The following is a 69,988-nucleotide window of genomic DNA, read 5'->3' as shown; positions in this document are numbered from 1 at the left end:
ATGACATTGATGGTGACATTGATGATGGTGACAATGGTGGTAGTGGTGGTGGTTATAGTGATGATGCTGCCAAAGTTAACTTCTCTCTTATGTTAATATTTAGTTTGGTGGGCACAGCTGAGAATGCAGTTGAAATCTTGTCTCCTGTCTTTGTTGCTCAGTCTCCTCAATATTTGGCGCTACCTTGAGGTCTAATATGGCTGCTTCAACTCTAGCCATCGCATTTCCATTCTAGCCAGTGGGAATTCAGGGAAGACAGGGAGGGGGAAGCAAAAGGCAGCCTCTTGTCCTTTTTTTTTTTCCATTCTAGCTATATTTGTATGGGTTTTGTGTGGGTTTTTAAAAAATGTTTTATTTCCATAGGTTTTGCGGGGAGCAGGTGGTATTTGGTTACAGTAAGTTATTTAGTGGTGACTTGTGAGAGTTTGATGAACCCATCGCCTGAACTTCTCATCCTTTTAAGGGCATAACCTGGAAATTTTTGAAATAGAACTCAGATAAAACATTATTTTAAATACTACCGTCATGGATAAAGTTTATCATATGGCCCAGGGACCTGATACCTAAGGACCCCAGCAAGCAAATTCCTCTTAGATCCAGGATAAAGGTGATCTCTCCTGGTGAACTAGAAGGTTTTCTTCTTTCTAGCTCTTTCTTCATTTCTTCTTTTTTCACTTCCAGCAAAGTGCTTGGGCTCCAGAGACAGCCTGCAGGCTTCCTGGCTGGGCTGGTGATAAAAGGGCCACACTGGGATCTGGGACTGACACCACAGACTTGGGGCCCTAATAAGGGATAGGAAAGGCTTCTAGCAGAATGAAAGGGAGAGATCTGGGCAGATAACATATGTTGCTTCTGCTTCTTAAAACATGTTCCTAGTGGGCCAATATTAACATGTGATGTCACTGCTTGAAATACTAGTGCTATGGTTTGGATGTGCAGCCCCTGTAAGATTCATATTGAAATTTAATCCCCACCTTGGTGGCAGTAAGACGTAGTAATCACTTCTTTTTGAAAAGTGACTAAATCATGAGGGCTCCACCCTCATGAATGGATTAGTACCTTATAAAAGGACTGGAGGGAACCAGCTTAGCCCTTCTTGCCCTTCCATCCCTTCTGCCATGTGAGGGCATCTAAATGGTGCCATCTATGAGGAGCAGGCCTTGCTAGACACTGAATCCACCAAGGCTTGGTTTTGGACTTCCCAGTCTCTAGAACCATGAGAAATCAATGTATATTATTTAGAAATTATGCAGTCCCAGGTATTTTGCTATAGCAGTACAAGTGGACTAAGTCACCTCATTAAGACAATGGAACAAGGAATCACAAAGACATTTTCTAACTTTGGCTCCAGCATAAACTGTTTTACAACCTTAGGTAATCCTCTGATTCTGACTTTTCTCTTTTTTCCTCACATGGTGGAGAAAGAGAAAGAGCTCCAGTTCCTTTCTTATGAATACACTAATCCTATCAGATCAGGTCCCCATCTTTACCCCTTAGAGGCCCCATCTCCAAAAACAGTCACACTAAAGGTTAGAGCTTTAATATGTGAATATCAGAGGGGACATAATCATTTAGGACATAATACTAACCTATCCAAAAATCCCAATTGATTTATCCAATATCATACAAATATGCACAGTATTACAATCCGCTGAGGACTTCTGCATAATAGAGAGCATCTGAAACACAAATCGCCTAATTACCCAACCCTAAATGGAGTCATTAGTGGGTTTGTGTGTCTGCCAGCTTAGGGACTCTTTGGTAGATGATGATTTTTGGTCTACCACTTAATCTGTTTTTCTAGGTTTTTAGAAAACACCTGTTGTGCTCAGGAAATGTGGTGGTGTATTCCAGAACCAACAACACTTTTATAATCATTGTTTACTTTCTTATTCATGAAAAAAATATGCACAGTATGCGGAGTCACACACGGCGAAATGGAGGCTCACTGGTGCATTTCTTTCATTGCTGAATATTTCTATGAGTGCTTAAATTTCCCAGGTCTCCTGGCTCGTCTGCTTCCTCCACAGGCTCTTCCTCTTTCTTAGGCAACAGTTACACCTAATAATGAGAATGATCCTATAATAGGCCAGACACAGTGACTCAAGCTTGCAATCCCAGCATTTTGGAAGGCCAAGGCAGGCGAATCACTTGAAGTCAGGAGTTCAACACCAGCCTGGCCAACATGGTGAAATCCCATCTCTACTAAAAATACAAAAATTAGCCAGATATGGTGGCCGGCACCTGTAATCCCAGCTACTCAGGAGGCTGAGGCAGGAGAATAGCTTGAACCCGGTAGGTGGAGGTTGCAGTGGGCCGAGATTGTGCCATTGCACTCTAGCCTGGGTGACAAAGTGAGACTCTCTCAAAAACAAAAGAGAGAGAGAGAGAAAAGAGAATGAGCCTATAGTGGTGGTTACACATTACACTGTGAACATTGGATGTAGACCTCCTGGAAGAACTACTGAGATACAACTCACACTCACGTGTCTTCTTGCAGTATCCACCCATAGCCCAAATGGTCTAGCCTCCATTTTTGTGTGAAATCATTAGAGCAGGCTTTTTGTTCATGAGTCAGTGCTATGGTCTGAATGTTTGTGTCTCCTGAAATTCATATGTTGAAACCTACTCCCCGATGCAATGGTATTAAGAGATAGGGCCTCTGGGAGGTAATTTCGTCATGAAAGTTTCACCTTTGTGCATGTGAGCAGCACCCTTTTAAAAGAGGCCCAAGGGAGCTTGTTAGCCCTTTCAGTCATGTGAGGATGTAGCTAGAAGGTGCCATCTTGGAAACAAAAGTGGGCCCTCACCAGATGCCAATCTGCTGGTACCTCAGTCTTGGACTTCCCACCCTCCAGAACCACGAGAAATAAATTTCTACTGTGAATAAATTACCCAGTCTAAAGTATTTTGTTGTAGCTACTTGAACAGACTAAGAGTAAATTTGGGGTAAATATTTTTTCAAATCATGATGGCAAATATGTACATATTTTTATTTATATATAAATTATAGATAATATGTATCTAGATACATATTCAAGAGGGCAAAGGCATTGACTGCTATATTCTCAGTGCTAGAATGTCACCCAGGACATAAGAGGCACTCAATAAATAATTTGTGAAATGCAGAAATGAAATATAGTCAAATGAGAGCTACTATGAAGCATGATTTGTGGCATTCAGTGGCTTTGTAACTGATGTACATGGTAGCTGTGCTCCCCAGAATCCAGCTGTCAGTGCTAGAGGGACTGGTACGGGTTTTCCTTTTCTCCAATGAGTCCCTTCCCATTCCTGTAAGATTAGACAGCCCCGTCCATTGTCATGTGACTGGTGACAACTCCCTCTGGGAGGACACTTCTCTGTTGATGATATGGAGCTCAGCCTTGTGACTTGCCTTAACCAATGGCATGTGGGCAGAATGACAGATACCACATCCAAGCAGGAGCTTTGAGAGCCACCGTGTGGCCTGACCACTGCTTTTTCTTTCCTCTCCCATAAGAAGACCCTCAGTAGGGACGGATTTTCCATCTTGGATCTGGGAATAACAAAGACACATGAAACAGAGTCTTGCGTGACCCCCAGCAATCTTTGGCAGTCATGTAACATAAATGGGGAATAGGGCCTTTGTTGATATAAATCAATGCGATTTGGGGAGTTCTTTGTTACTGAAGTATAACCTCACAGAAGCTGTGATTCTCCAGGCAACTCCAACCCCATGCTCAACAATTAGGGGGGCTTTGCAAGAGCCTTTAAATACAATTTTTCTGCACAAACAACTAGATTTCACTTGCCATGCTTATAACTAATACCTACTGTGGTTAATGTTATTTCATCATGATTATTAAATGCTGTGATTTTGGCCAGTTATCATTGGCTTGTAAATCCCATGCCTCAAGTGTCCTTATCTGAGCTGGGTGGGTGTCTGCAGTTAAAACTTGGTGTAGAGACCTAATTCCATGTCTGCCCTCGCCTGACCTTGCAGCCAGGGGAATTAAACTGAGACCATGAGGAATGGGGCAGGCCCTATTCCCCTGCCCCCAAGTCTTTCATTCATCTCCAAGCCCCCTACTTTTTGTTTGTTTGTTTGTTTTTTGTGAGACAGAGTCTCACTCTGTCGCCCAGGCTGGAGTGCAGTGGTGTGATCTCGGCTCACTGCAACCTCTGTCTCCAAGATTCAAGCGATTCTCCTGACTCAGCCTCCCAAGTAGCTGGGATTACAGGCACCTACCACCACGCCAAGCTGATTTTTGTATTTTCACTGAGGATGGGGTTTCACCATGTTGGCCAGGCTGGTCTGAAACTCCTGACCTCAGGTGATCTGCGCACCTCGGCCTCCCAAAGTGCTAGGATTACAGGCATGAACCACCACACTTGGCTTAATTTTTGCATTTTTAGTAGAGATGAGATTTTGCCATTATAGCCAGATTGGTCTCGGACTCCTGACCTCAGGTGATCTGCCCTCCTTGGCCTCCCGAAGCGCTGGGATTATGATTACAGGCGTGAGGCACCATGCCAGAATTTTTTTTTTTTTTTTTTTTTTGAGACGGAGTTTCACTCTGTCTCTTGGGCTGGAGCGCAGTGGGGGTGATCTCGGCTCACTGCAGCCTCCGCCTCCCGGGTTCAAGCGATTCTCCTGCCTCAGTCTCCCGAGTAGCTGGGATTACAGGCTCATGCCACCACACCCGGCTAATTTTTGTATTTTTAGTAGAGACAGGGTTTCACCATGTTGGCCAGACTGTTCTTGAACTCCGGACCTCAGGTGATCCGCCTGCCTCAGCCTCCCAAAATGCTGGGATTACAGGCGGGAGCCATCGCTCCAGGCCTTCAAGTCACTCTTAAGTGGCCGCACTGAGCGCTGTGGTGGACACCAGAGGGCGATAAACGCTCATTTTGGAGAGAAGATGAGGTTTTTTTTTTTTGGTTTTATTTTATTTTTTTCTCCTCTTTCTCTTCATTTCTGTTGGTAAAAGGAATGACTCGGATACAACTAACTAGTTCATCTTATAGCCCTAAAGTAGCAAATATTGTATGTGCATTGCCTGCAGCCTAAGCAGTGAGGAAACAAATCCAGAGAGGTGAAAGTCACATGTGCCCAAAGTCACATGCTTGAAAGTTATCAGAGCAAGGACTTGAGCTAAACCATGTCTCACAGAAGAGGGCAGTGCAAACATGGCAGCTTTCCCAGGGATCATCCTGGAAAGAAAGGAAGAAAACGGTGTGGTGTCCCTGTCTTCCTGCTAAGGTCTGTGTGGCCCTGCCAGCTACTCAGAATGCTCTCAATATGAACGTGCATTCAGCCAGTATTGCTCCCCGGATTGCAAACTCAGTTCCCTCTGGGAACCAGGCAGGTCACAGAAATGAGGGAAGCAGGCTAGATGAGCCACAGGCACAGTGGGGACTGTAGCCAGCTGGAAGGTGTATGTCACAACTGAAGAGGTCAGCCACAACTCAGGTCCATCTGCTGTGGCCCATCAGAAGGCACAGCAGGAGGCTCAGATGTCCCTATCCCTATACATCTACAAATCAACATAAAATTCCCCAATTTTTAAATGCTGGCCACAAATTCAAAACTTTTTCAACTCAACTCACTAAGCCTTGGCCTTCTCAACTGTATAAGGGAGAGAATGTCTACACCATCAGCTTCTCGGGCCACAAGTGTGTTCTTTTAGATCTCAGGCCTGATTCAGGGAAAGATCTCTTGACTGATTTTGTGCAACTCCACCGAAGAACAGGTATGAGAGTTCGCCTTTCCGCAGCACCTCCTCATCCATCTCAGGGACTTAGTAGGCGTACATTGCTTTTTATTATACTTTGCAGATACTGTGTTTTTTTACAAATTGAAGGTTTGTGGCAACTGAACTGAGCAAGTTTATCGGTGCCATTTTTCCAACAGTATGCACTCACTTTGTGTCAGAATTTTAGATCAACCTTTTTTTTTTTTTTTGAGACTGAATCTCTCGCCCTGTTTCCCAGAGTGCAGTGGCATACTCTTGGTTCACTGCAACCTCTACCTCCTGGGTTCAACCAATTCTCGTGCTTCAGCCTCCTGAGTAACTGGGATTACAGGCGCCCGCCACCACACCCAGCTAATTTTTATATTTTTAGTAGAGACAGGGTTTCATCATGTTGGCCAGAGTAGTCTCATACTCCACACCTCAGGTGATCCATCCACCTTAGCCTCCCAAAGTGCTAGGATCACAGGCATGAGCCACCGTGCCTGGCCAGGATCAACATTTTAAAAATAAGGTATGCACATTTTTTAGACATGCTATTGAATACTTAATAGACTATGGTGGAGTGTAAACATAACTTTTACATGCATTGGGAAACCAGAAAAAATTGTGTCTCACTTTATTGCAATAATTCACTTTAGCGTGGTGGTCTGGAAAGGACCCTGCAACAGCTCCAAGGTGTACTTCTATCCGGACCCTCTGAAAAAGCACTGCCCAGAGAAGTCCCCTTTCTTCTGCTTTGCTATTCCCACAATCCCTCCCTAAGGACATGGCTGATGGTCTCCAATGTGATCTGCTGGGGTTCAAGGAGAAAATAATAGGACTGCTTTCTGTTTATTTTTTAGATATATATATAATATTTTAAATAATTATCTTTTAAAATTTTTGTTTTTTGGCTTGGCGCACTGGCTCACGCCTGTAATCCCAGCATTATGGGAGGCCGAGGTGGGTGGATTACCTGAGGTCAGGAATTCAAGACCAGCCTGGCCAACATGGTGAAACCCTGTCTCGACTAAAAATACAAAAAAATTAGCTGGGTGTGGTGGCACACACCTGTAATTCCAGTTACTTGGGAGGCTGAGGCAGGAGAATTGCTCCAATCCAGGAAGCAGAGGTTGCAGTGAGCCAAGACTGCAACACTGCACTCCAGCCTGGGCAACAGAGTGAGACTCTGTCTCAAATAATAATAATAGTAAATAAAATAAAATATTTGCCTTTGTGCATTGTTCATAATATGCAAAATGGCTAATAAAGTAGTACCTACATATCTACTATAAATAAATGACATATATTGAGATGTAGGCCCAACATATATTTGGGGTGCCCAACCCCTACCAGGGGATTAAGCTGATGCCTAAAAAGAAAAATAAACAGGTGGAACAGGGAATTGTGGATGGGGAGGAGGGGACATGATTTAATAGTTTCAAAGACTTACCCAAGTGCCACGGTTGTAAGATAAATATAAATAAGCTTTAAAATATGTAAAGTGCTACACAAATCCTAGTTATTAAATTAGTTAAATATATTTAAATTAGTCATTTTACAGCTTACTTTTAAAAAGATGGCTGCCATTATTAGTGTCGTAGTTGCTATGGCAACATGGCAATGTACAGAGGCCAAAAGCCCCCTGAGGCCAGGGCTGGCTGGGAGTAACCCCTGGACCTTCAGATGTAGTAGGTGGCAGGGCAGGATTTGAGCAGGGGCCTCACTGATCTTTCTGAAATGACTGAGACAGGAACACATCAATGGCTCAGTCTTTTCTGTGGGAACTCAGCCGCTGTCCCCAGCTACAACCCAGCTATAATGGACTTAGAGTTCCCATCCCCTTTAAGTGGTTTGGAGAAAAAATAAAAGTCGGTGGTCCTGCTGAGCCCATTCAAATGCAGGAAAGACTGAGTTTAGAAAGTGCTATTAACCACTTCCTGACCTGAGACTCAGCAAGAGGACAGAGGATGGGACGGAGTTATGCCAGGCAAGCGCTGGAGCCTAGCTTTCTGGGGCCAGCCTTCTTTCTGTAAGCAGGAAGCAAGGTCCCTTCAAGGCCCTGGGGAACCTCCTTGACCCAGTGCGAGGTTTGCGAGTCAGTGTTGGGCGCTCACTGGGTCCCAGCTTGGGCCTTTCCCCTAGGGCTCAATTTCAGGAACTGAAAATTGGGTTAGCTATATATAAGCTGCAACTTCACTTTCCGCCATCACTGGTTAGTTGTATGACTTTAGCATCTGAGTGCTCCATTTCCACATCTTAGGAATGGGCCTCATAATAGTATGTGCCTCACTGGGTTGTTGCTATCAGGATTAAATGAGTGCAATTTTTAAGTCTATAACTTTAAGGAAACTGTGCAGGTTGAGGGAGGGAGGTGCTAACTCTATTCTGAGGACTCTTGAAGAAAGATCTTAAGACACCCAATTACTAGGCCAGGCGTGGTGGCTCACGCCTGTAATCCCAGCACTTTGAGAGGCCAAGGCGAGCGGATCACGAGGTCAGGAGATCGAGATCATCCTGGCTAACATGGTGAAACGGCATGCACCTGTAGTCCCAGCCGCTCAGGAGCCTGAGGCAGGAGAAACACTTGAGCCTGGGAGGTGGAGGTTATAGTGAGCCGAGACCACGCCACTGCACTCCAGCCTGAGCAACAGAGTGAGACTCCATCTCAAAAAAAAAAAAAAAAAAAATCCAAGTACTCAAGACTAATTGTCCACCGCTGAACTTCTTATTCCTTTGTGCACAAATGCTTGTGTGATACATATTGCATACCGTTTTTTAAAACAATCAATTGAGTTTGAACTCTCAGCTCCCAAGCTCCCATCAGGGAAATTCTCCTCCAGTCATTCTGAGGACTCGCTTGGGGCAGATAGTATTTTTCACAGACGGCTGCAACAGTATCTCCTTTCTTGAAAATTCTTCTAGAATTTCGTTACCCCCTGGTTAAGAAAGAGACTATGTACCCTGCTCTTGAATCAGGTAAGCCTTGGTGACTGCTTCTACTAATAGGATGCAAAGGAAGTGATCCTAGGTGACTTCTAAGGCTAGGTCACAAAATGCCATGCACTTCTAAGTGGGTCTTTGTTTGTCCTAGAAAACCAGCAGCCTAATTATGAGGAAGCTCAAGTCCACAGCTCTGGCTGACCTCCCAGCTGGCAGCTAGTGCCAACTTGCTAGGTGTGTGAGTGCACCATCTTGAAAATGGATCTCTAACCTCCAATTGAACCAGTTGACATTGCATAGAGCAGAGATAAGCCTTTGCTGCTGAACCCACCCCAAACTGCAGATTTAGGGGCAAAATAAATGAGTGGGATGGTTTGTTACATAACAGTAGGAAACAGATACTCCCACTTATTCTCTTTACCTTCCTCCACCAGAGTTGTGCAAAAGTCTTGGGGCCTTAACCTAGGCCCAGACACCAACAGGGAACTGTCCCCCATGTTCTTGCCTACAACTTCTTTGAAGTCTCCTACTCAGCTGTTCCTCTTCCACCTTTGGGGTGGCGGAATCTTCTGAGAGCCTGGGAATCCTATAGCCATATCTCTCTGAGGTCTTGCCATGCCACCATCTTCCCCACCTCCAAGTTGGCCATAGATATCTTCTCTCAAGGCTTTCTACGGTGGTTCTTCTCACCCCTTTTCCCACCTCCAGAACTCCTGGCTCCACCTCTAGAATGGACTAAAGAATTTCCAGAGGTGGAGTCTCTCACTAGAAGTGTCTGCACTCTCTGCCTGGCAAAATGCCCAAGGTGAGTCATGACAAAGCCTGCCTTCTGCTGGAAGAGAGGAGATAGGGACAATGCTGAGGAAGCCAACCCCATGTGATATTTCAGTGAATGTGTCTGCTATGGTTTGAATGTACTGGAAACCGAATCCCCACATTCATATGTTGATGGTATTTGGGGGTAGGGCCTTTGGGAGGATTAGATAAGGTCATCAGGATGGGGCCCTCATGATGAGGACTGGTGGCTTTATAATAGGAGGAAGAGATACCTGCGGTGGCATGCCCTTGCCCTCTCACCATGTGATGAGGCAGTAAGAAGGCTTTCACCAGATGTAGCCTCTCGACCTTGGACTTCCCGGGCTCCAGAACTACACAAAATAAAATTCTTTTATCAATTACCCAGCCTATGGTATTGTGTTATAGCAACAGAAAATGGACTAAGTTAGACTCAGATGCACATCTACTCAACAACTGTCCCTTGAGCTTCTGGACATGTGCTAGAAGCTGGGGAGACAAGGCCAAATGGCAGTGTCACCATAGACCTGGACAAGAGGGCACCTGTGGCCACCCAGAGCCCCCACCTGACCTTGATCATGCTTTGGGTGTTTAAAAACCTAGACCACCTAATCGGCCTAAGCTGGTTTTTTTGTTTTGTTTTGTTTTGTTGTTTCGTTTTTTTGAGACAAGGTCTTGCTCTGTTGCCCAGCTGGAGTGCAGTGGTGCAATCTCAGCTTACTGCAACCTCCACCTCCCTGGCTCAGGCAATCCTGCCACTCCAGCCTCCTGAGTAACTGGGACCACAGGCATCCGCCACCACGCCCAGCTAATTTTTGTAGTTTTTGTAGAGACAAGGTTTCATCCTGTTACCCAAGCTGGTCTTGGTCCCTGAGCTCTTCAATTCTCCTGCCTCAGCCTCCCAAAGGGCTGGGATTTCAGGTGTGAGCCACGGTGCCCAGCCCCCCAGTCAGTTTAAGGTTTACAAAGCTGCCTGCCCGGGTCCATCCTCCTGAGGATACATCCTGTCCCTGGAGTGTGCACCCATAGAGAGGTAACCAAGAGGTGGCTGTAGGCAAGGCGTGTGGGCAGAGTTTGGGTATGTGGGCTGGAGTGTCCACATGCCTGAGTCCTAGGCCACTTGTGACACAGGACAGAGATGTGGTGGGAAAAGAAGTGGAGTGGGTGGGCTGAGGGCTAGGGCCAGGCTATCTTCCCGCACTGCCATATTCTTGCATACAATTCTAAAGAGTCCAGTAATTCTAAATTTGAACATGGTCTTCCTGGTCATTAGAAAGAACATTTGTCAAGGCAGGAAAATACACATTTTATTTCACAGTCTGTTAAATGTTTAGATACAAGGTATCTGGTCCTTGATTTGCACTCTTGGGCTCTCTGTGTTTGGGTAGGTCAGCATAACAGGACCAGTGCCCCAGGCCTTGCACTCCTACAGGGAGACACTCTTCTCTGGGGCTCAGACAATGACAGGGAGTATGGCAGAGATTCTAGAAGCTGCCTGAAGACTGCTCTCAATGTCACCACAGCTGTGTCTGTCTCTAACCAGGAGTAGCAGGGCAGCAAGGGATAGCAGATGGGACTAATATGAGGGAATGTCTTCATGGGGGAAGGGGACAGTGAGGGGATCCAGCTGTTTTGCCAATGGCCAGTCCCCATCTGTCGTGCTGGAGCCCTATTAACTTCAGCAGGGATGGCACTAGGTTCAAGAGGCTGAAGGAGAGACCAGAACCAGCAACTGGGACATGGGGGTTTATTGGGAAACTTACACACAGGAATGGTAGGTGGCAGTGGGCTGGAAAGGAGAACTGTACAGTCCCATGGCAGGCTGGGCAGGAGAGCCACAACCGCTTACAAAAAGGATGCAGTTTATACATCATTCTCACTTAGCACCCTCCCCCTAACAACCTCCACCTGATAACCTTCATTTGGTCCCAAAGAACCTTGAACCCCTGTACAGCCTGCATTCCACAGGATGGGCCAGGGTTCAAATGTTCCTCACAGATAAGGAATGAATCTCCAGGTTGGTCACTCCTGGATTCCTTAGCTCAAAACTCCAAACACACATTTCGGTGCATCTGCCACACAGGACCATTCTCAGGGTATGCTTAAGTCAAGTTATTGCTGTCAGGAGCATCTGTCGTACACCATCACAAACACCCCCACCTCGGAGGGATGGGGTATGGAGTAGGGTGGAATAGGAGGATATTTTATGCCCATTTTGCATGGGCTGGGTAGGGTAGGGAATCTGAAACCCAGCCCAAGACAGAATGGTACAGTGGTTCTCAGAGGGTGTTCCCCGGACCAGCATCCACATCACCTAGGAGCTTGTTAGGATCTGAACCACTTGCAGGATAGACAGTGTCTCTCTGCGGGTAGGACACGCTGCTGGGTTTAAAGGATTCCCCAGCCTCACTTCTCTGACTTGGTGTGGGAATTCTATGAAGGAGACGTTTTGCTGAAAAAGAGAACATTTTCTGAGCATGTATGGCATTCAGACGGTGGGCCAAATACTTCATGAATACTGTCACATGTAATCTTCACAGCCACCGTCAAGATCGGCATGATTGTTATGGCTCTTTTTATTATTATTCCCTGTTTAAGGGCTCATCCCAGAGAGGTTAAGTATCTTGCCTTGTCCTGGGGTTAAAAAGCAACCAGGAAGCTACCTAGGTCTGTATGATTCTCAGACCACTCTAATTTCTTTACAATTTGCTCAACAGTGGTTCATGCTTGAATGTGATTCAGAATCACCTGGAGGCCGTATTTAAACCAATTATCCCACAGTTTTCCATTCAGTAGGTTGGGATGGGGCTCCAAAATCCACATTCCTAACAAGTTCCCAGATGATGTTGCTCCTGGTTCAAGGACCACGCTGTGAGAACTACAGTGCTGGGCTGGGATCCAGCTCCCACCCCTGCTCCACCCAGACAAAGCGCTCATAATCATACCCTCCCACAATGGTGTGTTGTGAGATGCCGATGTGATAATGGAAGTGAAAGAGCTTCGTCAGCTGCCCAGATGAATGCCCCTGGTCATTAACCAGGTAATCTGCCTGAGGCTAGTGCCCCGGAGGCTGGGGGGGGGGGGGGCACAGAGGGCTGGGACGCAGGGTGGGCACCGCAGCCATCTAGAGAGCCCTTGCAGCCCACCTCAATTCTGGGTCACTTTTCCTTCAGGGAGAAAGCCAGCTTTGAGGGCTTAGGCCCGCAGTCCCTCCTGCCACTCTTCTCAACCCACACCTCCTCCCTCATCTCAGGCAGCTGCTGGGCACACTGCCCCAGCACTGGCTGGCCTGGGCTACTTCCCCAGGGGCCAGTCCAGGCAAGCTGGGGCAGCGCAAGCCTGTGACTCAGGACCTGAGGCTGAATCCCGCTCACGCCCGCCTCCATGAGATTCAGAGGCCGTGACTTTCCTTCTGTGAGCCTTAAACTGCACATTAGTAAAATAGGCGCAACGAGAGTACCCGTGAGTTGTGGGAATTCAAGGACTAGAACTTTATACAGCGCTTGGCATAGAGCCTAGCCCCTAGCAAGGATTCAATCAATGGTAGTCAGTATTTTCAAAAAGTTGCTGGGCCCAGGCCGCCTCCTGATAGAGGCCCCGACTTGGAACACAAACCGCTCCCACGCCGTTCCCCGGCTGCACCCGGATACACCCGCCCTGGAATGCCAGCGTGGGGGCCCTAGGGCTACCCGCCCGGAGCTGAGAGGGGCAGGGCAGGGCAGGATTAGGAAGGCGCTGAGACGGGGCTGGGGCGGGGAGGGGCGTGGCCTCACCCTCCTAGGGCCGAGGGATGTGGTGGGCCCAAAGGAGAAAGTGAAGGCGGTGGGGGCGCTGGGAGGGCCGGGGAGACCTGGAAGTACGAGGTAGGCGGGAGCTGGGCGGGACCGTTAGGCAGCGCCGTGAGTGGACAGGGCTGGAGCGGGGCGGGCTTCATCCCCTGTGTAACCTGGGGGCGGGGCTGCCGGGATAGAGGAGCGAGGCCGTAGCGGGGCGGGGAGAGGGGCGGGGCCTCAACTCCAGCAGGGCCCGGCGGCTGGGCTGGTCGGGGTAGGGCCATAGGGGGCGGGGCCTGGCCGGCGGGAGCGCACCGCCTTCCCAAAGGGCTCGGGGGCGGGGTCGGCGGAGGGGCGCCGCGGGGGCGTGTCCCCTGGGGGGGCGGGGCCTGCCGAGTCCGCGGCGTTCCCCGGCTGCAGCCAGGAGGGGGCCGAGGAGTGACTGAGCCCAGGGCTGCGCAGTCCGACGCCGACTGGGGCACAAGCGGGCGACGCTGGGCCTGCAGCGCGGAGCAGAAAGCAGAACCAGCAGGTGAGCAAGGGGGCAGCAGGCCGGGGGAGCCTGCTGGACAACCAGAGGCAAAGTTAGTTTTGACCCCCGCTTCTGCGGTGCGTCTCGGATAGCTTTCCTCGGAACTAGTGACAGGTCGGGGCAGCTGGTGGGTGAAAAGGAGCTTTAGCCCCCAGTCCTGAACCCCCAGTTCTCACACTCGGGCGTGCACCAGCTGCATGATCCTGGGTCCGTCCCTCCACCCGGCTCTGGACCTCCCAGGTTCCAGCAGGAGGAAGTGAACCAGATTAATTCCACGCTGCCGTTGCCCTTTCTCACTTAAAACGGAAGGTGAGAGCTGGCAGGTGAGCGCAGGCTGCAGGTCGCCACAGGTGTTCCCATCGCATTGCCCTCTGCAGTTTCTCTCCCTGCAAGAAAGAACTTGGGACTAAGAGAAGCGAATTGCTTTAAAGAGTGCACTGGTTCCTCGGTTGGGGATCGTAACCCACGAACCCTGGGGAACAGGAGGCCAAAGCAAGGAGGTCCCATTTCCCGCCTCACCTGCTTCCCACAAATTCTGACAGTTCAGCTGAGTCGGACCCCCTAAGACTTCGTAAGTTAGAAACGCAGTGGGGCTTTTCCAGGTGAGTTGGACTGAGCAGGGAGTTGGAAACGGGAACAGTTCTTACACTGGTGACTGGGGAAGGGAAGAGAAGCCGTCACCAATCCTTGGGCCCAGGGTCAAGCCCAGGGCCCCAGTGGCTCTTGCAGCATACCCGGGGTTAATTTCGTGGCTGACAGGTTCTGTTCCTGGTGGTGGTGGGTGCTCTGTGCTGGGCCCCAGTAGCGGGGCAGCCTAGTTCTGTGGTCAAGGGCCTGGGCTTTGGGATCAAACTGATTTGGATTCCATTCCCCCTCCAAGCTTCAGTTTCCTCACCTGTAAAATAGGGATAATGACAATATCCAATGGCAGGAGCCAGCACTAAATAGAATACTGTGTACACACTACTTAGCAAGGCGCCAGGGAACCAGTGAGACCTCCCTCCGTGACAGCTGCTTTGATGCGGATGGGCAGGTGATGGGCTTGCTCCCTATGGGGAATGAGCCTTTTTTTTTTTTTTTTGGAAAGATGAGGTTGGCTACAGCCCCTCCTGACCTTGTGAGAGCCAGAAATTGCCACCTGCCACCAACATCACTCTATTTAAGGGATGAGGACTGTGTCATCTGGAACAAAGAGTGGCTGAGTTTTCTGTAACGTTGCTTGAGGTTGGTGAGTGTTGAGTTAAATATGTCTAAAAATGTTTACTGAGCACCTACTATATGCTAGAGAGAGCTAAAGGATACAGAGGTGAACTAGCCAGACCTGACTTGCTGACAATGAGGGCTCCCCAATCCCTACCATGTCCCTGTAGAGAGGATCAGTCACACCCAGGGCTTATGACCAGATGAGATTTCATGGGTCTGTGCTGCCCTAGTGGCTGGAATCCAGCTATACCATTGCACACTTGGCTTGGGATGGAGGCGAGGGGCAATGTGGGCACCTGATATGTAAGCAGGGTTGGGCACCGAAGGACACTGAAGGTGCTGCATTATGTTGGCTCCCTGCATCTTCTGGGAGATAAGCTGTACAGTGTGGAACAAACTGGAAAGTGCTGTGAGACAGAGACGGATTGGCGGCTGCGCTGTGTGCAGGAGACCGTGTGTGTATGTAGGGCAGGGGGAGGTGTTCAGAAGAGTGAGACACTTGAGAAGCCAGGGCAGGGGGTGGGGGTAAGGAGGCTTCCTGGAGGGGGTGAGACTTGAATAGGACTTTCTGCCTGGGCTCCTGGTCCTGGTTTGGCTTGGATCAACATGGGACCACAGTCTCTCCAAGCACTAAAGTGGCATAAACTGGAGTTTGGTATGGTGGGGAGGGAGAGGGTCTGGTAGGTGGTGCCTGAGGTGGGGAGGAGGAGACGTTCATTTCAACAGAGCCTACCTAGTGAGCCTTAAAGGAAAGCCCTCCCCATCACCACCTCCCCTTCCCACTTGATGAATGACAAGTGACCACATAAGGCCTGCACCCTCAGGTTGCTTACCATCCAGAAAGGGGCTTACACAAGAATACCAGTGACTCTGATGCAAGATAAGTGAAAAAAAGGATTAGAGGGATCTTCAGAGCCTTACAGACTGGGAAGATTTCGGCAGCCAGAATGAAGATGGTGTCTTGGGGAGAGGAAAATGCCTAGGCAGAGGCGGGGAGGTCAACCTGTCCTGAGAAGTCTCAAGAAACTGCTAGGTTGCTCATTCTGGCTGAAGTTTGGGACTGTGCGGAGATACACAGTGGGACCAGCTTACAGAGGGCCTTGAATGCCAGGGTAAGAACTTTGGATCTGATTTGCAGAAAGTGGGAGCCACTGAAGGTTTCTGAGGAGAGGAGTGACACAACAGAGCAGCACTTTAAAAAAGTCAGTCTGTGCCAGATGTGCTGGGATGGAGGATCCAGCAGTCAAGGAATAATGAACCAATAGCTGCAGTGACAGGGAAGAAGGGGTCTGGGTGGCTTTGGGGATGTCTGCAATTTGGAGTGAAGGAAGAGACACCAGCCATGGGGGTAGCGAAGGCACCACTGGAGGGGTGGAAGGGGACTGTTCCAGCATCTTTGCACTTCTTTCTCCTCCCCATCCTGTCTGGTACATACCAGGGGCTCAGGAAGATGGTTGGATTGGGTGAGTGGTGGGGGCGCTGGGAGGGTGATGAATGCTACAAGGGGGGTTTGCCCATGAAGAGGAGGCATCTGGGCCAAAAGGTGGGAGCCTGTGCCAGCCAGCAGTAAGTTTGGGAGTGGGGGGCGGGGTGGTTGGTTGAAGTGCCTGCTGGTCCCTCCTTCCCATCCCAGCCCAGGGAGGGTAGGGGTGAGAGGTCACCATGTGCTATCTCTGGCAGTGGGTGAGCAGTCAGGGCACACGTTTCTCACAGGAGGGGGACTGGGGCAGGATTTTGGCTTCCCTGGGCTCCTCTGAAGTTTCTGCTATGTGGGGGTGGCCCCCTCTGTCGTGAGGCCTCACCCTTTAGAGTCACAGTCTGGAAGCTCCCATCACCTATCCCCTTCTACCCTGGGGTTCCCCCAAGGACCAGACAGTTCCCACTCAACCCATAGCTGAGCAGCCCCAAGTCCTGAGTGTTCCTTTGGATTTGGAGCATCTGGGGCCAGCTGGCACCCCTGCTTCTCGTTTGGCCTTGGCCTTCTGCTCCAAACCATTATACCCACTTCCTCCACCCCACGGGAAGCTCACAGGGGGCGGTTATGACTTAATCAAGAAGATCAAACGGCCAGAAGCTGGCTCTGTGAGAGGTGGGAAGGGAGGGAAGAGCCTGGACTGTTTGGCCTAGGCCTCTCCGTGGGACAGGACCCATTTAATCTTAGCAGGAACTGCCCTACCCACCCGCTTCCCCTCCACTAAGCCGGGGTCTGAGGAGCTGGGAGGGGAAGCCCAGAGGTAAACATGGAGGGAGCGGTGTGGGACGTGTTGCTCCCCTCGCCCCTGACACTGCCCTGAGAAGAGGCAGACAACCACAGACCTGGGGCCTCAGGAACAGGCCCAGCTGCTGCCTCTCGGAGGCTGGCTGGTTCCTGACTCACCCCCCGGGCTTCCCCCTCCACTGTGGTTTTCCTGTCAGCAGCTGATTCACTGTGCTGACAAGGAGAGGCAGCTGATAGAGGAAAGAGACCTATGTTCTGGTCCTTGGAGTTGGCTCCTGCTCTGCTGTTTGTGTGTTGTGTGACTTTAGATAAGTTCCTTCTCCTCTCTGGGATTCCTTCCCTGACTTGCTGATGCCCCATTCTTTCCTTGGCTCCCAGGGAGTTCTGGGACCTGGGATCTATCCTTTGCAAAGTAGGGCATGTCTGTGAACACCCACCCATACTCAGGCGTGCACACACACACACACACAAACAACCCCAACACAGTGGAGCTGGGCAGCTCCCCTCAGACAGAGCACTTGATCCTGCCTCCCTGTTCTTACCTTGTTTCCCCCACCTGAAGCACTTTTATCTACCTTCTGCCTGTTCACAGATTAGAGAGATGATGGTACGGTATGGCAGTAAAGCCCTGGACTTTAGAGTTGAGATCTTGGCCCTGCCAATTTCTAGCTATGCAACCCTTTCTGAGCCTCAGTTTTTGAACCTGCAAGTGGGGATAATGATGGTCATGACTTCATAGGTCATTAGCAGAGGACAAAAAAGTACACATGAAACACTTAGAATTGTTATACCTAGCACATAGTAAATGCTCAATAAAGGAGAGCCACTGTTGTTTGCTGCATCTAGTTGGTCTTTCAAGGCTGGTGCCAGGCTCCTTCTCAGGCCCCCGGGGACATTTCCAGAACAACCTTCCTTCTGCACAGGGCCTCTGTGCCTCTCCAATACGTGTGTGCCCCAAGACGCCAGTCATGTCTGGCTATGTGGGGCTCTCTGGTTCTTCCTGGGGGCAGCTGGGTCTCCTCACTGTGACGCTTAGCTTCCTGAGGGGCAGTAGGTCTGAACATCGCTGGATGCATTTCCCAAGCCCCTCCTTGCCCTTTACTTTCTCCTTGCCCTTCACCTTCTCCTCTGTGCTTGTCTACACTGTCGCTTTGTGGTGTATGACGTGTTTCCACGAGCTCTCCTGGACAGGCACTGCCCTGTCCTGTCTGTATCTCTGATTCCTGGCACACAGCAGGCACTTGGGGATCGATGACTGAATGAATAGGTAAGTGGTTCTCTTGGGTGGGGCTGGGGGTGTCAGCAGGACCCAGCTTGGTGCCAGATACCAGGTGACTCCTTGGCAAAGGCAGAGCCAGGAAGCAGGACCCGGATGCCGCTGCCCAGCGCTTCAGGTCCGTGGGCCCCACTTCTGCAACCTGGATCCAGGGAGATGGGAATGCACTGTCTGTCCTGGGATTGCTTTCGGCATAGCTTCTGCTTCTCTTCTGATGCCTGGCCTTTACCCTCCTGAGAGGGGAACAGCATGACTTCCTTCAGCCCCAACCCAGTGAGAGGCCACTCTGGCCTTTAGTGAACTCTGACTCAGCCAGAAAGAGCATCTTGGAGTCAACAGTTGTTTGTGGAAGATGCTGCTATCCTATGGGGACTCAAGCTGGGGCCTGGAGAAATGGGACAGTGGCCTCCAGGAAGCCCATCCTGGACATCATCCATCCAGACCCCCAGATGGGCAGCTCTGGGAAGCCCTACTCTCCCCTCTGGCCTCCTACCTCGCAGGGGAGGCTTTTGCCCATTCTCCACCTCCCGCTTGACTTTCCCTGCCTGGTGGATGGGTGATCTGGTGTGGGAGCTGTTCAGAGTTCTGGGCCTTGGCTCTCAGGGTCAATGTATGGAAGTGAACAATGCCCTGAGGGCTGGGCATTAGGAAGCCCGGGTTCAAATCCTGGCTCTGCCATGGAACTACAGCGTGACCTTGGCCAAATAGGTGACTCCTAGGCTGGTTTTCTTCCTTTTAGGCAGCAAGTATTCCAGAAGCCTTCCTGAGCCCCAGCTGGGCTTGGGCCCGGGGGAGTGGAGAAGAAAGCCTAGGCAAGATCACAGACTCTGGCATCAAACTGCCTAAGGACGATTCCTGCCTCTGCTACGTACCAGCTGGGCGTGACTTTGTGTCTTACCCCTCTGTGCATCAGTTTCAGCATCTGTAAAATGGAGACAATAATAGTACTCATCTCATAGGGTTGTTTGAGAATGATATATGAGCTAATGCATATGAAGCATTTAAAACAGTGCCTGGCGCACAGTTAGTGCTATGTACGTTCCTGCTGTTTTTGGTAGTGTTTATTTCTATTTATTTTTTTTGAGACAGAGTCTCACTGTATTGCTGAGGCTGGAGTGCAGTGGTGCGATCTTGGCTCACTGCAACCTCCACCTCCTGGTTCAAGTGATTCTCGTGTCTCAGCCTCCTGAGTAGCTGGAATTACAGGCATGCACCACCACACCAGGCTAATTTTTGTATTTTTAGTAGAGATGGGATTTCACCATGTTGGTCAGGCTGGTCTCAAACTCCTGGCCTCAAGTGGTCCTTCAGCCTCGGCCTCCCACAGGAATTACAGGCATGAGCTACTATGCTCTGTGTTTTTGGCAGTGCTACTAATAGGAAGCAGGTTGTAAGTCTTTGAAGAGCTTGAGTCTGGAGATCAGGGGACCTGGGCTCTGTTCCCAGTTCATCTTTTACTTGCTGTGTTACCTTGGGTAAGTTATAGCCCTTCTTGGGCTACAAAACTATATTATCTTGCATTTGCTGTGCTTGGATTTTGTAAGTGAGGCATATGGGATGCCACAGTGGACGCCTGCAGGGTTTTATTCAGGGGAAGGACTCCTGGGGGCCTGGCTTATTCTCCTGCAGCCTAGGAAGGAAGGAAGGCTGTAGGTGGGCAGGTCCCAGCTGCTGCCCTAAACCATTGCAGAGACTGAATGGCAGAGCTGCTCCCCTACAACTCTACTCAATCAGGCCAAAATGTAGACAACTACGTGTAATGTACCCGTTACGAAATACAATTATATAGATTAGATTACAGACCTTTATTATCTTTTTACTCTCCCCTATTTTCCAAATCTACAGTGAGCCTGTATTTTTTTATGCTCAAGAAAAAAAGAACCCATTCCTACAATGAAGCTATAAAAAACATACCATATATATTTGAACAAAAAATGTATTATACGAACTTGGGATTACATTGAAGTTCTTTTTGTGAATCATATTTTTTCAAAGGAGGGATGGGATGTTGGTTTGAAGTGAATATCAATTTGTCAAGCCTCAGAAGACTTGGAGGGAGTGCCTATGGTAGTGTCTGTGGCCCTCGACCACCCAGACTGGGAGACAAGAGTTAGAGGAGTCTAATAGAATAGAAGTGTAATCTGCCTTCCCATGCGGTGGACACACCCTGAGTGTTGGGTGGTGTTTAGAAAGCTTTTGAACAGTAGTTGAGATCAAGCGCCTTAATGATCATTCTGAGCCTTAGTTTCCTCATCTGTGAAATAGGGATGGACTACTGTGAGGGTTAAATGAGCTAAATACACATTGAAGACAGAGCTCCAAATGGAAGCCGACGGAAGAACAACGTGGCTTTAGATCTGGGGCCCAGAGGGCTTGCTGACTGGCCTGTCCTGGACCTGGCAGAGTTACCCGTCCCACCACAGGAAGTGCTGGACAGGAACCAGCCTCCTGCAGGACCAGGCAGAAGGAGCAGACCACAGCCCAGAGAGAACTCTCCCTGCGGGCAACTTGGCTCTGCGAGGGGCAGGGCCCCACTTAGCCTGCCCTATGTGTCTCTAAGACGAACCAATCATAAGCCGCCCAGGGCATGGCGTGAAGCCAGAGGGCAGTGGGGGAGGCGGTGGGGGCGGGGAGGCAGTGGGGGCGGGGGGGCGGGGGGGACGGGGGGGGGGGGGGCTGGCAGCGGAGCAAGGCCTGAGGTGTTTCCCTGACAGAGGTCCCTCCATTGGGAAACAAATGGAGAGGGGAGTCTGTGTTCCCACGTATACACATAAACCGTTTTGAATGATACCTGGTATGAAGTAAGCACTCAATAAATGTTTGTTGTTGCTGGTAATAATAACAATTGGTAAATTCTACTAGTACAGTTGGAAAACCATCTCCCACTCACTGTCTTAAAAAGTGGAATATTAGAATGCTTTTGCAATGGGACCTATAAGACATCATCATATATAGAGGAAATAGAAACTCGGCAGGGGAGGTTTGATTTATCTGAGGTCATGGAGCAAGTGAGTGTCTAGGCCTTGAGTCACCTTTGGACATGTAGGTAGCCCACCTCCCTGACCCCTGGCCTTTCTGAACACACAGCAGTGGGGTAACTGAGGCAGGGAGTATGTGTCCTCTACTCTGAACTAGTCACTTGTTTTCCATCTGAAAGCCCCTCTTACCCGCTTTCTCTGCCCCACACCCTCTCCTGGCAGGGTTGAGCAAGTCTCCTTGTTTGCCAGGAGATGGTATAGCATGGCATTATGGTTCTCAAAATTTGTGCATATAGGAATCCCTAAAGATCCCTGCAAGTTGCAGTCAGGGAACCACTGGGGCTGTACCTACAGCTTGGGGTTCTTCTAGCTTCTCAGGCATTGGTGTCAGCCAGACCTAGCTATGGGCACAGTATCTGGTCACCTCTGGGCAAGTTTCTTGGCCTCTCAGAGCCTTGGTTTTTATGAGGATTAAATGAGATAATGCTGGTAAAATGCTTCATGGCAGACCCAGGGAAGAGTGCACCCTCAATGAAACCAGAGGATAAGGGTGGTGATGTTGAACAAAGGCTGTTCCTGTCATTACTTCGGGGGAAATGACAGGGAGTCTTCCTCTCTGAAGGCTGAGGTCCCCAATCTGGAGTGAAGGAGCTCTCCAGGGTTGCGTGGAGCTCTGGTTGGGGGTCAGCAGAGGCCTTAGGTCTCTGCAGTCTTGGTACCCAGAATATCTGAGCCCAGCCTTGACCTGGGTGCTCTTGGCATAGAGTTGAGGGCAAAATTGAGGGCTTATGTCTAGAGTCACAGGATCTTGGTGGTGTGAGCAGCTCTGTGCTCCATCCAGTCAACCTCCCTGCCCAGTCTGATCCCATGGACCACATCCAGCGTTTGCTCACGCACCTCAAGTCTTAGAGAGCTCATGATTTTTTATTTCTGGAAAGAGCTGACTCTTAGAAAATAGGGGATAGAATCTGAGCAGACCCACCCACCCTTGGCTTCCCCATGTTGATCCTGATCTGGCTTGTTGGAATTACACACAATGTGGAAACTCCCTGGTGGAACCAAATCTTGTAGCAGAAGACCCCAGGCCAGCGATTCTGACATAGGAAGGAGATATTTTCTTTTACAAACTTTATCTAAACCAAATGGCTACCCCAAGAAACCCCCCAAACTTTCTGATTATTGAAGAAAGAGAGGGTTTTTTTTGTGGAAAAATTCAGGTGGTAGAGAACAGACCTGCAGGAGGAAATAATTGCTCAGAGATAACTGCTGTGAACAGTTTGGTGTTTTGGCTTTAAAAAAAAGCACACACATACAAGATTGGGATTGTACCACACAAACCACTTCCTGCACTGCCACTTTTGACTGAACGCTGTATAGGGAGGGTTTTCCCATGTGATTGAGCATTCTCCAGCAAGTTTCCCAGCTCTGTAGTATTGCACCATAGGAATCTGCTGTGACCTGGTTAAGCATTCCCCAGCCGTTGCACATTTAGGCCCTTTGAATTTTTCATCAGTATTCCCCTTGCTATAATGATCGCCTTGTCCCTATGTATATTTTGTACTCAACTCTAATGAGCTCCATGGAATGAATTCCTAGAAGTGGCTTTCCAAGTCAGATGGTTTTTAAACTCAAGGCCAGAGGACCAGAATCTCCCACCCTAACCAGTCTCCCAATTTCCCTTCAGCCCTACTGATGGGGGAGTGTTCTCTCTGTCCCTGGTTCTAGTTGGCCCACTCACAGGAGAAGGAAGAGGAGCAGGCTTTTAGGGTATGTGTATCTGTGAAAGAGAAGGAGATGGAGAAAGGCAGATAGACATAGGGGAGTGTTTTCTCTTCAATTACAGTCTGACTTTTGACCCTCTCCTCTCTGGGAGCCTGTGGTGTCATTAACTAATCATGGACTCTCTTTACTATTTAATGACCTCTCCCCGCAGTGACTCCATCCTCCCCAACAGTCTCCTGGAAAGGAGGAGGTGGGAAGATGAGTCAGTGGGGGAAAGTTTCTCTAGAGTGGGTGGTGGGTGTTGCGGTAGTTCTCAAACTCTGACATGTATCAGTCCCTTGGACAGCTTGTGAGACCACAGATTGCTTGGCCCCACCCCCAGGTTTCTGATTCTGTGGGTCTGGGGTACCACTTGAGAATGTGCATTGCTAACATGTTCCCAGGGAACACTGCAGTTCTGGCCCTGGACCATACTTTGGGTACCAGTAAAGTAGTGGGATGGGGCAGGGTGGGGTTCTGTGGTGAGTTTCAGCTCCTGGTGCTGCTGACAGTAGGAACCTTGTCCTGTTTAATAAAGGCTCATCTTGTGAGGCCTGAACTCACCTTCCCCTCCTGCCCCCACCTCACCACCCCTTCTCCCATGTGTCCTTTGGGAACTTTCTGTGCAGGAGGACGAGAGGATTGTCCACACCTCCGTTTTACAGAAAGGAAAACTGAGTCTCTGACAGGTGACCTGCTATGTCTGAGGATGTTGAAAGTAGGAGGGCTAGTACTGGAACCCTGGCCCTGTCACGCTCCCCACCTCAACTTCTCCAGTGCAGGTCTGGTGTGGAAGCAGAGATGCCTTCCCTGACCACTGTGCTGGCCCCAAGTGAGGGGTCTGGGGAGGCAGGTTCCTCCACACCATCTCTGTGCTGGGATCTTGCTCCACTTCTTATCCCCCGACTGACTCTTCAGTAACGTGATCTTCTTCCAAGGTCTAGTGTTCTCCAGCAGTTTGTGTTCCCAGTTATGGTTCTGGGCAGGTTTTCCAGGAAGCCAGGAACTTTCTCCTGTCAAACGTGGGCTTCACCCGGCAAGCACAACAGAGGGAGAAGAGAGAAGCCTCAGTTGTTGAGCGTGTAATGTGTGCCAGGCCCTATCCTGGACACTTTGCAGCCATGATGTCAGGTCAGCCACCCCAGGTAGGGGTTAACACCAGGTCCCATTGTATAGATGAGGAAACCAAGGGTCCAGGAGGTGAAACAAGGTCACAGAACTGAAAGGGGCAGAGCTGGGCTTTTGATTTCGAACTCAAGGCTGGGGTCTGGTCTGGGACAGCAACAGGTCCTGTTCTAGAGGGAGCCAGAATGTGGAGCAAGCAGCCTCTGCCCCACCCGCCATCCACGCAGAGAGGGTCAGCCCGAGGGTCAAAGCTCCCTTGGGATTCAGGGTCTTGCAGTGGGAGGGCACTGGCTGGTCAGCAGGAGACCCCTTCAAATCCTGCTCTGCTACTGCCTGGCTTTATGGCCTGGGGGCAAGTCACTTCCTGGCTTGGGACATCTGAATTCTCCTTTCTCATAATGATCCCTTATGCTTTATAGCTCTTGGCAGTGGACATTTTCTCATGTACTTATTCCCGGTCCCTCAAGCCTTCCAGCACCCTGTGAAATAGGGCGGGCATTATTACTAAGCCCATGTTCATAGAGGATGAGGATGACAGAGCAGTGAGTTGCCCAGAATCCCGCAGGCGGTTGAGGGATGGTACAAGAGCTAAGATTGGAACCTGGGTTGTCTTTGCAGCCCATCTTGAGCCCAGCCCCGAAGACGGGAGAACTCTTTCTCTCTCTTCTCAGCCGTAGGATGAAGGATCCCAGGGCTCTCAGTTGGGCTGGTGGGTCCTGGGTGCAAGGGGCCCAGGATCCCAGAAAAGGCTGGCCTGCGATCTTTGCTGTTGGCCAAGAGCCCATGGGGAGGCAAGACAGGGTGGTCCAGGCTGTCTCTGTTTCTGATTCCTGCCCGGGCCTTGCACATGAGGTCCTTGGTGCTGAGGGGAATGAGGGGTTCAGCCCAGGTTTTCCTCCCAGCTCAGCTGCTTGCTTCTCCTGGGAACTGTGCTTTTCTTCTAAAATGTGTCATGCAGAATTTTCCACACATGGGTGCCTGGGCCCTGCAGTTTTACCTGAATGCCATCACTTCCTCCTAAGTCTTCCTCATTCTTCCACACCTGGCTCTAGCCACTTTCTTCCCTCAGGGAAGCCTTGCTCCTCTGGCCAAGCCAACTCAACTCTCTCGGGTTCTGTGCAGTGGGCGAACTGGCTGACCAGGTTGGTTAACTCCCCAGTGAGGCATGAGAGCAGGGCCTGTGGCTGGTGTGGGTCCAAGCCCCTGCAGGGTCTGGCAGGGCATGCAGCTGAGTCTGTGCATGCTAGGGAAAGGTTGGCCTCAGACCTGGAACTCCCAGGCTTGTGACTTTCAGCAAGTCACTTACCTTCTCTGAACCCTGGTTTCCTTCGTCGGAAAGTAAGAAAGCTACTTTCCTTGTTGATAACTTCTGATACTTGCGGGAGATAAAGTGCAAAACATCTAGCACTGGCGCCTGGGGGTTCATGGCACTCAGGAAATGCCAGTCCCTCATCTTCCCTGTAGTGGGCTCAGGCTACATTCTGCCTCCACCCACCCCGACCCCCTTTAGTGGGGGGCCTGGTTGGGCTTGGCCTAAGGCCTGAACTATATCTGCTCTAGGTAGGGGGTGTCCTCGGTGGATAATGGGCCAAGGATTGGGCACAGGGACAGAATCAGGCTGATTTAATCAGACTCTGCCAGTTCCAAGTTGTGACCCTCCCTGGGCATGTTACTAACCCCCCTGAGCCTCAATTTCCAGATCTGTAGAAAGAGATACTCTGTCTCCTGTGTTCTCAGGATCACACATGATCGGCAAACAGGAGACCAGGGGATGGGGCCCAGGCGACCTGAGGGCGGCCTCCCAGGAGGCTTGGGTCAGGTCAGTGGCTGCTTATTTACATATCAATTTTCCTACTGGGGAACAAATAGTCCCCTTTTCCTCTGGACACCTGGAGGCTCTCCAGGCCCATATGCTCTTGGTGTAGTGCCTGGTTTGCTGGGTCACCCAGGGAAGGAGACAGCCTCTCTCTGAGCCCCTATCTTCCTGTGGGAAGAGAGCCAGGGAGCCAGCCCAGGTGTGAGGCCCTGCCTGGTTCTATCTGAGACCACGATGGTGTTGCCCCATGTCCCATGCCTGGCCCCTGGGGACAGACCACTTCCTATAGCACCTAGCACCTTTCCTTCTCACCTGTCTGTACATCTATACACCCCCTTTCTAGCTCCGTGTGGCCCAGGACCTTCTCATGGTGATAATGATCACCACACTTCCCTTTATTGTGCTAGAGCGTTTTACTCCTCAAACCACACACCTCCCTCTAGGACAGGAATGAACCATTACTACCCAGAGAGGGGAACTCGCCCAAGGCCCACAGCCGTACTCACTACCCTCTCTGCCTGCCCCAGCTCTCAGTGGATGCCAAATTCTTGGCTAAGTCCCTCAGCAATGGAAAGTTGGTTGGCCCTGGGAAGAGGAGAGGCTAGCAGAGGGCTAGGTTGAGGACTGGGCCGGGGGGATGGGGTCCCAGATTTCCACCTGCATTAGGAGCTGGCATAGGGACTGTCCCCACTGCACAGATAGGTAAGCTGAGGTTTGGGGAAGGGGAGTGATTGATTACAGCCTAAAGCTAGCTGGGCTCATTCCCCTTTTCTCTTCCTCCCCATGGCCCTGAGTTGCTCTAGTGGAAGGGATTGGATGGGGCTGTTTGGGACCCGGATGTTCATTTTGTGTTAGCCGCTGCGGGCTGAGGTCAGGTCCCTTCTGTCTGCCTCAGCTTCCTTAGGGGGCTCAGAGTGTCTGGCTCAGAGCACTGCAGTGCCCTTTCTCGTCATAAAGGCCTGGCCAGCAGCCTGCTCAGGAATCACATTTGGTGGGGGATAGGGTTTTTTCTCAGGGCACAGTGCTGCCGCTCCTAGAATCTCGGGGAGGCCAAGGCTGAGAAAGATGTGCTGGGGAAGGGTCTTTGTTTTTTATGGGAGATAAGGAGAGGGCAGGGTGGGGGGGCTAGAGGGTGGGCCCATTCCTTGGGAGGCCACAGAGGAAACAGGACTCTTGGCTACAAAACAGGAGGAGACAGAACATGCAGGGCAGTCTCTGGGGTGGCCCCAGAGCAGGAGCTGGGGCGTTGGCCTGGCTCCAGGGGTGGGTGTGGGGTCCTCCTGGGTCAGCAGGGCCTGCACTCCCAGGCTGGCCTCACCACAGGCTCCCCTAGACTTCCTGGTGAGACCTGACAGGGCCTCAGGGTCTGCAGGTTGGTGCTCCGCGGGACCAGAGGCTCCCTTCACCTTTGAGTCTGTGTCTTTCTTTTTAGTCTCTCTGTCCCTGCCTCTCTCACTCTCCCCTCTGTACCTTGCTCTGCCCAAGCCCCTCAGCAAACCCAGAGGAGAGGCCCAGGGAGCCCTGGGGAGGGAGCCCTGACAGGCCCATGCCGGTTTCCTTTTGTTACCAGCGTTCCTGCTGGAGCTGCCAAGTGTCTGGGCTGCTTAAATGGCTGCTTCCCTGCCTGGGAACGTGGGGCCCTCTGTGGGAAGCACAGCCCCTTTATTCCCGCCTCGGCGGGCCCAGATCTCTGCAGTAGACCATGGAAGTGGGTCTCTCAGGGCCACCCCTTGCAAGAGCTGGACTCCTGTCATGGGGAGGGCTTGGTAGGCTAGAGATTGGGGCCTGTGGGCTGGGTGAGGTTGCCCTGGACACTCTGGGTATTCCAAGGCTCTCGGGATGTTAAAGGGAGAGACTTAGATGATGGCAGAAACAGGGAGTGACAAGGAAGAGGGGATGGCTCCAGGGAGCCACAGACAGAGATAGGGACCCCCACAGAAAGGAAGAGACAGGTGAGGGAGAAGAACTTCAGAGAGGGCTAAGGCCCCACAGAGCCCTGCCCTGCCCTCTCCTCGCCTGGGCTGAGCTGCCTTCAGCTAGCTCTCAGCCAAGAAGACCCCCTACCCCCAAGTTCTTGCAGTTACCCCTACCCCTACGCTCCACCCCTGGCCCATCTCTCTGTGCTTTCACCCAAGCATCTGTGGAGCCAGAGTCCCTGTACCTATGTGCATCACTTTGCCTTCACTGTGTCTCACTTACTCTTCTCTCTGCCCATCAAATACTCCTAAAGGCCTACAGAGTACTGAGAACTAAGCCTTGGGAGGCAGGAAGGATCAGCCCATTGGACAGATGAAGGAACTGAGGCTCGGAAAAGTTAAATGACAGTTGGGAAAGGGTAGACAGGCCAGGCGCAGTGGCTCATGCCGTAATCCCACCCAGCACTTTGGGAGACTGAGATGGGTGGATCCCTTGAGATCAGGAGTTCAAGACCAGCCTGGTCTACGTGGTGAAACTCGTCTCTACTAAAAATACAAAAATTAGCCAGATATGGTGGTGTGTGCCTGTAATCCTGCCTACATGGGAGGCTGAGGCAGGAGAATCTCTTGAACCCGGGAGGCAGAGGTTGCAGTGAGCCGAGATCATGCCACTGCACTCCAGCCTCGGCGATAGAGTGAGACTCTGTCTCAATAAAAAGGGTAAATAAACAGAACCAGGGTTTGAACCTATGCCTGTCTGATGTCTATCCTGAATTCTCATGATGAGATAATTAGGGCTGCCATATGGTGTTGCCTGAGTCTGTGCTGGAGAATGTTTTGGAAAGGCTGCCTTGAGGAGATAGCATTTCAGCAGCCCTGTTTCTACCTTCCTGAGCTCAGTGCCTGGGGATAGTACGATGTGACAAAAGGCTTGCCTGCTGCCGCGTGGGGTCCCTGATTAGAGTCCCCATCCCTCTCTCTAATCACCCTACTCAGGGCCCACACCCTTTTGTTAGCCACCTACTCCAGCTGGCTAGGCTCTGGGATCAGTGTGCAAGCTGGTCACTGGTGCCTAGTGTCACCCCAGAGTGTCTTCAGTTGGTTGGGTTTGGAAGCTGGGCCATAAAGCTCAATTAATCTAGGCTGGGCCTTGGTGGGGTAATTTTCATTACCTGTCATTTACAACTTTGTTTCTGCAGGCAGCATGGTGTGACAACAAAGCTCAGGGGCTCTGGGAGGGTCAGACTGTTGGGGTTCAACTCTCTGCCCTACCAGCAAGGTGACCTTGGGCGAGGCCCTTGACCACCATGAGTCTCAGTTTCTGCAGCTGTATAACGGGGTGACGAACAGTACTTATCTCATAGGATCATTGCAGGGATAAACTGAGCCATGTGAAGGGCTTGGCACAATGTCTAGCTAGTAATCATGCAAACATGTTCGCATTTGTCATTGTTAAACACTTGAGTCTGTGTTCTAGAGAACCCCTTTTGTCCTTCAGAGGGAGATGGAGTCAGCAGGCTGCTTTGTATAATTGCTCATGTTCATGTCTGTGCTTGTCTGGACTGGGTGCTCCCTGAGGGCAGGGATGAGTTCGAGTCATCTGTTTCCTGTTTCACTCCAGCTCTGGGCTGACCTGGAGTGGGGATTCGGTGAACTGCAATGGATGGTGGCTCAGGAGAGAAACTGAGCACAGAAGGGCCACTTGGGAGGCCCCTGGGAGGGCAGCACCTCAGGCCCTCTGGATCATGAGCTGTGTATTCTGAGAGGACAGTGTGCCCTATGAGGTCCCCTCTGAGGGCTAGGCCTGGTTTCATGTCTTGCTGTTTCAGCTCAGCCCTCTGTGTCCACCTCCTTCATGGCTGGCTGGTAGAGGGAGAGAATTCTGAAACGCTGTGTGTTTGCTAAACCTGCAGGTGCCTGGCCTCACCTCCGGATGCTCTGATTTTACAGTCCTGGGACCAAGGCTTTGCCCCTTTGACACCTGGCTGCGGTGACCCCCGCTCCCTGCCTTGCGATTGCCTTGGTGGTGGGAAGCAATGTCACAAAGTCAGTAGGGTATTGAACTCCAGAGTCAGAGAGTCTGGAGGGCAGAGCTCAGCTGTACCACTGTCCCCTGTGTGACCGGGCCAGTGCTGCCACCCTCCTGAATCCCAGTGATCCTGCCTGGGGTTTGGGGGCTGAATGAGATAAGATCAGTGAAGCAACACTCCCATTTTATGAATGTTCCTTTTGCCCCTAGGTCTTCCCTCTGCCCAGTCTCATTTCAAGTTCTTGGGTGGTGGTGACTTCCCTGGGGCAGTCTGCAGGAACCCTGTGTCCATCCCATGCCTCAAGGGACAATCTTTATGCAACTTCCTTGCTGTGGGACCTAACAGAATCCTCTGTCTCTGTCATGCTGACAACCTTGGGTTTGGCACGCTGATTCTGGTTTCCTCTTGGAGAGTTCTAGATAGTCTATTTTACAGATGAGAATGCTGAGGCTCAATGCAGGCAGGCAGCTTGCCAGAGGTCACATGGATACTGAGAAATGAGATTTGGAATTTAGGTCTCTCTCAGGGCCCATAGTAGCATCTGCTTCATTATTTAACTGCCTCCAGTTGTGGCACTGGGGAGAGGGCCTCAAAAGGTGGCTGGCCCCTGAGAGCCCACCTGGGAATCCTGTTGTCAGGTCCTCTGGAATCTGAGGCTTCTTGCAGGCTCTCTTTAGCTCCTAAATATCCCTTTAGGTTAGAGCTTTCCGATCAATGAGCTGTCAAGATGGTTATCTCTGGAGCCCTTGAGAACAGAGCCCTAGGCTAGTAACCTCAAGCCAGATGTAGTTCTATCTGTCTGTCCCAGTGAGCTGAACAAATAGGTATATTTCTCAACGTGTATCATGATGCCAAACAGGCTGGGACACACTGACTGCCCTACACAGTCCCCTCCCTATCCCCCAACATACACACTGGACATGCGCACTCCCCAGAAGGGTTGGGGGTAGGGGTTCGTTTTCTTCTCTGGACGTCAGTCTCTTCATCTGAGGAGTGTGGGCTGAGCTAGTGATGAAAAGGCTATTCTGGCACTGTGAATCTGAGTGCATGAGTCTTGGCACCTAGCATTGGGAGAGAGTGGGGGCTGTCTGGGGCCCAAGCAGCTGGCTAAGAAGCCAAAAACAGTCAAGCAAGGGGGCTGTGGAAAGCAAGAGGTCAGAGGCTACGGCTCAGCCTCAGCTTGATTCTTTGGCTGCATGGGGTCCAGGCAGGAATGCTGGAGGGCTCAAGGTATCTGCTGGTTCCCACTCTGCACTCGCCTGTCAGAGTGGTCCCCTTGTTTACCTAAAGGCCCTCCAGTCTCATTGCTAGCGTTTCAAAGCAAAACCTCCTGAGAAGGGCCACATCTGTCAGCCTCATCAGTCAAACTGAAGGAATGTCCCGGTCAGGATTGGTGGAGCTGCTCTTTTCCTTCCTGAAAGGAAGCTGAGAGTCAGGCCTCAGGGATCTGGGGTAGGGTTGGGGGATCAGGCAGCAGGCAGCAGAGGTATGGAAGGGTGGGATGGTGGGCTACGCCATTTACCTTGTTCATTTGGGCAGCAGGTGAGGGTGTTATGCAGATTGCATGGATGCAGTGGGTAATGGCATAATATACAGGGATGCCTGCTGGCCTGTGTTGCTCTTGTACCCTGGCCTCCTTTCCCCAAATGTCAGCTGTCAATCCCAGCTCTCTCAGGAGAGAGGGAGTCTATCTCACTGGTTCATGGGATCCTGTGACAGGGTCCCTTCCTTAATCTCTAAGACAAACAGGGAGGCTCTTTGGGCTCTGAAATCCTGTGATTCCTGGGAAGGTCTGATTTGGATGTGTTTCTTCCAACCTTGGTGGCGGTAGTAGTGGTGGGATCTCCTCACTGTGTGGTGAGAAGCTGACAGTGACCCCAAAGCTCCTTCCATGTCGTTTCCTACTCCTCCAACAATCCCATGAGATGGGGATCCCACCAGCATCTTGGTGTTAGAGGTGGGAATGTTGGGACTCAGAGGGGTTTGATAACTCGCTTGCTCAAGCTCACACACCTAGGAGCGAGCAGAGCTGGGATTGAAGCCTGGGATTTTGTTTTTGTTTTTTGTTTTGTTTTGTTTTGAGACAGACTTTTGCTCTCGTTGCCTACGCTGGAGTGCAGTGGCACAATCTCAGCTCACTGCAACCGCTGCCTCCTGGGTTCAAGCAGTTCTCCTGCCTCAGCTTCCTGAGTAGCTGAGATTACAGGCACCTGCCACCACGCCCAGCTCATTTTTTGTATTTTTAGTAGAGATGGAGTTTCACCATGTTGGCCAGGTTGGTCTCGAACTCCTGACCTTAGGTGATCTGCCCGCCTCGGCCTCCCAAAATGCTGGGATTACAGGTATGAGCCACGGTGGCTGGGCTGAACCCTAGGTCTAAAGGAAACCTGAGGCCCTCATTCTGCTTATGCTCACTCTTCTCCTGTTGCCCAGAGTAGCAGCTATTTTTTTTTTTTTCTGGTGGGTGGGGGTTAATATCAACAATAAGAGTAAGACCAGAGATTGAAAAATAAGATAGTGAGAGGTCAAAAAGCCAGGCCCTGTTGTCAGCAGGGGTTTCAGGAAATACATCACCTGTCCAATATGAAAACAAACACAGCCGTCTGTGCCCAGTCTCTTCCCATGAGTGATCAGAACAAAGTCCAGAGGACCAGAGAGCTGGTGGCCAAGAACCAGCTTGCAGGTGGAGTGCCTGTGGATGGGCTGGCGTCCAGGGCACAATAGCCCAGCCAGGCTTTCTCACTCCCCTTTCTGCCCGACTGGGCAGACCGAGCTCCCATGGGATCGGATGCCCAACTCGCCAAACTGGCTGGATCTCTGGGTCTCAGGCAGTTCCCAGTGGCACAGCCTGGAGGCTAGGGGCAGAGGCTCCTCCTTCCTTAGGTGGCCCAGCCTGGTCCTGCTTGTCCGCCAAGCCCCTCACCCAGAAGCAGCAGTAGTGCTGCTTCTTCTGGCACGGAGCCTCTCCAGGGTGGGCACATGGCTGAAGACTAGATCAGGCCTCAGAGGGCTTCAGACTGTTGGTCATGAAAGCAACAACTTTTCCAGATCATCATCATCACCATAGTTGGTAACTTACTGGGTGCCAGGCACTTTGTAGATACAAACTCTTTAAGCCTGACCACAACCCATTATTAAGTTCATTTTACAGGTGGGAAAGCTGAGGCACAGTGGTAAGGTGATCACCCAAGGCTACACAGCTGGCAAGGTGTGGCAGATGTGGCATCTTCAGGCAGGGAGAGTGGGAGGAGAGGGCCAGGCACCAGCATAGATTGCGCCCTACTATGCACTAGCCTGATGGTGGTTCACCTTCATGCCTGCGGTGGGTGGGCTGGGTTGGCATCCCCATCTGTGGATAAGGGAGCAGCTCTGCAGTGTTTCCCAAGGTCATGTGGCAGATACCCGGCAGAGCCAGGGGTGGAGTCAAGGACCGTCTCTGTGATTCTGAGTCCAGTATTTCTTATCCCTCCCATGTGGGAGCCCCAGTGTGCAGGGACAGGGCCGCAGGTAGGGAAAGGAGCTCTGGACTGGGAATCTTAAGTTCTCTACTTCATGCTTAGCTCAAGCTTGCTGTGCCACCTGCCATCTCTTACTCTCTCTGGCTCCTCTGAAAAGTGCAGTGATCTCAAAGGTCTTCTCATGCACAGTAATATTGCTCTGGGGTAATAGACTGGAGTGGAAGGAGCCTTGAGGCAGTCCAGGTTGGAAGACGGTGCAGGGAGCTTCATGAGACACTGTTTTTCAGATGCCAGAGTGCCAGGCAGATTCTCTCTGGCCAGGCGCTGCTGCACCAGAAACACCAGGCCTGCCTGCACCCCGCTGAGGAGCAGAGGGGCTGGCCTGTGTGAGGAATGGAGCCATGGCAGTGGGTCTCAATATACTGGAACCCCCTGGAGAACTGAAGAAACCCTGATCCCCAGGCTGCAGCCCAGAACAACTCATCAGGGTCTCTGGCAGTGGGGGCCAGGCATCAATAACTTTCAGAACTCCCGGGGTAATTCCTGTGTGCAGCCAAGGCTGGGGACCACCACTCTAGGGCATTTAGGAGAAGGGGGCAGAGAAAACCTTGGCCCCAGGTGGGCTTTCCAGGGTCTGTGACCTCCTGAAATTGGAAGGAAGTGTGTGCCTGCCCATCTGTGTGCATCTTTCTAGGGAGAGTTCGCAGCTTCCGTCAGCTTTTCTGACCCAAAGGAGATTAAAATACTTGCTTGACCCCAGGCATTTGAGACAAGTCTGGGCAATAAAGTGAGACCCCATTTCTACAAAATAATCAGCCAGGCATGGTGGAGTGTACCTGTGGTCCCAACTCTATGGGAGGCTGAGGCAGGAGGATCACGGAAGCCCAGGAGGTTTAGGCTGCAGTGAGCTGTGTTTACAGCATTGCACTCCAGCCTTGGCAACAGAGCAGAGTGAGGTCCTGTCTCAACAAATATACATATTTTTAAAAACCCTGGCTGAGTGCGGTGGCTCACGCCTGTAATCCCAGCACTTCTGGAGGCCGAGGTGGGCAGATCACGAGGTCAGGAGATTGAGACCATCCTGGCTATCATGGTGAAACCCTGTCTACTAAAAATAAAATTAGCCAGGCATGGTGGCGGGTGCCTGTAGTCCCAGCTACTCGGGAGGCTGAGGCAGGAGAATGGTGTGAACCCGGGAGGCGGAGCTTGCAGTGAGCTGAGATTGCGCCACTGCACTCCAGCCTGGGTGACAGAGCGAGACTCCGTCTAAAAAAAAAAAAAAAAATCCTATCTTAGGGGTAAGCAACCCATCTCTACCTCAATCCAGTGATCTCATTCCTGCTCTCTCTAGACCTCCCTTTTTTCTCCTGCTTCCTAAAAACGCACACTGAGAGCTTCTTATACACAAGGCACTGTTCTGGGCTCTGGGACACAGGGTGAGTGGGACAGGTGCAGCCCCTCCCCTTGAGGAGCCCATATTCTAGTGGTGGATGCAGACACACTAGTGCACAAATAGGCTACTGCAGTGAGGGTGCTGTGTAACAACCCAGATGTCAACCCGGGCTGCTCCTTTGAGTCTCCTGGGGAGCCCAGCCCTACCCCTAGAGATCCTGATGACTTGGTGGGGGCAGGGGGCCTGGGCATGGCCTATGTTGATTGTAATGAGCAGCTGGAGTTGAGGCCTTCTGAATAGTTGGGTGTTTAGGGGGGGCCTTTGGGAGGAGGGATGTCAGACTTCTGAGCCAAGGCCTGCGGGGAAATACGGGAAAAGAGTAATTCTGGCAGAGAAACCCTTTTGTAAAGGCCCTCCAGTGGGTATAAGGGCCCGATATACCAGGACAACAGGAAAGAGGCCACGTGAGACTGTAGGGGGAAGAGGACAGAGGAGTGGCAACCCCGGCAGGGCCCCGCTGGCCACACAGGGAGCCTGGATTTATAGTGAATATGTCTTCAGCCACATTACTTTTGGAGAGTCACAGACAGGAGTGACGAGATCTGGGTCTTGTTTTTCAGAGTCCTCCCTGCTGCTGTGTGGACGACACGTGGGCACGGGCAGACGTGGGCCCTGTGACCAGCTGCACTGGTTTCGTGGAAGGTAAGCCCTGGGCCGAGAGGAGTGGTGGGTTGGAGGGGACACACTCAGGCTGTGGGGCGAGGAAGGCAGAGACCTAGCATGCCCTCAGGTGTTCAGTCTGAGCCACCTGGTGGGTGGAGGGACCATTTCTTCCCCCTCTCTGGCTCCTACAGCATATAGAGTCCTGGAGTGCTGGTCCCTGGGGAGGCTCGGCAGCAGGTCCTGGCATTCAGAGCTGGCCCAGGGTTGAGCACCTCACACCCCCCCGACCTGCCCTGTGGGCAAGGGCAGAAGAGGCCTGAGAATAGTCCCTGCAGACTCAGGGGCAGTGGATCTTAGACTACCTTCAGGTGGCCAAGAACTTGAAGGCCCTGGTGTTCTTTGTGGCAGTCCCTCCATCTGTCTGTCCATCCATCCGTCCACCTACCTACTTATCCATCCCTGCATCCACCCAGTCTTTCATTCGGCAGCGTTTGTTGGGAGTCTGCCTTGTTCTCATAAATAACATAGTCTCCCCTTCAAGGTATCACAGTCCTCAGGGGAAATGGACAGGCAAGTAGAAAGTGACTGTGCAGCACTTCGTTACAGGAACTGTCGTTTATCCACAGCTGACTGTGTGGCAGGCATTTTGCCCATACGATCTAATCTAACGTCTGGACAAATCTTCAAAGTAGGGTTTGGGTTTTTGTTGTTGTTGTTGTTGTTTTTGGAGATGGAGTCTTGCTCTGTCACCCAGGCTGGAGTGCAGTGGTGCGATCTCGGCTCACTGCAACCTCCGCCTCCTGGGTTCAAGCGATTCCTCTGCCTCAGCCTCCCGAGTAGCTGGGACTGCAGGCACCCGCCACCATGCCCAGCTAATTTTTGTATTTTTAGTAAACAGGGGTTTCACCATGTTGGCCAGGCTGGTCTCGAACTCCTGACCTCGTGATCCGCCTGCCTCGACCTCCCAAAGTGCTGGGGTGACAGACTTCAGCCACCGCACCCAGGCTGCAAAATAGGTTTTATCTTTGTCACTTCACAGACGAGTAAAGTGAGGCTCAGAGAGGTTAAGTCACTTGTCTATGGTCACACAGCTAGGAGGCATTAGAACTGCATTCAAATCCAAGGCAGCCTGATGCCAGAGCCTGTTCATGGAGCTGCTCTGGTCTCCAGTGCCACTGGAAGGAAGGAGAGAGGGAGTGGCCCTAACCACCATGTGTCTTGGGGGTCAGGGGTTGGCAGTGGTAGTGATGACAAAGCTGGCTGGAGTAGGAAGTTTCCTGGAAGTGTTGATTTCGGAGATGAGTGTTAAATGATGAGTAGAAGTTGGCAAAATATTAATATAATAATTTTATTATACAAACTGATTTGGCATAAAATGATATATTTGGTCAATTAAACTTGTAGTTGCTCAGAAATGGTCAATTTACCTGGTGTCAAGTATAACATAAGATCAGCACCTCACCGGGCACAGTGGCTCACGCCTATAATCCCAGCACTTTGGGAGGCCTAGGCAGGTGTATCACCTGAGGTCAAGAGTTCAAGACCAGCCTGGCCAACACGGCAAAACCCTGTCTCTGCTAAATACACAAAAGTTAGCCAGGTATGATGGCACACACCTGTAATCCCAGCTACTCTGGAGGCTGAAGCAGGAGACTCACTTGACCCTAGGAGACCGAGGTTGCCATGAGCCAAGATCGTGCCACTGCACTCCAGCCTAGGTGACAAAGCAAGAGTGAGAGTGCCTCAAAACAACAACCACCACCATAACAAAGATCAGTACCTCCATCCTGCTGCTCACCGTTCTCTGTGACTGTTCTGGAAGTTTCCTATAAGATGTGCTTGCATCTCATTCCCTTGAATTGTCGGTGTTTTTAACACAGGAAAGCTTGAGCAGACTCTCCAGTGTTTACCAAAAGTATACACAAGAAAGCATAACATTGGAGGACATTCTTTTGGTTTAAGATCATCTGTAAATTAAATCCTCATCCCTCGCTTCTCCTGCAAGTACTGAGTCAACTGATGATGATACAGATGTCGGCCTCAGCTCTGGGTCACCGAGTCCCGACTGTACCAGGCGCTGACCTCACTCCCTCTTCAGGACGGGAGTCCAGTTGGGAGTTCCACTCCCCTAGGAGATGAATGAGGCCCCGGAAGTCCCTCCTCTGTGGCCACACATTGGCAAAGTCAGGATTTGAACCCTTGTTCAAGGATCCTGTGTCTTCTCTCTCTAAGTCACAATCAATTCCTGCCACCCCACTAGATGTTTTCTTTCTCCAAAGTTCCCATGCCAAGGGTGGTCCTGACCCTTGCTGCCTCTTTTTTTTTTGAGACGGAGTTTCACTCTGTCACCCAGGCTGAAGCGTAGTGGTGCAATCTCGGCTCACTGCAAGCTCCACCTCCTGGGTTTACACCATTCTCCTGCCTCAGCCACCTGAGTAGCTGGGACTACAGGCTCCCGTCACCATGCCCGGCTAATTTTTTGTATTTTTGTAGAGATGGGGTTTCACCGTGTTAGCCAAGATGGTCTCGATCTCCTGACCTTGTGATCCGCCCACCTCAGCCTCCCAAAGTGCTGGGATTACAGGAGTGAGCCACTGCGCCCGGCAACCCTTGCTGCCTCTTACAGAGACTTGCGGGTGCACCATTTGATCCCCTACACCAGGGGCCGGGAGGCTTTTTCTGTAAAGGGCCAGACAGACCAGTAGGCATGGCTGTGTGCAGAAATTTAGATTCCATGTAATTTTCATGCATTAAAGAATCTTTTTATTTTTCTTTTAACTGTTTAAAAATATGAAATCTGGGCCAGGCACAGTGGCTCACGCCTGTAATGCCAGCACTTTGGGAGGCCAAGGCAGGCGGATCACAAGGTCAGGAGATCAAGACCATCCTGGCTAACACAGTGAAACCCCATCTCTACTAAAAATACAAAAACAAAATTAGCCGAGTGTGGTGGCGGGCGCCTGTAGTCCCAGCTACTCTGGAGACTGAAGCAGGAGAATGGCGCGAACCCAGGAGGCGGAGCTTGCAGTGAGCCAAGATCGTGCCACTGCACTCCAGGCTGGGCAACAGAGAGAGACTCTGTCTCAAAAAAAAAAAAAAGAGAGAAATCTGTTCTTAGCTCAGAAGCTGTATAAAAACCAGGCAGGGGGGCTGGATTTGGTCTGCAGGCTGCAGTTTACCAACCCTGGCTCCACACCAATCCTTATTTCTGTCTCATGAATGGCAGACTGAGACTCCGCTCTCAGTATGGGAGGGCAGATCCAGGCATAACCCCTGGCCTTCTGAATTCAACCTTGGGAGTTCTTTGAACCTTGGAGGTGGTTGCGGATTCCTTGAAGTTGATGCCACAGCCCATCATGGGTGACCTGGGTGTGTCCCCGCCTCGGGCTGAGCTGACTCCCTTGTCTGTGTGGGATTGCATCTCCTGCTGAGTGTGGAGACTGTTCTTCACCCTCTGCTCCCTGTCACTTTGAAGGCAGAAGCATCTGCACTTGCAGGGCAGGAAGACTTTGTCTTCTGGATCTTGGCCAGTGTGCCTGGGAGCCGCCCATCCCAGGTTCCAGTTATCAGCACCTTCTCCCTTAGGTGATGTCCAGATACCTCTGGGTCTGTCCCACTTGACTGGGCTGCCTGGCTCTCATTTCAGCATTCAGACCCACCCAGCTGCCTCCTGTGTGGGTTGGAGCCCATGGGTGGTGTAAGGGGCCAGGCGGCCTGGGCCCTGTCTTTGCCGGTCCTCCTACTTGTGACCTTGGGCGGCTCCTTCTCTCCTCTGTGCCTCTGTTTGCACATAGAGGTTCTGAAGAGCTTAGCCCAGTGCCTGATACAATTTGTGTGCGTGACCAAGGGACCAGCCAAGCTTGCCCAGGGTCTGGAATATCATGGGAATACCAGCCCAGCCACGTCAGCCTTGGTGACGAGGTTTCCCAGCTTCCTCCTTGCCCTCCAAGCAAAGCTCCTCTGAGCAGCCCTTTCATCCTTACATCTAACTGGACAAGGGAAACCCAGCCATCCCCAGAGATCCCTTTATAATCCCAGCTACCGCCCAGAAGGGACCACTTCACAGAAGAAAGATCTTGGGCTCTGAAAACCACTGCCACTTATGAGCTGTGTGATTTGGACAAGTTACTGAACCTGTCTGAGCCTCTGGTCTGCCAGGGACAGAAATACTTCCTGGACTGCTTCTGAGGATGATGGGAGATGATGTCTGAAAATGGCCACTTGTAGTGGTTGCTAATCCCTGGCGGCCACTCCTTCTCCTTATAGACGTCATACTTACTCTTATTTTTGTTTTTTTGTTTTTGTTTTTGTTTTTTTTTGAGACCGTCTCGCTCTGTTGCCCAGGCTGGAGTACAGTGGCGCAATCTCGGCTCACTGCAACCTCCGCCTCCTGGGTTCAAGCAATTCTTGTGCCTCGGCCTCCTAAGTAGCTGGGATTACAGGCACTCACCACCACGCCCGACTGATTTTGTGTTTTCAGTGGAGATGGGGTTTCACCATGTTGGTCAGGCTGGTCTTGAACTCCCGACCTCAGGTGTTCTGCCAGCCTTGGCCTCCCAAAGTGCTGGGATTACAGGTGTGAGCCACCGCGCCCAGCCTATACTTACTCTTTTTCTAAAAGCTGCCCTTTGCTGAATGCCCCCCCGCGGGGCTGAGCAGAGGACGTGTGAGCTGGAAAGTGTAGAAACCCCTTTCCCGGACTTTCTGAAACTGCAACACCATGGATCTGACTCAGGGTTGCCAAAGAACTGTTTCCACACTTCTCCAATTTCACAAGGATGCCAATGGCCCCGTTGCCAAGACGCGTAGTTAGTTGCTGGACTGCAGTTCGTGGATGATCTTGTGGTGAAGGGGTGTCTTAGCTACTGCTGCTTGGGCACTGAACCTGGGTTGGTCTCTCGGGGCATGCCCCATGTTGTTTACTAGAAGGAGACCTGGTCAGGCTGAAACACAGCAGATCTGTGGTAGGAAAGAAAAACAGATGTCGCCTGGCTTTGGGAAAGAATCTCTCTTCTCTTGCTGTTTTGTTCCTGAAGTTTGTGAAGTACCTGTGGTGTGTCAGGCTCTGTGCTGGGAGGTGAGAGACAGGAAAAACAATAGCTATCCTTGATGCAGTGCAGAGCCCCAGGAGGCCTTCCTAGACCAGGACGGGGTTTGGGCATCGAAGATCTCTGGCTTTCTGGGCACAGGGAAGTCATGTTTTCTCCTCTCTAGGTCTGCGGAGTTGTCCAGGCTGCGCTGCCCTGGCTCCTGAGTCACTGCCATCTCTGCAATTCTCAAATCCAGGCCTTGGAGCCCCCTAGACTGGAAGAGCCATTTAGTCTAATCTCCCTATGTAGCACTTAAATCCCCCATGAGTATTTTTTTAGACTTTGCTTCCATGCCACTTGGGAGGGGAAGCTCACTACCACCTAGGCAGCTTTTTCCTAACTTGGGCAGCTTTGCTTCCTGTGATACCTCCCAAATCTGCCCTTTAGAAAGGCACTTAAAGAAACCTTCCTCTAACAAAGCTGTTAGAGGAAAGAAAACTGGACTGGACCCCTTGGGAGGTCATGAGCCCTCCTTATTAGCCACCTTCCCCATCACCAGAGATGTGTGAAGTGGGAGCTAAGCTCCCACTTGACAAGGAGGATGGAGGATTGTTGATTGTTAGCATGTCCAGAAAAGAGTAGGGAACCTGTGTGTAGCTGGGGAAATTGAAGACTTTCAAGCGGTGCCGGAGGAAGAAGGAATGAAGCCCAGGCTCTGGCTTTCCTTTCCCTTTGCTCTGTGGCCTGCCCTTCCCCCTCCATAAGGCAGGGAAACACAAGTGGGCCTGGTGCCTTCCCCTCCACCCCCCAGCCCAGCTTTGCCCATGCAGCTGTCCCAGGCCAGCTGTCCAGGCCCCAGCTGCCCGGCAATGCTGGCTCCCTTTGCCCCACAGGGTCTGAAGGCTGACGGTTGGCACTCCTTGATTTTCTGGCCTCTGAGTTAGGGTGAGGACAGTCAGCTTCCAGCTTCCCTCTTCCTCCTGGGGCCCTCCCCTCGCCTGGGGTCTTTTGGAGTGGAGGGGGCACAGCATGCCAACGCATGGTTTGTGTCATTTCAGAAGCACAGCTTGTGTCATCGGGGAGACTGTGAAAACTTGGAAACAACCTGTGTGTCTGATCTTAGAGTATCAGTTACACGCTTTATGGGATGGCCACATCTGGGACTTTAACCTGGGGCCACTGGGGTTCCTGAATGGGTTTCCTGAGGTCCACGAACTCCCAGAAATTATTAGCATCACAAAATGCTAACTACACATGAATTTTTGGGGGGACTCTGTGAGCCCCCAAATGTTAATAAGTACTAATAGGATGGAAGCCTATGCAACATATGAAACTATGAAGAGCATTTTATCAACATACAGAGAGTGAAGATCATAGAATTAAAAAAAAGGTCTACAAAACACTATACAGAATGAGCCCAGTTTTGTTTAGAACCATTCGTTATACACACACACACACACACAAACACACACACACACACATACATACACACACATGAATTATAGCTACTAAAATGATGACAGCTTTTAATCTCTGGGGTGAGATACATTTTGCTTGATTTCTGTTTTTTCTGTATTTGTTGGGTGTTCTACAATGCATGTTTATTCCCTTTGTAATAAGAAGCCGGGACACTCCCCCATTTTCTGAGAAGCCAGAATTCCCCTTCTCACCTTGGCAGACCCCACAACTCCCAGCCCTTAGTCCCAGAGGGAGTCTGTGGAACAAGCACAGGTCTCACCTCTGGGTATCTGTCAATGGATCACTAACTTCCTGGCCCCCTGACTTCCAACAGAGTCCATCTGTGCAAGTTTCAGAGCCTGGGTCATGGAGGTAAGGGGTGAGGGTCTCCCTCTGTCATTTTGCTCCCACCAGCCCCAACCCCAGTGCAGTGGCTGACCCAGAGCCTAACTGCCAAGCATCAGGTGCCTGGCACACGAGACTACTCATGGGACCCCATTTCCTAGGTGTGTGTCTTTGGGCTAGTTGTCTAACCTCTCTGGGCCTCTGCATCCTATAAGACAGGGACAGGGTTAGTACCCACCTCCTGGGCTTGCTGCAAGGGCAGACTGAGCTGATCCCCTCACTGGCCTGCCTGCTTTCTCTCTTCCCCCAGGAAGCTCCAGGACTGGCAGGATGGGCTCAGCCTGTATCAAAGTCACCAAATATTTTCTCTTCCTCTTCAACTTGATCTTCTTTGTAAGTATGTCCCGTGCCGCCCTGACCACCTCCGAAAAGATTCTCCTCCCAGGGGCGTCCCAGCCTGACTCCTTCCAGAGCCGACTGGGCTGGGGATTGGGGGGATTTGGTGGGTGGGAACTGAGGACGAACTATCTCCAATGGAACCTGCTGGGGATAGCAAGGAGATTCCCCAGCATTCCCAGCTGGTCCTTTGACAAAGCACTAGATTCCTGACCCGGCCTTCCCCTCTCCTAGATCACCCAAAGCCTGGGCTGGCCAGGGCTGGAGGTGGGTATGGGGAGGGAGAGGAGAGCCCCTGGGCATCCCCCTAACTCAACAGCAGGAGCTGCTAGAAGAAGCCTCTTAGCATCTCTCTAGTCCCGCCCTGGACCCCACCCTGCCCACGTGAAGAACTGACCTGTTACAGTTCGAGGCCCCAGTTGCCGCATCACACCCCCATCCCTGTCTTGGGAAGGTATTTTCCTGAGCTCTCATAGAGTGACCAACAGGGCGCCAGGCTTTGGGCTAGCGAAGGGCACATACCTCCTTCCCCAGAACCACCCCAGCAGATGGGCCGTCCAGAGGTCAGCTCTGTGGACACTGACCGCTGATTTTCCCAGGGCCTCGGTTTTCCTCTCTGGCCTGGCATGGACTGCTTCTCGCCTTGGAGTTGCCGGGATGGTAGGGTGTGTGTGTGTGAGAGTGTGTCGTGAGGGGGCAGTACCCTGGAGAGGACTTCATAGCCTCGGAGTAGCGTTGGGGGCACTGGCTTCTCCGTGTTGATGGTCTACCCGATAATGTTAAAAAAAAAAAAATCAGATTGTACAGTAGGATGTTTCTTATGATCCAAAGTTTTAAATGTACATATTCATAAAAAAGTGAATATTTTTGAGAGGAGAAGAAAACACCTCTGAATGTTAATGTTGGAATTCTTGGGAATTTTTATTTTATTCTTTATGCATCTCTGTATTTTCCCAGTTTTCTACGGTAGATATGAATTACTTGTTGGGGGAGGGGTACATTACAAGTTACATGGTTTATGGGAAGTTTGGGAAATAAACAAGAATCATTCTAAATTCCCCTTCAGGCCAGACATGGTAGGTCTTGCCTGTAATCTCAGTGCTTTGGGAGACCGAGGCAGGAGGATTGTTTGAGGCCAGGAGTTCTAGACCAGCTTGGGCAACGTAGCAAGACCCTGTTTTTCTACACACACAAAAAAAAATTTAAAAATTCCCCTTCATGACTTTAACCCAATGCACAGACATGTACACATGTGTTCCTGGCACCTGCACACAAGTGTGCACACATGCGTGCATACACACAGGAAGCCCTGGTACTGCCTGCCTTGCTGTTTGTCCACCCTGGCCCTGGCCCCAGCTCCCTCCTGGAGGACTGTATGAGGCCCCACTGTGGCTCTGGCCCTCTGCTCATGGCAGCCAGGCCTGGAACCCACCCCAGGCCGGGCTTGGGCTTCCCCAGCTTGGTGGTCAGGTCCCTCCTGGCTGCCCTAGGACTTTGGGAAGCAGCTGCCCATGCAGGCAAAGCCAAGCTTTTCCTGGCAAGCACTTGGTGTCTGGGCTGAGACCCAGCATAAAGGCCAACAGGCCAGGACTGGAGGGTCGGGGAGAGGGGGAGCGCTGTCGCTCTATTCCTGGGGGCTTTAGGGACTAGAGAGATGGGTCTGGGCTCTGGCCTAGTACTAGGTCACAGAGCTTGGGTTTCAGGGATAAAGAAACTTTCCTTCATGCAGTGGGGGTTGGGAAGACCCTAGTAGAGAAAGGGAGTGAGGTTGGTGGTTTCGGGCAGGGTGTCCCTTTCCGTCCTGCTCTCAGGCTGCCCTATGGAACCAGGGACTGGAAAAGCTGCTCTCTGGCCAGGGCGTGGCCTCCTTTTGGCTCTTCCAGGGGGCTGGCAGGAGTCAGGTGTTAACTGTCTGTGTACTGGGGCCCAGGGTGATCCATCAGGAGGCTAGAGTGGGAGAGGGGGAGCTTGTATAACAGGAGGGTGAGAGTGAAAAAGGAAGGCTGGAGGAGGCACAACGGGCTTGTTTACTCCTCAACAAATGTGTATCTGACACCTCAGTATCTTCAGATGTTCGGGGCGGAAGAGACCTGATTGCTAGTCTCGCTATTCTTCCGGAGCCTGTGTCCTAGGGAGCAGTGGGCTTCCATCAAGTAACTACTCAAATGCATGAAAAATTGCAGTTGTTGGGGGTACTGGGAACAGATAGGCTCTTTGGAAAGCAGATGAGGCTCTTGGCCTGGTCATGGAGGTCAGCAAAGGCTTTCCGGGGTTCTGGGTGTGGCTTTGGAGAGGCGGATCCTGGCAGTGGGGGCAGCCAGTGAAGGCAGAGTACGCCTCCCCAGGCACAGACTGGGTCAGCCTGCCTCTTTGTTTTATGCACATTGGGAGGGGTTACGTGGTTGGATTTGTGGTTTGGAAAAATCCCCGTGGCTGCTATGTGTGCTTGTGCCTGCGCACATGTGCACCTGTATGTCTTTGCCTATACTCCCTCTGGACTCCAGACTCCCCAGCACATTGCCACTTTTCCCAGGTCCAAAGGAATGCAGAGGCGCTGGTGCTGCGGCCATGCTGGGGAAGGAAGCTCTCTGCTCTGAGGGTCCTGCCTCCTGGCTGGGTCCCATCTGGGGACTGGAGAATGTCTGGGGAGTGATTAACATGGGGCCTGCCCCACAGCCCCAGTCTTGGTTCACAGAGAAAAAGCGGGTGCCATGGTGCCTTGCCCATTCTGGTAGACTGTCCAGCCTCCTTTCTGGCTCTGCCACAGCCCCGTGGCTGATCCAGCCACACCTGCCCATCAGGCTGGGGTCATCAGACCTGCAGAGGGACTGAACGGGTAGCCCTGGGGACTTTGCTCTCCGGGTTCCTCTTGGCAAGCTGAGAAGCCAGCTGAGTAGTGTGGGGTTTTGATCTACCTGGGATTCTGTGTGCCCAGAGGGGATTTTCTGTCCTGCCTCCCATTCCCTTTCGGTGGGGGCTGTCCTTCCTCCTGTCCCACCCTGTGAATGCAGGAGGGAACGGGGCAGGGGCTCTGCCCACATGGGTCTGAGGTGCAGAGGGAGCAGACGTGGGCCTGAGCACTGGCCCCTGCCTCGCTGTGCTGTGGGGTGGTGGTGGGCTGAGTAGGGTTGCAGGAGTCTTGGGGAACCAAACTCCCAGGTCCTGGAAAGTCCCCGTTTCCCCCAGCTATGCAAATTAAGGTGGACCCACCTTCCAGCAGACCCTTCTCCTCCCCAGTGTCTCAGGGGCTTTTCGGTCCCGAGACTGGCTTTCTGGGTGAAGGCCGAGGATGGATCCAAAATATCCCCACAGCTCACCTGTCACCATCTGGTTTCCAGTACCTGATGGATAAAATCAAGGCCTCATATAAAATTCCCTGTGTATAAAATGAGGACAATCACAAGGCCCGTCTCACTGGGAGAGAGGAGAGGACATATAATACCTCAGTGATGATTCTGGTGGGAGACACTGGGGGGCAGACATGGGGTGATCACTGTCCCTTTGTGGTTGTAGTCATTAGCCACAGTGGTCTTTAAGGCAGCAAGCACAAGGTTAACAGGAGGGAGACAACCCCCTACCAAGCCACCTGGGCCCTGGGGCAAAAGGAAACATCAATAATACTGGTACTGTCAACATTTTATTTCAAAGTTTAATAGTTCATTAATCATGGATTTTTGGCCTTATTATTATTTTTTTTTTTTTTGTAAGATGGAGTCTCACTCTTGTTGCCCAGGCTGGAGTGCAATGGGGTGACCTCGGCTCACTGCAACCTCCGCTTCCTGAGTTCAAGTGATTCTCCTGCCTCAGCCTCCTGAGTAGCTGGGATTACAGGTGCCCACCACCACACCCAGCTAATTTGTTTTATTTTTAGTAGAGACGGGGTTTCACCATGTTGTCCAGGCTGGTCTTGAACTCCTAACCTCAGGTGATCCATCTGCCTCGGCCTCCCAACGTGCTGGGTTTACAGTTGAGCCACCAGACCTGGCCCTTAATTTTCTTTTTTTTTTTTTTTTTTTTGAGGCGGAGTCTCGCGACTCAGCTCACTGCAAGCTCCGCCTCCCGGGTTTACGCCATAATCCAGCCTCAGCCTCCCGAGTAGCTGGGACTACAGGCGCCCGCCACCTCGCCCGGCTAGTTTTTGTATTTTTAGTAGAGACGGGGTTTCACCATGTTAGCCAGGATGGTCTCGATCTCCTGACCTCGTGATCCGCCCGTCTCGGCCTCCCAAAGTGCTGGGATTACAGGCTTGAGCCGCCGCGCCCGGCCCTTAATTTTCTTTTTAAAGTATTGCTGCATGGTCGGGCGCCGAGGCTCACGCCTGTAATCCCAGCACTTTGGGAGGCCGAGGCAGGTGGATCACCTCAGGTCGGGAGTTCAAGACCAGCCTGACCAACATGGAGAAACCCCGTCTCTACTAAAAATACAAAAATTAACCAGGCATGGTGGCGCATGCCTGTAATCCCAGCTACTCGAGAGGCTGAGGCAGGAGAATTGCTTGAACCTGGGAGGTGGAGGTTGCAGTGAGATGAGATCGCGCCATTGCACTCCAGCCTGGGCAAAAACAGCGAAACTCCATCTCAATCAATCAACCAGTCAATCAATAAAGTATTGTTGCAAAATATTATTTCTCTTGATTCCTGAGTTTTTGATGCTCCCTCATGTGTTATACCTGAGGCAGGTGCCTTGGGCCTTGGGCCGGTCCTGGCTCTGGTCTTTCATAATGATAGAATGAGACTGATAGAGACCCTGCACCCAGGCCAGCCCCAGGCTCAGGGCTCTAAGGCAGCTGCTGGCCTCAGACCTGAGATTATGGGATGATGGCTGAGGTGGGAACCCAGGGCTGGTGATACAGGTGGGAGTTTCAAGATGGGTCATCCACCAGGTGGGCCCCGTCCAGGACCCCACTAATGGCCAGCCTTGTGGACTGACACAGGGCCACCCCCACCTCCAAAGGGAACCTGCACCTTTGCCCAGATGGCAGGCACTTGCCCAGCCTTCGCCAGCTTTGTAGGATGGTGGATCTTGGCTGGGACTCCACCTGGGGACATGAGCTCAGCCCTGGTAGATGGGAGAGAGGCAGGGAATCCCTGGGCTTGGGATCCTTTTTTGTAACCCCTCATTCATTTTTTTTTTTATGGGGTGGCAGAAGGAGGGGGTCTTGCCCTGTCACCCAGGCTGGAGTGCCGTGTCATGAACACAGTTCACTGTAGCCTTGACTTCCCTAGGGTCAAGTGATCCTCTCTCCTCAGCTTCCCCAGTAGCTGGGACTACAGGCGTGCACCACCACATTGGCTAATTTTTGAAATTTTTTGTAGAGTCGAGGTCTCATTGTGTTACCCAGGCTGGTCTCAAACTCCTGGGCTCAAGTGATCCTCCTGCCTGGGCCTCACAAAGTGTTGGGATTACAGGCGTGAGCTACCACACCTGACCTTCATTTTCCTTTCTAGTCCTGCATTTACAGTTTGGTTCATGAGCTCATTCATTCCCCCAGCTGCTTAGCACCCAGTGCTATAGAGCTGCTGGGGATACAGAGCTGTCTCCAACCAGCCCTGCCCTCAGGGAACTCACAGTCTAGCCAGATAAACTAACATAGCAGTTAGACCCAGTGGGAATGACTAAGAAGGGCCGGACAGTGGTTGCTACAGAATGGGGGCACCTGAGTTTGCCTGAGGGGGTCAGAGAAGGCTCCTGTGGCAGGTGGCCCCGTTGTTCAGACCTGGGGATGAGTTGGGCTTTGATGTTCAAGTCCACGGAGGGTCTTCCTCAGAGCTTTTCTTTTGTGGGGAGCTCCTAGGCCCTGAACTGGGTGGAGTGGGGGGGGATGAGCTGAGAAAAGGGCCAGGAGATGCAGCAGGAAGGGTGCCCCTGGCAGGAGGCTGCACCAGGAGGCTCGGCTGAATCACACATGGTGGAGCGGGGCAAGATGGGAGGTAGGAGGGATTCCCTGCCCAGGGTCCTGGTGTCTGGCTTGCTGCGGTGTGGGACCTGAGGCCATCTGGACATCCCTGGGCTGGAGAAGGGTGGAGGTGGTACCCTCTGTGGCCCCTTGCCCTGCCCACTCTGACTTGGGTTGCAGGGACAGCTGGCAGGGGGAGGGCTCTCACCCCATCTTGGCTTGGCTCCCCATTAACTGCTCCATTCTCCTTCCAGATCCTGGGCGCAGTGATTCTGGGCTTCGGGGTGTGGATCCTGGCCGACAAGAGCAGTTTCATCTCTGTCCTGCGTAAGAACCCCTCAGCTTCCCCAGACCCAGGCCCACTGGAGAGGGGAGGGCCAGGGCACAGGCACAGCTGTTCCCATAAGTGCTTCGGCTTCAATGCCTGTCGCTTTTCCTGCTGACCTCAGGGATGTAGCCAGGTCCTGCTGCCGACCACTGCCCAGGGCTCTCTCTGCAAGGGTTTCCAAAAGGAATTTTCTCTTCTTCCCCAAACAAAGCTGCTGTTGTCTGGGGGAACACTGGAGATGAGGGAGGCTTGTTTTCTCTTCCTGGCCCCTTTCCTTGGCCCTGACCTTAGGAAAGCCTCTTACATTCTCTGCCCTTTCACTTGCCCATCCAGCAGAATGTAGACAACAGTCCCTCCCATTTCACAGAGATGTAAGAAAGGTAGTCAGGGGCTGATGAAGCACCTGCTGTGAGTGGTGCTTCGCTATGAGCCCAGCAGCAGCTTGGTGGGTCAGGTGTGTGCACGGATGAGGAAGGTTCCAGGCACAGTCACCAATTATCATGCTCCTCATGTGCCAAGCAGTTTGTACCGATAAACTGTCTTAATCCCACCACAGCCCTGTGAGGTAGATACTTTTCTATTCCCGCCTTACCAATGAAGAAACAGAGGCTCAGAGAGGTTAAGTCCCTTGCTAAAGTTCACACAGTTTCTAAATGGTGGGTGTGGGACTCGAACTCCAAGCGCTTTGGTCCTAAATGCAGCACACGGCAGGGTGAGCCACAGTGTGGAAACCCCTTCTCTCACTCTTTAGAGGCAGAAGAAAAGAGGCCCAAGGCATTTCTGCAGGGATAAGAGCCCTTCTGTGCCTGCTCAGCCTCCTCCAGGAAGCCGTCAGGGCCTGCTGCGCTGACCTCTCAGGGGCTCCCTGTGGTGGGAGGGAGGCACAGCAGAAGCCCCCAGGGGACAGCCGTGCCACTCCCCTCGCTGAGTGCGGCCTTGGCTCACTTCTCCCAGCAGCTGCCCAAGGCAGCTGGTTTGGAATGTGGCCCATGACAGCTGCTTGATTTACATAAAGCGGAACCTGGCTAGGATGTGATGATGGAGAGGCCACATCTGTCCCCCTGGCCCCAGGGGCTAGGCCTCCTCTCCGGGAGATGGAAAGCAAGGATGATCCACACTCTAGCCACATCTGATGCACCCCGGGGCTATCAGTCTCACCCCCTTTCACCCTCCATTCTGGGGTTAGGGTGGATGGGCGACCCATGCCCCCCACACTCTCCTGGCCTGTGACACACCCTCCTTGGCCCCATGAGGCCAGCTCTCTACTTCCTGAGTCATGGCCCAACCCAGCAGGCACTGCACCCCAGGGCAAAGTCTAGAGGCCCAGCCTGCCTACCCACATTTCTGCCCTCTGCGCCCTGCCCCACAGCTGGTGCAGTGGGGGTGAGCCCGCTGGGTGGGGAGAGCTTCCTGCTGCGGCTCTGGCCTCCTCCCTGTTCGGGTCTGACAATCTCAAGCTGGCCAGACCTTAAAGGTCTACTGTCTGCAGTAGAAGGTGCATTTTACAAATGCTTCAGCCCGAGCCCCACCCTCCCCGAGGGACCTGACGGTCGGTGTGCGTGGGAGCCTAAGCGCTGGTGTTCTCTAAAAACTTCCCCAGGTGGATTCCCCAGGCAGCCAGGGTTCAGAAACACTGATCCTCTAGCCCAGTCACTAGGCACGTGTGTAAACTGAGGCCGGAGGTGGGGAAAATGATTTGCTAAGAGTCACGGAGCAGCTGAGGGGCAGAACTGGGGATAGCTCTTTCCCTGCCGAGTTGAATCCCTGCTCTGAGTTCATGGGGCTGGGCGTTGCTATCCTCATTTTACAGAGGAGGAAACTGAAGCACAGAGAGGCATAGTAACTTGCACACAGCGAGCAGGTAGGGGAGCTGGCTACAGATGAGGTAGCCTAGCTTCTGGGCCCGTGCCTTGAACCCCTGGACCACATGGTTCTGCAGCCACATGCCACTGGTTAGCACCTTAGTAAGAGGAAGCACTCTGCAGTGAAGAGCAGACTCGAGCCTGACTGCGGAGTTCGATTCATGGCTGTGCCGTCCACTAGCTGTGTGACCCTCAGCACATTGCTTCACCTCTCTGTGCCTCCTCACCTATAAAATGAGGATCGTAGTAGAGTGCACTTTCTGTGGTTATTGTGAGAAATTAAATGAGCCTCTCATTTTTGTCTGAAAAGAGTTTAGGACAGCCCCCAGTGAAAAACCCTACATACGTGATGGTTAGCTAAATTTTATAATACAATTTAATCCTTTTGCCATCTTCAAGTAGCAGGCTTTAGACCCATTTTACAGAGAAAGAAATAGAAAACGGCTTGCCCAGGGTCAGAGCATGTTGGCAGCAGAGCTGCAATTAGAATCTACTTTTCTTGATCCTTTGTCCCTTTCTGTTTGGGCCACCTCCTTTCTACCTTCCTGGTCCCTTCTAGGCCCAGGAAGACTAAAAGGTGTTTTGTTTTGTTTTGTTTTTGCCATGCCCTGTGGATGGCCTACCCCGGAATATACCCTCACCTACTTCCTAAGTCAGCTTGCTCAGATTTGGGGTAGGCCTGAGATCCTGGGGGGACAGGGAAAGGCATCAATGAAATGTTCTGAGATACGGAGACCTCGCAGTTCGTCTGGTCTCCCAGGGGAAGGATCTGAGTTGGGGTCTCAGCCCTGGGCCTTGCCTGCCAGGCAGCTTACAGCCTGCTAGCCTCTCTGAGCCTCGGGGTCCTTGCAGACAAATCAGGATGTGAGTACAACCGCAGAGGGCGGTTGCTGAAATTAGGCAGGATGCTTTGGATAAAGGGCCTTGTTTGGGGCTGGCACACAGCAGCTCTCTGGGCAATGCCAGTTTCTTTTTTCTGAGAGTAGTCACTGGGAGAAATTGTTGGAAGCCAAACCCAGGAAGTTTAGGAAAAGTGGAATTGACAGCCTCTCCCTGCCCATGCTGATGGCTGGGGCTCAGTGCCAGGAGGTCCGCACACTCACCCCGAGGAAGGTGGGGGGCTCCTGTGAGGAACTGGGTGGAGGAAGCCTGAGAGTAGGGTGGGTTGGCCAGAGCTCTTCCTGAGCTCCAGAACATTCTGTCTGTAATCAGGAAGTGGAGCTGAATCCCACAGACTCCCTCCCATCCTCCAGCTTGATCGTTATTCCTTAAGGGCAATAACGCCCCGTGGGGACCAAGGTGGGGACCTCGGCCTCTCCAGGATCCCCAGGGAGTCATGGCCAGCCCCAGGCCTGTATTCTCCCTGCTGATGGTCAAGGGGTTGGTCCTGGCTGTGCCTCAGTGCTTAGGGGCGCACAGGTTAAAAACGTAGGTCCTTGGCCTTCTGCTGGGAGCGTCTTGGTCGGGTTGTAATAGACGTAAGCATCTGCATCCCTAAGAGGCTCCTCTGATCCACACTGCTCTCCAGCGTTCTGGAGATGCCAGCATCTTCACCCTCCAGGTGTGTCCTATGCTGGGGGTACAGCATACCCATGCTGGCGAGCTAGAGATGACATGAGCTTTACCCTGTGTGATGGGTTGGGTGTCTTAGGAAATGTTGGCCAAGTGCCCCTGCTGGATTCCTGACCTCCGCCTCCCAGAATGGGCCTGTCCACAGGTGACTCTAAAGAAGGTCTTAGCCATCAGGCCCATCCCTGCACCTCCTAAGCATCATTTCCTCCCGGGCTCCTTTCTTGCTCTCACTGGTCCATTCTCTCACCTTCTTTCCAATCTTCAAATACACCAAGCTCCTCCTTCCTCAGGCCTTTGCACCTGCTGTGCCCTCTTCCTGGAGTGCTTTTCCCACAGATCTTTGCTTGGCTGACTTCTTCATTCATGTCTTGGCTCAAATGTCACTGGCTCAGGCTGGCCTTCCTCGACCCATTCCGACCCTCTCCCCGACGGGCAGTTCTCTGCAGTTAGTCAGCTTTGGTATCTTCATGGTGACCAACACAACCAGAAAACCTGTGTTGCGTACTTTTTGTCTCCACTCCCCACCCCCAAATGTCAGACCTTGTTAGTCACTCTTCTGTATCCCCAGCAACTGGCACGGTGCCTGGCATGAAGTGGGCACCCAGTAAACATTTGTTGGCTAAATGAACATGCATCACACCTGTAGCAATACATGTGCCCCATGCATCAGCAGAAAGGGTGTGGCATTGGAGGTTTGCATATTTTCAAATTCCAGCTCAGGCCCTTGCCTGTGTGCCTTTCTGAGCCTCCGTTTTCTCATCTGTGAAAGGGCTATGCTAGTGCCTGCCAGGCAGGGTGATGTCAGAATTGGAGACGGCGTGTAGAAAGCCCCTAAGACACCGTGAGTGGGCAAGAAAGGCTGGTGTTTGTTATTATATGGACAAGAAGGAAGGCGGGTTAAAAATCAGCTTGCAACCTTAACGTCCGTGGCCCCTGGAGAAGCAGCCAGCTCCTTGTCTGTCAATTCCGCAGATCCTCACTGTGCCCAGCACCTCACTGCGAGAGGCGCTGTTCGAGCTGAGGGTTTCCTGGGAATACAGCGAAGCTTCTGCCCTCATGCACATGTCCTTGGTGGAGGGGAGAGCAGACAATGAGCAAGAAGAATCAGTGAAAAGTAGTCTGTTCAATCCTGAGAAGCATACGAAGAAAAAAATAAAGCCGGGAAGGGGCTTAGGCTGGATGAGGGTGTGGATTGCAAGTTTACTGGAGGGAGGGACACAGGTGGGAATGGGGGTGAGCTGGTTCCCTGTTGGGCAGTGAGAAGCCAGCAGGGGAATGCAGCTGACCCCAACACCCTGGCTCCAAAGAGGGGATCGGGAAGCAGACCTGGGCGGTTGGGCCAGGTGTTTATACCTGCTGGGCCCATGATTTTGTACTTAGTAAGTGTGCTTCTTCTTCCCCCCTAGAAACCTCCTCCAGCTCGCTCAGGATGGGGGCCTACGTCTTCGTCGGCGTGGGGGCAGTCACCATGCTCATGGGCTTCCTGGGCTGCATTGGCGCCGTCAACGAGGTCCGCTGTCTGCTAGGGTTGGTGAGTAGGGATCCCTCCGCAGCTGATGCCCATTTCCTCTCATCCAGCCAAGTGCAGCCTGAGCACGTTGCTGGCCATAACGACGGGTGGAGAGCGTCTCCCGAGGCACGCGGGCTGGGTGCACCTGGTTGGGGACCCACAGCTGACTTTGTGCCTGCTCTGTGTCCCCAGTACTTTGCCTTCCTGCTCCTGATCCTCATTGCCCAGGTGACGGCCGGGGTCCTCTTCTACTTCAACATGGGCGAGGTAAGCCCCTCTCTCCCTTCCCCCTCACTGGGCTGGACCAGCCATGTGGGGGTTGACCTTGAGTGTGGGGGATGGACATGGAGTCCCCCAGTTGTCACCGACAGACCCAGTAGGTGTCAGGGACAGCCTTCTGGACACTATTCCTTGTGATCAAATGGGGGAGTGTTAGAGGAGAAGGCAGCAGGTGTGGGCAGTCCCTGCTGGGCCTGGATCTCAGCCTGACTGCACTGCTTTCTAGCTGTGTGGCCTTGGGCAAGCTGCTTGCCTCTACGTGCCTGTTCCACCATCTGTAAAATGGAAACAATAAGAAAACTGAAGTCTCTGAGTAGTTGCAAAGATTGTTCGAGATTATCTGAGTGAAACACATAGCACATGGCACCATAAGTTCTCAATAAATGTCATTCTTGTTATTATGAAGATACTTGAGCAACTATTAAATCCATGCCACTCACCCACAAATGAGGTTTAGAAGGAGACTGTTAATCAAAACATCAGTCTTGTGTCCGAGGGGAGATGTTCAGCTTTCAGAAACAGAATATCAGACTTACGGCGGCTTAAACTTGAAGGACATCTGTGGTTGACTTGCCCGGAAGTCTGGTTTGGAAGCTCAGAGGCCATGGTTCTGGCTGTTCAGCCTCCTCGCTGGGATGGCTTTCCTGCATTATGACACTTACCTCGTCGTTGCAAGATGGCTGCCACAGCACCAGGCACGACGTCTGTGCTGCTGTGGCCAGAAGATGGGGAAGTAGGCAGTGCCAGACATTGCCATCCCTTTTATCAGAAAAGCAAGCCCTGGTTGGGCGCAATGGCTCATGACTGTAATCCCAACACTGAGGGAGGCAGAGGTGGGAGGATTGCTTTGAGACCAGCCTGGGCAACATGGTGAGACCCCATCTCTACAAACAAATGTTTTAAAATGCTAGGCATCGTGGTGTGCACATGTGGTCCCTGCTACTCAGGAGGCTGAGGCAGGAGGATCCTTGAGGCCAGGAGGTTGAGGTTACAGTGAGCCATGAAACAGAGCCTGGGGCAACAGAGTGAGACCCTTTCTCAAAAACAAAACAAAATCCTCCAACAGACTTCCCCAGACTGGGTTACAAAGCCACCCCTGGTTGCAAAGGAGGCTGAGAATGTGAGTAGCAAACTTTCAGACTCTAAAGACAGAAGCACAAGAGAGAAAGGAGCCGAGAATGGCTGTTGGGTGAGCCAGTTAATTGTGAGTCACAGTTATTGTGTAAGAAGCACCTACTGTGTGCACGTGGTGTCTTCTAGAAGCTTTCCATACATCATCTTGTCCTCACAATGGCTCTGCAGGGTTTTATGTTGACAGATGGAGAAGCAGATGCTCTGAGATGAAGAGCAATAACAACATTGATAACAGTGGCTCTAACCCCCACCATCTCTCCAGTTGAGTTCATGCACAGCATATACCAAGTACAGTGTTGACCACGTGACACTCCTCTCGCTGATCCTCACTAGACCCTCTCAAGGTCGTGGGAGAATCTCCGTCCTGCAGATGAAGGAGTAAGGTCAGCCTAGTCTCCCTGACTCCGATTCCTGAGTTCACTTGTCCCCACACCCTGCTGCACGTGGTCTGTGGCCTAGCAGACCCTTGGGGTCCCTGCTTCCAGTGCCACCAGTTCTTGTCCACCAGTGAGGGTGGCAGAGCCAGCAGCCAGTTGGGCTCCTGCACGTCACCACTTGAAGGTCAAGTTGCCTGAGATCCCTCTTGGAAGGTAACTGAGAAAACACTATACCAACATCAACATCAGCAACGAACACTTAATAGAACTTAGAACTTAATAGAACTTCAACAAGACAAGATACTCTTGGTAACTAAGGGCTAACTTGGGCACTGAGCTTCCTGGCAGTCAAGGCAAAAGTGGAATATAGTGGATTTTGTAGATGAAAAGCAGCTTGTTTGGCCAGGAGACAGGAAGCCAGCAGTTAAGGGAGGGAAATTCCTTTCCCAGAAAAATGGTTGTGGGGTCAGGTCTTCATTTTTGCCCTATGGCACTGGAGCTCCTTTAGTACCCAGTTAGTGATATAATCAGGGTGGATTAGAATCAGGCCCCAGTGAGCCAGCTTCTATGACTCAGAAGCTTGTTGCCTCTACAGGGATCTCGGGTAGTCTGTGTGATTCACCATCTCTCAGTAATAAAGATGGCACCCACCGGGTTGGCACCAACCACATGCCAGGAGCTGAACTAGAAAAGTGAGCTGACATACATGTTTCACATTTACAAACATTTTCCATTTGAAGAAACTGAGAACCCAGGAAAGCAAAGTGACTTCCGGCCACTGACATACACAGCTTTGGTGCAACAGAGTGCATCAGGTGCATTTCCATCCTGATCCCTCGGAGTCTGAGGCCCATGCCTCCCTGTACACAGTGCTGCCCTCCCGTGGGCCGTTAACTCTGCTTGGCTGATGATGAGGAGCTTAGACTCACAGGTGTCCTGTCAGTCCCAGAACAGGACTTGTTTGGAGATTTGGGTTTCCCAACCCCAGCCAGGCTCTGTGCATTGCACGACCACCCCCATCTTCCCCTCCAGAGTCCACACCCCCTAGTCCCAGCCTGCCTCACCTTTGTCCACCACCACCTTTTCTGGAAGGCAGGGGGAAATTTTCTGGCTTTGCTGAAGAAGTTCTGATGCCACTGTATTGCCCAAGTTGGAATGAATGATTTCTTTTTTCTTTCCCAACGCATCGTAAATCTCAGTGGAAGACTAAACATACTCTTGATGGTGTTTATTCTGGCAGACAAGGCTCGGCATGGGGGTGGGACTTGTCTGAACCTAAGGAAGAAAGGCCTTTTGAAAGGAGATAGGGCTCCTGTGCAGGTGGGTGGGAGTGACCCTGCTGTGGTCTCCAGGGCTGACCTCTGTCCTTCCTGCCCCTGCCACCTGCAGCCACTGTTCTCAGGGCAGCGATGGGGAGGTTGGGGACCCTGGCATGGCATGTCACCTCTGGAGCCTTGGGTTCTGCTTCTATACATTGAGAATAAACCTGCCTCTCCCTGCCCTAGCACCCAGGCTGAAGTGAACACAGACTGTGATACTTGTAAGAAAATGCAGAGTGGTGTCCAAGGGTCTCGATTATGGAACCACTGCTCTGACATTCTGGGCATGCTACTCAGCCTCCCTATGCCTCAGTTTCCTCATTTGTCAAACTAGTAACAATATAGGCCCGCTCACTGTCCCTTCTCTACAATTCTGAAATCCAGAAAAGCACTTTGAAAACCAAAAGTAGCATTTGCAACTCATTTGATGGCAAAATTGAACCTGAACAGAAGCAAGGCTGTGTATGGGCTTTGCCTGCCCCCTTAGGGCATCCCTGGGGAAATAGAAATGGAAGTCATTGCAGGCTGCTACCCCAGCCCCCACTAGTGGGTGTGATCTGTCCCCCCAGGCCCTTTCTAAAACCTGATCCTGTCTGGAGCCGGAGCCCCCAGGGGCTGCCTCTCAGCACTTGAGAGATGAAGAGCCCTAACATACGGGAAGGGTGTCGTGTGGCGCCCAGCCGGAGGCCGATGTTGCTGGCATCATTGCCAGTGTTTATTATTATTGCTGCCATTATTCACTTCATGAGGGCCTGGTAAGGACTCAATAGGTGGCAGCTGTTCCTGCTGCCCTCGTTGTCAGCAGAGCAAGGGCTGTGGGAACCAGGATTTGGGCGTGGCACTAAGATCCTCATCTGCTTGTTTATCCAGCCTCTGGTGAGCAGAGTCCAGCTCTGGGATTCAGGGGCCCTGTGTTTTAGTGTGGGCTCTGCCGCTGTTTGCTGTGTGGCTTCGGAAAAGTTACCCAGCCCCTCTGATCCACAGACAAGCTCTTAGGCCATGCCCAGTGCAGGCAGTCAGGGATTCTGACTTGTTCTCTCTAGACAGTGGGGGTGGGAGGGGTGAGAAGGAAGCAGATGCAGTTTGCCCTTTCCTGTGGTGTGCGGGCACTGAGCTGGATGCACTTGGCTGGCCATACTGTGCCAGGAAGGCCCCAAGGCTCTGAGAGCCATCAGGCTTAAGCAGAAGACATTGGAGGGGAAGGGGCTCACTTGGCCTGGCTGGGAGCCAGAGATGGGGGCTGTGACAGTGGCAGTGGCTGGTCAGACAGCTCCCCAGAGATGTTGATCAGGGGAACTGTGATTTCCTTCTTGTCCTCCTCGCTCTCACCCTGAAAGCCCCAAATTGCTGGTGTGCATATACTCTCATGTGTGAGACGCAGGTGGCGAGAGAGGTTCCTAGGGGACAGTGTGGTTCTCTGTGAGCTGTCTGCTTGCTGAATTAGAACTTCCTGATTCTCTGGCTTGGGGTTCTCTTGTGATGGGGCAGAGGGAGGAAGGGCAGCTGGAGCTGGGGACAGGGAGAGGTGACCTTTCTCTTCCCTGTTGAGAAGGGAATGGAGGAGTCCAGGCTGCTCCTCTGGAAAAGGATTATGGAAAGACACTTGGGCTAGAATCTCTGAAGCCCACGCTGGTCACTGGCTCCAAATTCTGGGGTAGCTAGTTATGTGGCTTGCAGCTGGACTTGCAGGAAAGATACAGGTGGTCACAAAGACTAAATGCTCCCACCACCCCCTTTACGGCCAAGGGCCCTCATTTCCTATCAGGGTACTGGGATGCAGCCTCTGAGCTGGTGTATCTGTATTCTAGCAAAGCATTTGCCAGCATCTCCTGTGGGAAACCTGGAGAGGACAGGAAGATGTGGGTCCAATTCATGCATTGGTACCTCATTATAAGGGGTGATTTCACACCTTAAAGAGCATGGCGAGAGGTCTGCACAGCACCCCCAGGGGCGGGCACAGAAGCCTGAAAAGTTACCCCAGAGACATAGTCTGGTCTCAAGTATCTGGATAACGTGTGTCCTTCAAGAGAGGGATTTGATTTACTGCTGTGGTCCCAGCTGGGACTTAGGTAGCTGGGAGAGGAGGAGGATGTGAACTAATACAGGTGGGAAGAAGTCATTCGAGCAGAACTTAAATTGTATCAAGAGCCTCCCGACTCCTCAACATGCTCACCTGTGAGTTACTGAGTTCCCCATCACAGGGCGCTTTGAAGCAGAGCCTAGAAAAGCATGACGCTTACATTTGGATGATTTTCTGGACTCAAAGGTCTCTCCTAATTCTGACTCTGAAAATTCACACTGAAAGGGGAAGTCAAAGCGCAGCATTTGGGGGGGACGTGAGTAGAGCCATGCAGAGGACAGCAGGGTCACAGGGAGGCGGCGGGCAGCTTGCCGAGGCTAAGATCCTGGGGCCCTGGAGCTGCACAGATCAAGGTCTGGTCATGTCTCTGCTGCTTTCTATCTGTGTGATCTTGGGAAGTTGCTCCAACTCTGAGCCTCACTTTTCTCTTCTGAGAAACGGGGAGGAGGGAGACACGGAAGACAGGGCTGGCTTCCTCGGCATTCAACCTATGCAGTCGCACAGGATGCTCTGCTGTTGCTGTATTGAAATTCTTTTTTTTTTTCCTTTTTGAGATAGAGTCTCACTCTGTTGCCCAGGCTGGAGTTCTCAGCCCACTGCAACCTTCCCTTTCTGGGCTCAGGTGATCCTCCTGCTTCAGCCTCCTGAGTAGCTGGGACTACAGGCATGTACCACCATGCCCAGCTAATTTTTGTGTTTTTAGTAGAGATGCAGTTTCACCGTGTTGGCCAGGCTGGTCTCAAACTCCTGACCTCAAGTGATCTGCTCATCTCAACCTCCCAAAGTGTTGGGATTACAGGTGTGAGCCACCACGCCCAGCTGAAATTCTTAATAATTTTTGAACAAGGGGCTCTCCATTTTTGCTTTGCACTAGGTGTAAATTATGCAGCTGACCCTGGGCAGGACTCTTTCTGGCATGTAACAGTGACTCAACTGAAAGTGGCTAGAGCCAGCAGAAGGCTCAGCTGTATCCAGGTTCCCAAAGGCTGCTGCTGTCCCTCTCCACCCTTCAGCCCTGCCCTCCTCTGTTGGCTCCCTTCTCCGGCAGGCTGTCCTCAGTGGAGCCTGAGGGTAGCCCAGGTCCTCATCCTACCACATTGATGGAAAGAGGGCTGGGTATGTGAGCGTGGATCTCAAGCCCATCTCTGAAGCACTCACCGTGCCTGCGATATGGATGGCACTGAGTGGCAGCCCAGGTCTTTTGCCTGCCTCTGGCATTGAGGGAGTGGGGCCTCCCCAGCTCCATGGAGAAATAGAAGGGTGGTTACACCCAAGGAGTGGGTTTCTGCAGGGCAGGCAGAAACAGTGGAGCGGTCCCTGGGGGGATGCAGGGAGATCATGAATGTCTGTTCCTGCTACCTCCCTGTCCTTTTGGTCTCAGTAGCTACCTGGTTGCCAGGTTGACCTCACTGTACTCCCAGCACAGGCCTCCTAAGCCTTGGGGTCCCAGGGCATCAGCTCGAAGCTGAACCAGCCACTGTGGCCATGGTCCCTGTGGCCCAGGTGTGTCCCTCAACCACATTCTGGACTGAAAGATGTTGTGGTGTTTCCATGGAAACCACCTGTCTAGGTGGAAACCACCCAGCTTCCATCACCTTCTCATTTCGGGGGGCCTGGGAGAGAAATAGGGAAGTGCAGGCTGCTGAGACAGCCATGCTGGGGTTTAAACAGAGCCTCAGTGCAACATGTCGTGAGGAAGCTGGGTGAGTGGGGAAGGATGTGGGAGAGGCAGCTTTCTGCACAGATGCTTCTGGAGAACCCCTCCTTTCCACACCATGGGGATCACCCACCCATTGGGGTTAAGAGGTAGACCTGAGATGTCAGATTGGCTAGCAGGCAGCCCAAGCTATGTGACTCAGGCAAACCCCTTAGCTTTTCTGGGCCCTGGTTAAAACTGGGTATGGCCATGTGGTTTAAATGCCAATAAAGCTTAATAGGTAAAAACCTGGGTTCTGAAATCAGCCAAGCGTGGGTACAAACCTCACTTCTTCCACATGTTGGCTGTGTGACCTTGGGCAAGTTAATTAACCTCTCTGGGTTTGTTTTCTATATCTCTATAATGAGGGAATGGGGTGAATACCTAGGCCATAGGTCTGCTGTGAAGATTCAGTTGAGATAATACATTTAAAGTGCCTACCACAGCACCAGGTACGTAACAAACATTTGATAAAAGTTAACCACTATTAGTGTTGTGATTAATTACTGACAGGAAAGCTTTGCAAATTGCAAAACTCTGTATAAGGGTTTGTTGTTTTTTTTTTTAAAGTATCATGCTGAGAGCTTTATTGAGAGAAGGGCAGGGAGCATCATCAGAGGCTGGTTTCCCAGCATTCTTTTTTTTTTTCTGAGATGGAGTTTCACTCTGTCACCCAGGCTGGAGTGCAGTGGTGTAATCTCAGCTCACTGCAAGCTCTGCCTCCCGGGTTCAAGCCATTCTTCTGTCTCAGCCTCCCAAGTAGCTGGGACTACAGGCACTTGCCATCAAGCCCAGCTAAGTTTTTGTATTTTTTAAGTAGAGATGGGGTTTCACTATGTTAGCCAGGATGGTCTCGAACTTCTGACCTCGTGATCCGCCCACCTCGGCCTCCCAAAGTGCTGGGATTACAGACATGAGCCACTATGCCCGGCCCCAGCATTAATTTAACCAAGGGTGAGGAGCCAGGGCTGCAGGTCCATCTGCAGGATATGAGTTTTCTGAGCACAATGTTCATTCGAGGGCTGCCCGTGGGGAGCTGCCGGAAGCCCCACCCACAGGGTTCCCTGGGAGTCAGGCTCTAAAACCCCATCTAGAAGTACCTATCCTGTTTCTCCCAATTCTTCCTTCTCAGGAACCAAGGTGGGAAGGTGTGTGGCCTTCTCCTTGGCATCCCTGCCTTCTAGGGTCCCTCACCCTGGGGCTTCCCACTGCCATGACCAGCCCATCCATGCATATGCCCTGGAAGGCCTCTGGGCAAGGTCCGTTTGAGAGGCGAGGTGGAGCCAGGCAGGGGCTGGCTCTCGGAGGCCCCCCTCCCACCCAGGTCTGCTTATTGCCGAGGGAGACCCTGCCCTCAGCTGGCTCTCGGTTTGCCTCCCTTTGCACAACTGACTTATTTCAAAACCCCCCTTCTGCCTGCTTTGTAAATCAGGGTTTTCTCTGTGGGGTTAGCCAAGAGCAGGTGCTACTCTCCACCACAAGGAGAGTGACCCTCAGTTCCTGAGCAGGGTGAGGATCAGCATAGGCAAGATGTAGATTTGGGCCAGGCACAGGGTCTCAGGCCTGTAATCCCAGCACATTGGGAGGCCGAGGTGGGTGGATCACTTGAGGTCAGGAGTTCGAGGCCAGCCGGGGCAACATGGGAAGACCTTGTCTCCACTAAAAATACAAAAATTAGCCAGGCGTGGTGACACGTGCCTGTAACTCCAGCTACCTGGGAGGCTGAAGTGGGAGGATTGCTTAACTCCAGGAGGTAGAAGTTGCAGTGAGCTGAGATCCTGCCACTGCCCTCCAGCCTGGGTGACAGGGAGACCCTGTCTTTAAAAAAAAAGAGAGAGAGAGATTTTTTTGGAGCTCTGGGGCAAGCAGCCAGGTCCCAGAAAAGCAACTGACCTCACACTCCGGCTGGCTGGCGCTGCTGGCTTAGGGCTTGGGAAGGGGTGAGGGAGGATCTTTTCTGTTTTGTTTTGTTTTGAGATGGACTCTTACTCTGTCACCCAGGCTGGAGTGCAGTGGTGCGATCTAGACTCACTGCAACCTCCACTTCCTGGGTTCAAGCAATTCTCCTGCCTCAGCCTCCTGAGTAACTGGGATCACAGGCACCCGCCACCATGCCTGCAAAGAGGGAGGATCTTTTGATCACATAGTTGATGCCGAAGTTCCAGGTCCCCCAGTCTTGGAGCCCCCTCCAGGCATCTACCCTTGGGGGCCCTGTTTGGAGAGGCTATACTCTGGTCCTTGGAAGAAGGAAGCTGAGCTGGGCTCTCCTCCCTGTCCCTCCTTCTCCCTGCAGCTGCCCTGTGGGAGGCATAAGGATTCACCAAGAAGTTGCATGGGTCTGGCTCTGGTGCCTGGCAGGCCGTGGTGGTTAGGTGTGCATTCAGCATTCACGTACCCCGCACACCTATTCTGTGTCAGGCTTGGCGCTGGCCATGGGGGACCCTGTAGTGAGCGGTGCCAGATGTGGTCCCTGCCCCCAAGGAGCTGATGTACTAGTGGAGAGAGATGATAAGCCCTGAAAACTAACAAGCATGTAACATCAGTGCTCTAAAGAAAAATACAGCATGCTTTCCCTTGTGGGATAAGAGAGGCCAGGGGAGGGGTGGTTGATTGGTGGGGGGAAAGGGGATGGGGAAGGGCTGATATTTTGTAGAGTGGTCTAGTAAGGCCTTTCTGAGGAGGTGACATTGGAGCAGAGCCCTGAAGGAAGCAGAGGGTGAGCCATGTTAATGTCTGGGGAAAGAGCATTCCAGGCGGTGGGAACAGCAGGTGCAAAGGCCACGAGGCAGGAGTGTGCCTGGCACAAAGACAGCGTGGAAATCCACACAGTTGAAGCAGAGGGAACAAGAACAGAGGACACAAGGTCCAGGGAGGGCAGACAAGTGGCGTAGGGCCTCCTAGGCTGTTACGAGGACACTGACGATGGGAACTGCCTTGGTGGTGGGAGGCCCCTACAGGGTTTTCAGCAGTGACATGAGAATATTGATGTTTACAGGGCCAGGCTGCTGCCGAGCACAGAAGAGACAGTGGGGCAGGAGTGGTTGGCACTGCCTGCATTGGTCACCCTGGCAGTGCCAGGAAAGTGGTTGGAGCCATGAGCATGTCACAGGGTTGCTGAAGGGAACAGGGGGGAGGCAGTTTAAGTAGCGGTGACCACAGATGGGCACAGGTTTCAGGAAATCTGACCCTGACCTTTGTCCTGCCCGCTGCAGCTGAAGCAGGAAATGGGCGGCATCGTGACTGAACTCATTCGAGACTACAACAGCAGTCGCGAGGACAGCCTGCAGGACGCCTGGGACTACGTGCAGGCTCAGGTGAGGTGGGGCATGGCTGTGGGAAGCTCTCTGGCCTGGGTGTCCCTGAATTTGGGGCTCTGTGCACGCGTGTGTCTGGGGCTGGCATCTGCAGTGCTCGAGTGTGTCTGCCAGTTTGTAGGAGATTGTGCTTCTATGAGGGCAGGGCACCCCAGTTAGCACCACAGCTCCCTGCTCGGGGGCCCAGAGACTCAGAGGCAGCTTCATAACTCTGTGCCCCCGTTTGTGGCCAGAGAACACGGGGGCAGTTGTCAGCCCTCTTATCTCAAGCCACACTGGGGAGCGTTGGGAGCTCCACCCTGGGTTTTAGGAAACTGGGTGCCAAGTAGCAGTGAGAAGTCCCAGTGGAGGCTGCCTCCGGGAAGGGCACTAGCTGGGGAAGTGTTGAGGGAACTTTCTAGGGCGAAAGGAGTATTCTAGCCAAATCTTGATACTGGTTTCACCAGTATGTGCACATACGTAAAAATGCACCAAGCTGAATGTGTGCTCATTAGTTCATGTGTATGATGCCTCCATTAAAGTGAGAGAGATGGATGGATGGGTGGATGGGTGGGTGGACGGATGGATGGACTGCCCGACTGACCAACAGATAGACTGACCAGGTTCCCAGCCTGTCTCAATAGTGATCCAGCGACCACCTGGCTCTCCTTTCTTGTGGTCCCGGATGCTGTGTGTGCCCTTCCCTGGGACCTGCCGTCTCTGATCTGCAATCCTGTGAGGGCACAGGACACAGTGATCACATAGGGCCTGTTGACACCTCAGGGGAGGGCTGTGGGGTATAAGGGGCATGGGCAGCAGGAGAAAGCCTGACTCTGGGGCACCAGGAGAGTTTGCAGATAGGACACTCCATCTAGGCGACGTGGACATGGCCATTTTCTGAGCGGAGGAAGGGGAGAGCGATGTTTTCTGGCCCTGACATAGGAGATCAGGTGTGGGGGTCATGGCAGCTGGAAGGCTTGGTTCACACAGGGAAATGTTTTGGTCGCATATGTAGTTTGACCCACAATTGCTGAGACTTTGCTAATTTTAGCAAAGTCTTGATGTCACCAATGACATAAACCAGTGCCACCTGACAAGGGACCTGGGAGGAGAAATGGGTCCCTTGGGAGGTGGTGAGCCTCCTACCCTGGAAAGTCATTGGCTGGTTCTAGATGATTCTGATGCTGTCAGATGCTGCTTGGGCTGGTGGTAAGTGAGACTCCCAAGGCCTGGAGTGCTAACACTGCTACAGCCGCTAGACTTTTGCTGAGCCTGCCTCCTCATTTATACAATGGGGCTACTGACCCATGCCGTGTGAGATACGTTGTTAAAGCCTCCAGCACTTAGGCAGCATTTATTCTGTGCTAAGTTGGTGGTGATGTTTTAGTCACCATGCGCATGCATGGAGACACAGGCGGAGATGGCATGTGCTGCTGGGGAACAGGTACAGCCGGGATCTGGGCAAAGGGTTGCTTGGAAGGAGGCTCTGCCATAGACGGGCCAAGGAGACCTGCCTTATTTTGCTCTGGTGCACGATGACCTGTGGGTGGCCCCAGCTTGCAGCTGGCACCCCTCAGAGGTGCCAGCCTTTTGTTCGAGAGAGGAGGCAGCCAGCCTGCTGGAACAAGTGCTTATGAAAGCTGGATTAGAAACTGCCTGGAGCTGAGCATTTCTGAGTGTGCCTGGCACGCCCCCTGCTGTCCACTGGCTACTGGTCGGGCGACATCCGGAGATAGGAAGGAAGCGGTCTAGGAACTGACGCCTGCTGTGACCATGGCTGTCCCACTGAATCCTCCCAGGAACCCCCAGCATTTTGGGGATTTGTACACAGAGACCTCCTTTAGCACACAGAGCCCAGAAAGGCTTTCTTCTCTCTAGAACTAGAGCATTTTCTCCTTTAAAGTGGCAGAATTGACCGGCCGGGTGAGGTGGCTCATACCTGTAATCCCAGCACTTTGGGAGGCCAAGGCAGGTGGATCACTTGAGGTCAGGAGTTCAAGACCAGCCTGGCCAACATGGTGAAACCCTGTCTCTACTAAAAATACAAACATTAGCCGGGCGTGATGGCGAGTGCCTGTAATCCCAGCTACTCAGGAGGCTGAAGCAGGAGAATCATTTGAACCCGGGAGGTGGAGGTTGCAGTGAGCCAAGATCACACCGCTGCACTCTAGCCTGGGTGACAGAGCAAGACTCTGCCTCAGAAAAAAGAAAAAAAAAAAAAAGCAGAATTAACCCTGTATCCTTTTTCACTTTTCACTTTTTCTCCTTTTCACCAGGAAGCTCAGAGGCAAATCTCAACTCCTGCTCTAAAGTCAAACAGCCTTTCCTAAGCTTATTGTGCTCCCCACACCTCTGCTGGGCACTTTGCCTGACTCATCCCATTTAGTCCTTGTGATAGCCCTGCGAGTTGGGAATTTTAATTATCCCCATTTACAGATGAGGAAACTGAGGCTATTTCCTTGACGGAGGTTGCTCAGCTGGTAGGTGGCAGGGCGGGGATTATAACCCAGTAGCCTGACTTTAAACCCTGCACTGTGAACGGTCTGCTGTCCATTCTCCTTGTGCCCTGCACAGCTGCGCTCCTTCAACTTGAACTTCCTTCCTACTCTGCTTTGTATTTTTGCTGATCCTGGTTTTGATTTTTCTGCTGTACTTGTAGTTTATGATGGTTCGGCTGGGACCAGGGGCCTGGAAGTGGCATATCTGAGTCTCTGTCCTGGGGAGGCCCCGCCTCTGCCAGGAGGGCAGCCTGCCTGCGGTGGGCAGTGAGCATAAGCAGTCTGTCCCCTGCCTCGCCCAGGTGGAGTGCTGCGGCTGGGCCAGCTTCTACAACTGGACAGACAACGCTGAGCTCATGAGTCGCCCCGAGGTCACCTACCCCTGTTCCTGCGAACACAAGGGGGAAGAGGACAACAGCCTTTCCATGAGGAAGGGCTTCTGCGAGACTCCCGGCAACAGGACCCAGAGTGGCAACAACCCTGAGGACTGGCCTGTGCATAAGGAGGTGTGCGGCGGGGGGGCTGCGGATTGGGGGCTGGGATCTGAGGGTGTTGGGGGCCGTCTGGGCTACTGCTCAGCTCTTCCTTCCTTCCCTTGATTCACCTGTCATTTGTACCTTCATCTACTTCTTTGTTAATGTATTCATTCAAGGAACAGGCAGAACCCTTCCAGGCTGGGACTGGGGGGCTCTCGGTGGTTCTGCATGGTGGGGCAGGATGGTGCAGGGTGGGGTGATGTGACCATGTTCTCCCCTTGCAGGGCTGCATGGAGAAGGTGCAGGCGTGGCTGCAGGAGAACCTGGGCATCATCCTCGGCGTGGGCGTGGGCGTGGCCGTCATTGAGGTCTGAGCCCCTCCCCCAGCCCTTCTCCATCCCTGGTCCTCCTGGGTTGTCTTTGCTCTGCTTTTCTCCTCGGGGAGGTGGTGGCCAAGGGGGCCAGCACCCCATCAGCTTCCAGAGGCCCTCTGGCCTGTGCACTGTCTGGCTGTGTGACCTCAGAAAAGGCACTGCACCCCTCTGGGCCTCCCTCTACTGCCTGCATCACAGGGTGGTTGTGAGGCTCAAGTTGAGGATCCACTTAATCCCCATCTAAACCTGGATGGCGGGGCTGGGGCATCTGAGACCAGGACAGCCCAGCCTCCCTCTGACTCTCCGCCTCTCCCCACAGCTCCTGGGGATGGTCCTGTCCATCTGCTTGTGCCGGCACGTCCATTCCGAAGACTACAGCAAGGTCCCCAAGTACTGAGGCAGCTGCTGTCCACATGTCCCTGCCTGGCCCCCAACCTCAGGGCTCCCAGGGGTCTCCCTGGCTCCCTCCTCCAGGCCCGCCTCCCACCTCACTGCAAAGACCCCCTTGCCTGCCCTGACTGAAAGTAGGGGGCTTTCTGGGGCATGGCGATCTCTCCTGGCCTATCCGCTGTCGGCCTTGAGCCCTGGCTGTTCTGTGGTTCCTCTGCTCACCGCCCATCAGGGTTCTCTTAGCAACTCAGAGAAAAACGCTCCCCGCAGCGTCCCTGGCGCAGGTGGGCTGGACTTCTACCTGCCCTCAAGGGTGTGTGTATATTGTATAGGGGGCAACTGTATTAAAAATTGGGAGGGGGGGCGTTAGATAAGGCACCCTGGGCTGTCAGGAGACTGCCTACTGGGCGGGTCAACTTATTTCCACTATGACATTTATATCTTTGTTTTTTCACAATTATATTGAAGGCAGTGGGAGAGGGTGGGTTTTATCTGATATTAAGGGGTGGCACCCCTTCCCCAGGCCTGATGCAGGTCCATCTAGACAGCTCAGATTAGCCTGGGCCATGCCCTGGGGACAGGGTTTAGGGGAGCTGGGTCGGAGGGGGTCTGCCTGGGTAACGAGATCTGGCTTGGCCCTGAGCTGCTTAGGGACAGGTGAGTCCTTGGGGGCATGGCACAGAGCTGGCCCTGTGTTTTCCAGGGCCCTGAGCTGTCCAGGGGCAGGGAGGAGGAGGATGGCTTCTCCCGGGAGAGGGTGGGCTGGCCTTTCTTGGCAAGCTGTCCTCTGGCCCCTGGGGAGGGGGGTGGGTGAGGCTGTGCCTTGGAGGGGGGAGAGGGGAAGGGGCTCTGTGTGCACTGTTCTGTAAAACACACTCAAGATTCTAAGACTATTAAAGAAGATTTATAACAGTCTAGTCTGGAATGGTAGGGATGCTGCTTCCTGGGGCAGGGGAGGACCCAGGGCAGAGGGTGTGAGCAGAGTGGCTGGGTCTGCTGGAGACTGCTGGGCTTCTCACAGCTCTGCCCTCCATGCAGGCATCTGCCTCTGCAGCCTGAATCTTAGGACCGTGATGGGCCAGGCTCTGATGGGCCTGCCTGCACGCTGGGGTGCCTGGAGTTTGATTTGGTGCTAAGAGAGGTATCGATTGTGTCTCTCGATTCCCGCTTCTGAAACTAGGGTACGGATGTCCCCAGAAGGTACACAAAAAGTGGGCTGGTGATGGGGGACAGGGGCCACAGGATAAACTTGGTCTCGCTTTCTACAGCATCGTTTTTGCAAAGATTTGTGGAAGGAAGCATTTTCATACTAAAGAAATGTGTTGGAGTAAGATGTGCAGAATTCAGGGGACTTTTTAAGATGAAATGTCAGACTTTGGGAGGTTGAGGCAGGTGGATCACTTAAGGTCAGGAGTTCGAGTCCAATCCTGGCCAACATGGTGAAACCCCATCTCTCCAAAAAAATACAGAAATTAGCCGAGTATGGTGGTGCACGCCTGTAATCCCAGCTACTCAGGAGGCTCAGGAAGGAGAATTGCTTGAACCCTGGGGATGGAGGTTGCAGTGAGCCAAGATTGTGCCACTGTACTTCAGCCTGGGCAACAGAGCGAGAATCTGTCAAAAAAAGAAAGGAAGAAAAAGAAACAACAGACAGAGAGAGAGAGAGAAAAGAAAAAAGAAAAAAAGAAGCTAGTTCTTACTTGTGCACGGCTCTGACGACTGAGCCCCAGCACGCCCTTTGCCCAGCGTCATGAAGCCCAGAGGGCACTTGCCTCGCCTTCTCCTCTCATTTCTGGAGGAGCCGGCGGGCGGCGGAACTCTTGTCTCCCTGCAGCGGGGCCGGGCGGGGCAGCGGCTAGAGTGGTGTCTCAGCAGGGACCACCAGGCGGCGCTGCAGCCTCAGCCTAGGAGCCCGGCAGAGCCCGAAGATTCCGTGGTTACTCCCAGTCTCACCAAACCCGGGCCTGCCGGCATGCCACTCCAGTGGAAGCACTTGTGAAAATGCAGATTCCTAGGCTCAAGGATTCTGGCACTGCAGATCTGGGATGGCGACAAGGAATCTGCCTATTTGCACCCCTTCG

General features: G+C 52.3%; 1 protein-coding gene across 5 annotated transcripts; it reads left to right on the top strand.

The window, feature by feature from the left end:
- The first annotated feature begins 13,592 nt into the window (after positions 1-13,592).
- Positions 13,593-68,824, top strand: CD82 (CD82 molecule). Of its 5 annotated transcripts, none has more exons than XM_033208254.1 (11): positions 13,635-13,757; positions 14,845-14,981; positions 35,552-35,633; positions 42,738-42,820; positions 48,974-49,046; positions 53,888-54,012; positions 54,184-54,258; positions 64,089-64,190; positions 66,970-67,173; positions 67,428-67,511; positions 67,837-68,824. In XM_033208254.1, exons 4-11 carry the CDS (start codon positions 42,758-42,760, stop codon positions 67,912-67,914), a joined length of 804 nt encoding a protein of 267 aa, XP_033064145.1. In that variant the 5' UTR covers positions 13,635-13,757; positions 14,845-14,981; positions 35,552-35,633; positions 42,738-42,757; the 3' UTR covers positions 67,915-68,824. The 5 variants fall into 5 exon arrangements, with proteins under 5 accessions (XP_033064143.1, XP_033064145.1, XP_033064144.1 ...); XM_033208253.1 differs by having other exon boundaries at positions 14,845-14,985; XM_033208252.1 differs by lacking the exon at positions 14,845-14,981 and having other exon boundaries at positions 13,593-13,757.
- The last annotated feature ends 1,164 nt before the right edge of the window (positions 68,825-69,988 follow it).

This window comes from Trachypithecus francoisi, unplaced genomic scaffold (assembly GCF_009764315.1).
Source record: "Trachypithecus francoisi isolate TF-2019V2 unplaced genomic scaffold, Tfra_2.0 Lachesis_group8, whole genome shotgun sequence".
NCBI lineage: Eukaryota > Metazoa > Chordata > Mammalia > Primates > Cercopithecidae > Trachypithecus > Trachypithecus francoisi.
This window is presented reverse-complemented; position numbering and strand designations above follow the sequence as displayed.

Coding starts and splice junctions, on each gene's coding strand:
- CD82 (XM_033208252.1), top strand. CDS start 42,758: ATGGGCTCAGCCTGTATCAAAGTCACCAAATATTTTCTCTTCCTCTTC. Junction 54,013..54,183: donor TCCGCTGTCTGCTAGGGTTG/GTGAGTAGGGAT, acceptor CTGTGTCCCCAG/TACTTTGCCTTCCTGCTCCT. Junction 67,174..67,427: donor ACTGGCCTGTGCATAAGGAG/GTGTGCGGCGGG, acceptor CTCCCCTTGCAG/GGCTGCATGGAGAAGGTGCA.